Raw genomic sequence first — 72,089 nt, 5'->3', positions numbered from 1 at the left:
TATACTGTATCTGATTCGTAGTGGCACCTTGAACTTGCTCAGACGAACTCTGAACTACCTGGACATCATCATTACTGGCCGATGCTGCTTCTTAATGGCTGGTACCGGTTTGATTAGTCCCTTGAGTCGATGGATGTAGAATGTTGTAATAAGCCGGCCTAATCTAATCAACTGGAAACCCATGAAACACCTCCTTCATGGTATTATGGAATGTGTTCAAGAAAACTTCATTATAGTTTGATATGGCATCATGAACATATTTGTTTACAGCTTCCACGAAGAAACGCCTGTCTTCAGCTTCATCTGCATCTGTCTACCCATGCAACAGAACTCTCAATAGTGGATATTTCTGAATAATTTTATTGTCACATGTTTTGGTGTAGGACAACAAACACTTGTTCTGAAATTCTTCTATAGCTTTGTTGATGACATCTTTATCTTCATTAGGTAGGTCTTCATAAGGTACCATAAGGATATCATTGTTGTTGTAAGCCGCCATGACAATTGTGGGGTCCCACCGAGCGTGCCAGAACATGTGTCGGCACGAAAATGTGTCAATCGTGCCGAGCACATGAGCAAGCCGGAAGGGTCTGCTCGATGGAGCTGGAGATCCGCCTGGCTTCAACGTAGGGATAGTCGATCATGCGTACTCCTCCTGAGACATGTCAGTCAATTTGACCCTGCAATTGACAAGGAGAGAAAGTTTATCAGTAATTTAAGGTGAAACATACCGGTCTCTGCCCAGACAGTTCCAAGTGTGCCACTTCAGGAGCAGCCATATGGGAAAAGTGACTGAATAGCCGATCTGCACAGAAATCGGCTGTTACGGACTGTAAAGCTCATGGGTAGCGATTAATTTTATGTTGACAAGTACAACACGTATATGTAAATAAGATCATCAACTAGGTGGATATTATCAGTATGAATCATTGAGCCAATGAATCTAATCAGGAAAAGATATAATACATGAACGAATCGACTATCTAATACAAACGGATCTACCGACGCTCTAAATCTAATCTGTTACCACCAACAGTGAGGTTCGACCGGATCGATGGCAGCTATGATGATAGTAACAAACTAAAACCAAAGAATCCGCAAAAACATCCGTACTTCGATAGGCTTTCCGAAAGACATGCTATACATGAAGGCTCGGATGAATCGGCTAAAACAACTGATTTAGGTGAAGAGAACTACAGCGTGTGAACAATCGACTATTTCACATGAACAGACCTATGGACTCCTCAGACTCAACCCGCTATCTCTAACAGTGGGGTTCGACTGGATCGATGCAGCCGTGAAAAAGACAATGAATCAAACCCTTAAAGTACACAGATCTACTCATGCTTAACGGAATCATGTAAACATGTTGTAGGCGTTAACGCACAAGCGATCGGCTATTTAGCCGATGTAGGCATAGCAAATAGGTAAGGTCACGCCTAACCAGGAATAAATCTACTAATTAGCATCCTCCAATCTACAGTGCCATTAGTGGGGATCAACCGGATTGTTACAGCCATAATGGTGAACCATAAACTAGATTCCACTAGCCAGTAAACCTCTTCAAGATTATGCATGCCTTAACCGTGTACTATGCATGATCAAGATCGAAGTAAAACAGTCAATGAAACATAAACCGTCGTTCAAGGTAGATAATATCGTGTTGTAACAAACGAACGACGGATCTAAGAGATATGAGGCTGATCTAATTCGATCTTGACCGGACGAATTGATATTGTTGTAAGCTAATGACAATGAAAACATCAGCAAGATCGGTAACTTAATGAATCTACCCGAAAGACGCCACCCTTAGATAGAGCCGATAATTTTACCTTAATCTAGTTCGAGCAGTGGAGATCGATCGGATCGATGCAGTCGTACTTGAACTAGACAATAGTCGATAACTAGCTTATACCAGAGTCGCAGTGGAGGTCGACCGGATCGATACAGCCGTACGAACAGAAGTATAAGCCATGACGGTACTTACAGACAAGCCGGAGGTCGGCCAGACCGATGCAGCCCTGCTCACTGAAGAACTCGCCGAGATCTACTCTACTCCTACTCCTAAGGGGTGGCCGGGGCCGAAAAAGTAAGTAACTTGTATTTGATTGATTGTGTGTCCTTTACAATAGCCAGGGTCCAATATTTATACACGAAACCTACGCATGAATCCTACTTAAGCATGCCTCATTATAATTTTTTGCCTAAGAGAAAACATTCCTAATTTAAGATAACTTGGACCCTAATCTTTTCCTTTTTGTAGAGTCCAACATGTTTTTCCTGGCGCCGATTGTAGCTTTTATCGTTATTTGCTGGTGCTATCTGAAAAGAACTAATTCTAGTGCTGCATTCGAATCAGCTGATACTAACTTTTATGCAATCGATTCCTTGATGACATGATCTTGGGAGCTTTCGAGTTCCTATAATTCTTCTTCCAAATTTTGGTGTAATATATACCATAATACCAACAAATCCAGATAGTCCATAATAAAGAAAGAGGGCCTCAGCAATTGTTGAGCTTTTGACTGTATTTTTTAATAATATATTTAAAGGGGTGTTTGAATTCATTAGTAACTCATTAATAGCTACTTGCTATTAGCTAACTAACTAGTATTAGTTGTGAGGTGTTTGATCCCACCAACTAATAGGTGGGTAAAGTGTTGTTTTACCAAAAATACCCTTTTCTTTACTTTTTCCTGCCTAACAATTAGGTGTTGTTTGGTTTAATTTTTGGGATGGCAACGGTAACGTAATTGGTTCACACTACTGCCTGTTACACTGCAATAGCTAGCAACTTTTGTTTGGTTGGAAGCCAGCTTTTGTCATGGAGCGAGTCGTAGGCAGCGTAATCATTTGGCCCGTTCGCTGGTTGGTTTCTGGGCTGATAAGCCCGGCTGATGTTGGTTTGTTGTGAGAGAAAAACACTGTTGGCGAGCTGATAAGCCCTGGCTGAAACCAACAAACGAACATGCTAATTAACTCTAGGAGATGAGCGGGGTCATGATTCTAAAGACCCGTATTGTATACCGTGACAGCCAGATACAGGGCGATCGAACCAAACAACAAATAAAGTGATGAGGTGCCGCTACCCAAACCAAACACGCTCCTAGTGGTGGAAGAGGAATTTCATTCGATCGACTAGCAATTAGCTGCTATTAGCTAATACTAGTAAAATAGTTATTCGTTGGGTGTCTAACTAATAGCTAGCTAGCCTATTAGCTAGACATGTTTAGATCTAGCTAACTACCAAAACTAACTGTTAGATAGGTGCCCAACTAATAGCAAGCTAACTTATTAGCTAGACATGTTTGGATCTAGCTAACAATTATTAGCTAGCACGAACCAAATAGTCTGTTACCTGGGTGCCTAGCTAACATTTATGTAATATATTATACTAGTTATTTGTTAGGTGTCTAGCTAATAGCTAGCTAGCCTATTAGCTAGACATGTTTGATCTAGCTAACTATTAGCTGGCAGGATCCAAACTAACTATTAGATAGGTGTCCAACTAATAACGAGTTGGCTTATTAGTTAGACATGTTTGGATCTAGCTGACTATTAGCTGGTAGGATCCAAATAGTCTGTTAGCTAGGTGCCTAGCTAACATTTAGGTAGTACATTAGTTGGATCCATTTAAATTTACCCAACTAATTTTAGCAAGTAATGTAAATAACATACTCTGAGGGGGGTGTTTGGACTCGTAACTGATAATTAGCTATTAGTTAGCACTATTCAACCAGACCCTTAGTTGGGTGCTCAACTAAGAGCATCTTGAGTATTATATTTTTTTCTTCCCAAATCATGTAGTGGTGTAACTCCCCAAAAGGTATTGAGAGGAAAAAAGAAGATCATCTTCAAGAGTTTCCCAAAAATGGCTTCCAAAAAATTAAATTTGGGTTCCACATCAATTTTTGCTCGGCCTTTTTTTTTTTTTTTTTTGCTGTGAGACTTCACAGGGCGCGATCCCTTTCTACGCGCCACGACGTGACTGCCATCGCCGCCAACTGCCAGCCGTCGCCGCCACTTCCCAGCAGGCTGCCACCTCCTTCCGGCCGGCCGAGCCCTCCTCCCTGCCGTCCACCGGCACCTCCCAGCTAGCCGTGACGACCTCCTAGGAGGCCACAATAGTCAGAGCCCGCAGGCTGCCTCGCAGGGTCGGAACACATCATGTCAAAGTCACTTCTACAAGGGAGTTGGATGATTCAAATGCCCAGGCTACAGGCTAGTCTATTGGTTGGATATGTTCAAATCGACTAACTTTAGGCCTTCTGCAGTGTGGTCAGAGAGTGATGCCCAAAAGAGGAGAGAGAGTGTTTGGGCATCACTCCCAACACTGCAACAAGTGGTGCTTGTTTTGATTGGGGCCAGAAAAGTTGGAAGCGGTGAATCTTCATTCACCCGGTGCCAAAACATAAACAATAATTGTTCACTGTAGCGCTGTCAGAGGAACGGGAGAAAGGGGAATTTTCCATCGCGCGAACGAAGAAGGCAACGAGAGTATTTTATTGGAACTGGGTCCCAACCGTAGCAGACGGCATCGCTCCCAAAAATTTTCCACACTACAGCTGAGTGGGCAGCGGTGCCTATTACTGTACAACGGGCCCATTTATTTTGGGGCACCGCTCCCACACTACAGACGGCCTTAGCAGCCTCTGTCCTAGAATAGAGGACGTCTGTCATGTTCGGTTTACCTCATATTCGGTTTGTTCGGCTTCTTTTTTCAGCTAGAACAGTATTTTTCTCTTACAGCAATTCAGCCGGAACAGTATTTTTCAACCAGTTTCAGCTAAGTTTCATACCAGCGAACAGACCGGTTGTAGAAGTTATCACGGAGACCAATGCCCAAACAAAAAGACCCTAACATCCCTACATGGAAATCTCGCAAGTGACGGTAACGTGCTACGGAATGGAGTTCAGGAACAACGCTATACTTTTCTATTTAATTCTCTACCCTTTAGAGGCCATCGGTACACAAGTTTGGGACAGGAAAGAAACCAGCCAGCAAAATGACACGAAAACCTGTCGACTTCAATGTCGATAACCCATAAAGTTGCTGAACATGGCCAGAAAAATAGATGAATGCATTTCAGATGATTTTTAGTCAGTCAAGAAGCGAAAAATGCATGTACTCGCAGTTTGCATTGATGGCTTTCTGATTTTTATACCTAGGAACAACAACAAACAGCACCCACATATCCACTCGCATAGATTCATAACTCAAAACGGAACAATATACATCTTGTACGTGGCATGGGCTTGAGATGATGGCATTGATGCAACATCGCCATCTTTACTGTCCAGCATCAGTGAAGCAATAAAAAACAGCTAGCACGAGCAAGTTATTTCTTCTTAGGTTAAGCTCCACAAATCTCCCGTTTTTGCAAATGTCAGCGTGGAAGAATTTAAGCAACACTGACACAACATTGATGCTTCACTCCTGTGCAGTTGCTTACTACAATGCCAAGTTACCAACCATCCACTGCCACCTGTGTCCGCACAGGGGACTATACAAGTTAGGCCTGGTTTAGTTCCAAAAAATTTTCACCTCAAACTATCACATCGAATCTTGCGGCACATGCATAAAGTATTAAATATAGACGAAAAAAAAAACTAATTGTACAGTTTGGTTGGAAATCGCGAGACGAATGTTTTAAGACTAATTAGTCCATGATTAGCCATAAGTGCTACAGTACCTACCATGCGCTAATGATGGATTAATTAGGCTTAATAAATTCGTCTTGCAGTTTCCAGACGAGCTATGTAATTAGTTTTTTTATTAGTATCCGAAAACCCCTTCCGACATCTCCAAAACATCCGATGTGACATCCAAAAATTTTCATTTCGCGAACTAAACACCCCCTTAGTAGAATGAAATGCTGTATGCAAGCCTCCGCTTGTGCTGCTTCTCAAATGCAGTAATCAGGTCATCAATTATGTCCTCCCAGTCACCATCAATTGCTTCAAGCTGGAATGGAATAACATATATAAGTTTGACTCCTCATTGGTCACCAAAAGCATGTGTAGTTTCATTAGTAGATTCACATTTGTAAGCAATAACATTGGAAAATTGAATCTTTGCCATCGACAAAGGACACAAAATTGTGGCAGAAAATTCCGAATATGAGGTTAATGGAAAAATAGTAGTATACACATTAAATCCACCACTGCAATATTGTGTTGCAACAGTGCAAAGGTTAATGTTGCATTCCATTCACAGCACAATACCATCATGAAGCATTTTGACATCATTGTGATATACAAATGTATGTTGTATTAGATACCATATAATATAATACAAAGACAACAAGGCAAACAAGCCTTCTATAATGATGCATGTGGAAACAAAAGAAATACCTCAAATAAATATTATTTTGCCAAATAAGTTATGAAAGATGCAATGTTCATACATTCAGGGTACTGATTTCATACATCAATTGACCATCTAAAATTACAATGAAGCAAGCTATGAGCCTTTATTTCTGAAACACTGATTTTTTTTATTGGGGGGGGGGGGGGGGGGGATGGTCTATGAAAACTGCCAATGATATCAACATCAAAGCAGGTACCCAAAATAAGGGAATTCACGAATTTGAGCTTATTAATCCACAGATACCAAGGAACAGAGCACCGGTTAAACAGGACTGTATTCACCAATCAGAACAATTGAATTATGTGAGAAACCCATTTGAAAATAATTTGCTATAACCAAGCAATGACAGCCAGAAATAAACGCAAGAGTTGGTTAACAAAGTTACTTTTAGTACTACTGTGGTACATGATCATGATAGTCAAAACTGGAGCACCCCAGCAGCCTCCCGTTCCACTGCCAAATCTTGCCAGCCTCTCTTTGTTTCCCTTTCTCCTTTCTCCATTAGTTACCTCTCACCACCGCTAGCAGTGAGCATGCAGTGAGACTAGTGGATAACAAAAGCAACCCTCAAAGCAGATTATTAGGAGTGTGAAGGATGTTTTGCTTCTCTTTGGTATTTGATTCATCCAGGTAGCATGTATTTTGATCTTTATTTATCATTCAGTTTTATTTACTTGAGTCTTGAACTAACAATTAATTTTGCTGCCAACCTAAGGGCACGCATGGTCCTCAGCCTACTGATTACTTACCATTAGCATCATTAACAACAAAGCCTAACAACTTAATACTCAGTAAAGCTTATGCACTACATATGGTATCTTACTTTTACCTTCTGGCACAACTCTACAGCAAGCTTTGCCCCAACACCAGCTTCTTCATGGTTATCTTTGACATCCATATTTATTATCAGCACACACTTCATCAACCTCGGCTCGCGGTTACTCATATCTGGACACAAAAACAAATGTTAGCTTCCAGTAGTTAATGGCCCTGATCAGAAAGTGTTAATTCCGGTGGGCTGCTGCTGTGCCGCTTATGGTTCCTCTCTGCTGTTGGTCCTGGTTAGCTGAAGCTTTGCAGCTGCAGACTGCAGCAGCAAGCTCAGCTGATCAGGCTGAATGTCTACAACTATGCATCCTAACAACATTGTTCAGTTATAATGGCTTTATAAATCTCCTAGACCAAAATCAGCTCCAGTTCAGAGGTGAATGAATTACCTTCAACAACCAAGTCGAAGACCCTCTCCTCAAAGGTCATTATCATATCAAACACCCCGTCGCCGGCGTTGTCCTGCCACCGCTGAGGCGCTAGCTTCACCGAGGTGTTCCTCTTCAGCATAGGCAGCAACCCATTCCTCTTGTACCTGGATGGTTCGCCACAGAAATCCAATGAGAGCAGAGCGTTTCGACTTTCAAGCTATCGTGCAGGGTGCCCGGCAAAGCAAGTTGAGCACCCACAAAGAAACGGGAAAGCAATGCCACAAACCCCGCCCCCCCCCCGTTCGGCACCCACAAAGAGACATTGCAAACAGGGACATCGAAATTTCAAAAGATTTAGAATGGTTGCTATCTGTTTCGATCAAATACGCACTGAATATCGCAGAAACCCCATCCAGAACCCTAAACACTACATTTTGTCCCCAAGGTCAGGCGAGGAGAGGAAAGATGACAGTAAGTGCTTGTACTGACAGGTCGGGGTCCTTGCGGCGGAGGTCGTCGTAGATGGCGCCATAGGGGGTGCCGAAGTCGTAGACGTTGGGCTCGTGGAGGGAGGGGCCGGGGAGCTTGACGTGGGTGCCCGTGCCATAGGACTCGACGTCGAGCCCCGCGCGGCCCAGCTGCGAATGCGCCTCCATGCTCCGGTTCATGTTCGAAGAGCACACCATCGCGAACCGCCACCTCTTGCCCTCGGCCACCATCCTGTCCTCCGCCCCCGCCGCCGGATATCGCCGTCGGCGAGAGGTCGAGCTCTCTGTCGACCTTACCTGCGGGCTGCGGCTTCTGGACTGATGTGCTGCGCTTTAGGATTCGGGCGAGGGGAAACGGACGGACAGGATGGATTTGACTAGGGGATAGGAGTCACGTTTCGGGCCCACCGGTGCTACTTTCGATCCGGCCCAGAAGTAAACCTGTGGTGTTCCAGGCCCAACAGGCCTTTTCTATACAAGGCCTAACACGGCCTTACGAATGACAGCAAATCGAGCCGAGTTCGGCACAGCTTGCTCGTTGATTCTTGATACTGCAAGTCTGTATGTGCAACGCATGTGATTTGTGAACAATCGGTATAATAAAAATTATTCCATAATTCGGTATATTAGGTACTAAATAACATATACGATAATGATACGTCCGGACTGGACCGACCCACCCGTGCCGCTCACTTGTGCGTGCATGCCGCGCGCCTAAACCCGCGTCGTGCGCCGCTTGCCCCCGCCCCACTCCACGCTCGCTGTTGCCGCCTCACTACGCCTCGCTCCCTTCCTCCCGTCGCACGGGCAGCAGCCTGCTCCCACACGTCACGCGCGCCGCCTGCCGGGCTGAGCCAAGGCCGATGCTAGTGGTGCTAATGATGGTGGTGCTCGCGCGCCGCCGCTCGCCGTCGACTCCTACCCCAACGCCTAGAATCGACCAGCCCCAGCCTTCCCTATGTTGCAAAACGCATGTTTGAAGTGTTTCAGATGTATATTTCAGATGTTTTGCATGGATATTGCAATGGTAGTTTTCAGATGTTGCATATATTGCAATAGTCATACACGTATGTTGCAAGCATTTGTTCAAAATGTTTTATCTATTTCAGACACATGTTGCAAGTGTTTTATCTAGATGTTGCATATATTGCAATGGCAAAAGAAAAGAGCATACCCAAGTTCTATAGCTTTACGTCCGCTATTCCGATCATGATTTTTCTACCCTCATGGAGGAAGTAAAGGTCCTTCCCCTTTGGAAGGCTGTGGGCGAGGAGGGATTCGAACCCCCGACACCGTGGGAAAAAGTAAAGGTCCTTCCCCCTTTGGAAGGCTGTGGGCGACGAGGAATTCGAACCCCTCGAACCCCCGACACTGTGGTTCGTAGCCACGTGCTCTAATCCTCTGAGCTACCGGCGTACCTCGTCTCCACTAGATCTCTTCCCGGGGATACCCAAAAGGAACCTTCTTCTCCTCAGCCATTTCATTTCGGGTGCCAGAGGAGTGAGCTGCTGCATTCCCCGGATATTGCGAATAATGTTCGATCGATGGCCACTCACCTCTATGTGTGAATTGGGAATTTCACTTGTCAGGACTCAAGCTACTGCGGTTACCGAGGAGGAAAATAGGCTTTGAAAAGGGCGGAAATCGCTATGTACTTACTTCTTGCCGAATGGACAGTAGGAAACCATAGCTATCTTATGTAGTACTTCCTGCCGAAAGGACGGAACCACCTATTGTAACTACTGATTTACGAATTGACGAATGTATGAAAACAACAAAATTACCTAGTTATTCAACCAAAATGGCTTTTATACTTAGGACTAATTAGGCGAGTTAGTTCATAGCCTAGTGGGAAACTGCTAAACTAAGGAGTATTCGTCAGTTTTCAGTTAGAAAGTTCAAAAGTCAAGTCCTACTGCCTCTATGGATGACTATGTTGCAAAATTATATTTAAATGTTTCATCTGTTTTAAACATATGTTGCAATCATTTCATTTGAGTGTTGCAAAAGTAGATATAGATGTAGGGTTGTTGAGCGAGCAAGAGAGAGCTAGCGCGGGAGTCATGGCGACGTCGATGTGGGGAAGAGGCGCAAGCCACACAGTGCCGATGTGGAAGACACGGGGGAGTCATCCGAGCGGCGTGGAAGAGGTGGAGTGCGAAGCGGTATGGAAGAGGCAGGCAAGGTGAAAGGTCCTAATGGCTAGAGGGGGGTGAATAGCCTATTTAAAAATTCTACAACAACAATTAAGCCAAATAGTTAGATAATTAAACGGCGAAGCGAGTAGTTGCGCTAACCTACTAAAAATGCAAGCCTCCTATCCTACAATTCTAGTTGCTATAATCTCTAATTCACACAAGTAGCTATGTCACTGCCGCTAAGTTAGTAAGCTCTCAAAGACTAACTAAAGAGCCTCACTAACCACTAGACAAGACACAAACTAGCTATCAAAACTAATTATACTAAAGAGCTTAGCTACACTAGAAATGTAAATACAAGAGAGGGGATGATATTTATACCGTCGTGGCAAGTGACAATCAATCAATTCACAATGAATACCAATGAATCCCAGTGACAAGATGACACAATGATTTTTCATCCGAGGTTCACTTGCTTGCCAGTAAGCTAGTCTCTGTTGTGGCGATTCACTCACTTAGAGGTCCACGCGCTAATAGGCATCACATGCCTAACCCGCAATCGGGTGCCGCACAACCAACACAAGATGAGGATCACACAAGCCATGAGCAATCCACTAGAGTACCTTTTGGCTCTCCGTCGAGGGAAAGGTCAAGAACCCCTCACAATCACCACTGATCGGAGCTGAAGATAAGCACCACCCTCTGCTCGACGATCTTTGCTGCACCAAGCCATCTAGGTGGCGGCAATCACCAAGAGAAAGAAGCAAATCCCGCAGCGAAACACGATCACCAAGTGCCTCTAGATGCAATCACTCAAAGCAATGCACTTGGATGCTCTCAATTGTCACCAAATGATGAATCAATCAAGTAGGATGAGTGAGAGAGAGATGGCTATGCTCACTAGGATGTATTCTCAATAGAAATGGCTAAGAGAGTGAGCAAGAGCCGGACATGGGGTTTAAATAGAAGCCCCCATGAAATAGAACTGTTGGGTCACATAAGTGACCTGTTAGACTCGGACTGCACGGGCCGTCGAACCGTTCGATGTAGGGTCCGACGCCCTACCACGACCACTCCCATGCTGCCACGCGTCCTTGTCAAACGAGCCGACCATTGCCGTCAATGGTCAAGCAGATTGTGCACTGATTACCACTGGTCGGACCCTAGGCCATCGGATCCACCATCGGACTCCACACAGGGAGGGTCTGATGCGCTCCAGTAAGGTCTAGAGAGCACAAAACCGATCAGACCCCTGGTCCGATGCCAACCGTTGGACCCAGCCATGAGTCCGACGCTGCTACGTGTCGCGTCCATGCAAATTCACACACGCAGGCACTGAATGAACTAGTGCGCGTGGTCGGTCTAACACCTCCACGAGCCCCACTAAGACTGCTGAGGGTCCAACACCAGTCAAATCTACACCAAGAGGTTCTAGAGCCATCGGACTGAGTCCAAGGCCTAGCCGTCGGACCCAGGGCGGTCTGACGCTCCCCCAGGAGCTCTCTCAAGCAGCCACGTCAGTACCCTAGTTAAGGTTAGCCATCGGACCCAACTAGAGGCTGGTCCGATGCTTCTGTGAAGCAGTCAAGCAGGGTCCGAACACCCCTGTTTCAGCTCCTTATCAAGCGCGAACACTTCACCCTTGCTCAAATGTGCCAACCACCAAGTGTATCACCTTGTGCACGTGTGTTAGCATATTTTCACAAATATTATTCAAAGGTGTTAGCACTCACTAGAATCTAAATACATATGCAATGAGTTAGAACATCTAGTGGCACTTTGATAGCCGCATTTCACGATGAGTTTCACCTCTCTTAATAGTATGGCTATCTATCCTAAATATGATCACACTCACTAGGTGTCTTGATCACCAAACAAAAATGGCCCTATGGATTTCACCTTTGTCTTGAGCCTATTTTGTTTTTCTCTTTCTTCTTTTCCAAGCCTGAGCACTTGATCATCTTCATGGACTCCACCATCATCCTCATCATGATCATCTCCATTTGCTCCACCACTTGGAATAGTGCTACCCTATCTCATGATCACTTTAGAGTAAAAAGGGTTAGCACCTAGGGTTTCATCAATTCACCAAAACTAAACTAGAGCTTTCAATCTCCCTCTTTTTAGTAATTGATGACAATCATTTCACAAAGATATGAATTGAAATTTATTTGAATCCATGTTGCTTGCCCAATCATATTTACCATGTGTAAAAGGATTTGGACAAGTTTCATGATTCCGAATTGGTAGCATTAGCTCCCCTACATTTGTGCTAAGAGTTTGGATTGAAGCTTCCACATATGCATGAATTGGAGTTGTGGGAGAGTAATGTCTATCCAAAAGATGCTAAGGTATAAGAGATGGACCTTTGAAGCAGTGATACTAATTGGAGTGCACCAAATATACCGTCCTTAGCACCATTGCTACTTATATACCACTTGGAATTTCTTGCAAAACATAAACACTAGATACCTCAGTGAGATCAATATTATAAACAAAACCAAGGCATATCTAACCATCCTATGCATGCTAGTTTCTCATTTCATCATTTAAACTTACAACTAGCATACACCACACAAGCATGTATATTGAATTTAAAACTTGTGCCATGCAAGCAAACATATGAAATGCATATTCAAATGCAACATACAAGTTTATGAGCTTGCTCCCCCTACTTGTGTGCTCAAATTTTAATTGATCCCTTTACTTTCATGTTTCTCCCGCTTTGTCATCTTTTCACTCTATCTTTGTTTCTCTCCCCCTATCTTTGTGAATTACTTCTCCCCCTTTGCCATTAAAGACCACAAAGGTTCAAATTTAGATAAGTTAAGATTATCAATATCAATCAATGGGGTGAGGATCATTTTCCTAAATTTGGTTCAATCTAGAACACTTGCCAAAGATATTTAACTCGGTTTGATCCAAGGACAAGCTTCTTCACACCTCATTTCAAGGGTTATCTTGTACCATGTTGAGTGAAACACTTATAGCTCATTTTCTAGATCAAATACTAGGTTCACAAGCCCACAAACATGTCATATGCTACCACTAGATCAAGTCAACCATAGAAGCAATAGTTGTACCATATAAACATCAAATTCATTTGATTTTTCATGAATGGGCTTATAAGACATGAGCAATTACTAGATGCACTAAACAAGTCCTTAGCTAAGGATGTATGTCATGCCAAACAATTTTACTTTGGATTGCTTGAAGGAGAGGCATGTCATATAAGTGGGGGGGTGCATCAACACATATTTGAGAAATCTAATATGTTCAACTCATTTCTTAGCTTGCAAAACTTCTTCTCATCTAATGGCTTGGTGAATATATCGGCAAGTTGATCTTCGATGCCCACACTCCTAATGCAAATGTCCTCTTTTTGTTGATGATATCTAATAAAATGGTGGCAAACATCAATGTGCTTTGTTCTTGCATGTTGAACTAGATTATTGGTTAGCTTGATTGCACTCTCATTGTCACATAGCAATAGCACTTTCTTGAACTTGATTCCAAAGTCATTCAATGTGGCCTTCATCCAAAGAATTTATGCACAACAACTACTGGTGGATATGTATTTGGCTTCGGTGGTTGATAATGCAACACTATTTTGCTTCTTTGATGACCATGAAACAAGTTATCTCCCCAACAATTGACAAGTGCCCAAGGTGCTCTTCATTTCAACCTTGCATCACGCATAGTCGGAGTCCGAATATCCAACAAGCTCAAACTTTGCTCCATTGGGATACGACAAACCAATATTTTGTGTATGCTTCAAGTACCTCAATATTCTTTTTGTAACCTTCAAATGACTTTCTCTTGGTGAGGCTTAAAATCTTGCACACATGCACACACTAAATATGACATCCGGCCTTGATGCTGTCACATAGAGTAGGCTTCCAATCATAGACTGATACAACTTTTGATCCACCATGTTGCCACTTGCATTACTATCCAAATTGCCATTTGTTCCCATTGGTGTGCTAATGACTTTGCTCTCATTCATGTCAAACTTCTTGAGTATATCTTTGATGTAGTTGTCTTGACTCACAAATGTACCATTCTTCAGTTGCTTGATTTGAAGATCATGGAAGTAACTAAACTCTTCAATCATGGACATCTCAAACTCATTAGCCATCATCTTCCCAAACTCTTTACAGAAGTCTTGATTGGTTTATCCAAATATGATGTCATCAACAAAGATTTGCAACTCAAACAAGTCCTTTCCAATCTTCTTAGTGAAAAGAGTGATGTCAACCTTACCCATTATGAATCCTTTTGAGAGTAGGAAGTCCCTCAACCTCTCATATCATGCTCTAGGTGCTTGCTTCAAACCATACAATGCCTTCTTCAACTTATACATATGGTTGGGCTTCTTGTCATTTTCAAAACCGGGAGGTTGCTCAACATATACTTCTTTATTGATATAGCCATTTAGAAATGCACTCTTGACATCCATTTGATAGAGCTTGATGTTGTGGGCACAAGCATAGGCTAGCAAGATTCTAATTGCTTATAATCTAGCAATCAGGGTATATGTTTCTCCAAAGTCAAGACCTCCTATTTGAGTGTAATCTTATGCTACCAATCTTGCTTTGTTCCTTACTACATCCCATCTTGATCTTGTTTGTTTATATAGACCCATTTAGTTTCAATCACATTATGGTTCTTTAGTCTCTCAACTAATTTCCATATTTAATTTCTAGTGAAGTTGTTCAATTCTTCATGCATAGCATTCACACAATCCACATCGATCAATGCTTCTTCTATCTTCTTTGGTTCAATGGATGACATAAATGAGAAATACTCACAAAATGAAGTCAATCTTGATCTTGTTTGTACACCTCTAGAGATATCTCCAATTATAGTGTCCAATGAATAATCCCTTGCAATATTGGTTGGTTAGAGTATTGGAACATTGCTTGAACTTGCTTTATCATTAGGTTGAGATGATGTACTAGCCACTTGTTGATCTTACACATTATCATGAGAGCCACTTGTACTTGCTTGATTTGTATCATCTTGCACATTTGAGTTAGAGAGCACTTGCACTTGATTATCTTTATCATCATTCACTTGCCTAGGCCTCAATTCACCAACATCCATATTCTGTTGGATTTAGGCCCATGTTTGGCCTAATCTAAAAATTCCAAAGCATGCACAACCTATAGTTCTATATTGCTAATTCAAGGAGAGGTTGCCTTGCTTAAATATGGGAGTCTCCTCTCTATGCAAAATACGTGAAAATGAGAGAGAAGGAGACTGTTGCTACACGCACGTGCAGCTCGCGCGCATTTTTCGCGTGAAAAATCGCGTGACTTGTGACTTATACAGTAGGCTATTATTTGTGTAGTTTCTATTTTTTTATGCTGAGCGTAATGGCGCTTCAATGTGATTGAAACTGCCATTTTAAATAGTAATAAGGTGTGTCAGTTTCTGCTGTTTGATTGCAGCATTTTCTGTCATTAAATTGGGCAGTTTTTACTGCTTGATGAAGGGAATTGATGCACTATGAAGGCCTATAAAACCAGGAGACGTTCTGGTTGAAGGGTACGGATTCACACGCTCACCTTCCCACTCGCTGTGCTGAGATTCTCGCTGCTGCGCCTCGTCGACCTTTGAGTTCGGCGTGCACCGGACTTGAAGAGAGCGGGATCTCCGAAACCACTGCCGCGAGACTCCTGCACGGGGCGGCAATCAGGTTTTTGGGCAGCGTCTACACGCGACCGCTTGGTGATCTGCAACATCTACTTCAACACGTTCGACTATGTTTTGCGTGGGATCATTGAGTAATTTCCTTGCGCAATCCTGTTCTAGTCAATATGTTGCCTGTTTACTTGTGTTATGTGCTTGCATCATTTTTTATCTATGAGTTTTTCCTCCAAACAAAATCTGGAATGTATATTAGGCACTTATTTCCAACATTCCAAAAACCTGATTGTGCCTATTTCTATGATCTAGCAATGGCAAATAATGCATCTGATGCCATGAAACTTGAGAGGTTTGGAGGTGAGAACTTCCGCAGATGGCAGACAAGGGCCAAGTTTTGGCTCATGTCATTGGGGCTGTGGTGGGTGATATACCCTGTGTTTCCCATCACAGAGGAACAGACCATGCAGTTTGAGAATGCGAATAACACCGCATTGGGCTGCATCCTCACCATTTTGGCGGATCAACTCTATGATGTGTATATGAATTACTCATCGGCCACCATGCTGTGGGAGGATTTGGAGCAAAAATATGTAGAAGCCGAAGCCAGTCGCTGGCTGTATGTATGCGAAAAGTTCTTTGATTTCAGCATGGACAGTGCTAAATCAATTGTAACTCAAGCACACGACCTCCAGCTTCTGGTTGGCGAGATTGCACATTTGGGATGTGCTTTACCTCCAAAGTTTGTTGCAGCAGCGATTGTTGCTAAACTTCCTGCAGAGTGGCATGATTTTGCTACAGCTCTGAAGCACAAAAGAGAAGAGATTTCTATTGAAGATCTCATTGCAGCTCTTGATGTGGAAGAGAAGGCAAGGGCAAAAGATGTGCAGGTGAAGAACGTGCAGAACAGTGCCAATTTTGTTCAAAACAAGAAACAATTTAACAAGAAGAAGGGTCCCAAGGCAAATAAGGTTACTAGCTTTAAAAAGAAGAAAACAGAGAAGAAAACAGAGAAGAAGGATCTGAAGAATCTCACCTATTTTGTGTGCGGTAATCCTAGTCACTTTGCCAAGGATTGTCCCGACCGCAAGGACAGGACCACTGAACTGAGCAAAAAGTTCACTAATGTGACCATTGGCGAGGCCTCGACTTCAGGAGGGTACGGTAAATCTCCTGTTGTTTATTCTGTATTTCAGTCTATCGACTGGTGGGTTGATACTGGTGCAAATGTTCATGTGTGTTCTGATGCTTCCTTGTTTTCTTCATATCAGGCAGCAGGGACTTCTAGCGTCCTAATGGGAAACGGAACACGTGCTTCTGTTCTTGGTGTTGGTACGGTAGATCTGAAGCTCACTTCAGGGAAAACCATCCAATTGAAGAATGTCCAGCACGCACCTGCGATAAACAAGAACCTGCTGAGTGGGTCTCTCCTGTGTAGGAGTGGTTATAAGCTAGTATTCGAGTCGAATAAAGTTGTAGTGTCTAAATTTGGGGCTTTTATAGGAAAAGGCTATGACAGCGGAGGCTTGTTCCGCCTAAGTACTATGGATTCTTGTTATAGTTTGAATATTACTACTGGTTTGAATAAAAATTCTGCTGATGTATGGCATTCGAGGTTCTATCATGTTGGTTTTGATACAATTGCTAGAATGTCCAGATCTGAGTTAATTCTTAAATGTGACATAGTCAAGAATTCTAAGTGCCAAACTTGTGTGCAAGCAAAACAACCTCGAAAACCTTTTAAGGCATTAGAGTCTAAGAAGAATCTGGCACCACTAGATTTGATCCATTCTGATTTATGTGAGATGAATGGTGTTTTGACTAAAGGAGGAAAAAAGTATTTTCTTACTTTTATTGATGATGCAACACGTTACTGTTATGTTTACTTGCTGAAGTCTAAGGATGAAGCGCTGAACTATTTTAGAATATATAAGGCAGAGGTTGAGAACCAGTTAGAAAAGAAGATTAAGAGACTTAGAGATGATCGGGGAGGAGAGTATATCTCTAATGATTTTTCTAATTTCTGTTCTGAGCATGGGATTATCCATGAATTTACACCACCCTATTCACCACAATCAAATGGTGTAGCTGAGAGGAAAAACCGGTCTCTTACAGATTTGGTGAACGCCTTATTAGAGAGTGCCGGTATGCCAAAGATGTGGTGGGGGGAAGCAATCTTGACTGTAAATTTTGTGCTCAATAGAGTTATCACCAAGAGAAGTGACATAACTCCATACGAGGCATGGAGGGGCAAAAAACCCAATGTTAGCTTTCTGCGAACATGGGGATGTTTGGTGAAAGTCAACATTCCAGAGCCGAAGAAAAGGAAACTTGGGCCAAAAACAGTCGATTGCATTTTTATAGGATACGCTCAGAATAGTCCTGCCTATAGATTCTTGGTAGTTAAATCCGATACTCTAGAGATTATAGTAGATACAATAATGGAGTCTAAGGATGTTACTTTCTTTGAGGATATCTTTCCTATGAGACCAAGTAGCAGTACTTTAGAGAATCTGGATGCAACCATTCCTAACTCTGAACAAGTTGAGAACATACCTCTGCGAGAGAATAATGAGGAGGATAACAATTCAGACATCACTCCGCGCAGGAGTAAGAGACAAAAGGTTCAGAAATCTTTTGGAGATGACTTTATTGTATATCTTGTGGATGACGTGCCTACGACTCTGGCTGATGCTTATGCGTCTTCAGATGCTGACTATTGGAAAGAGGCAGTCCGTAGCGAGATGGACTCCATCATGACAAATGAGACTTGGGAAATCACTGAACGTCCTGTTGGGTGCAAACCTATTGGATGTAAGTGGATTTTCAAGAAAAAGATGAGACCAGATGGCACGATTGAAAAATATAAAGCGAGGCTTGTGGCCAAAGGCTTTACCCAGAAAGAAGGAGAAGATTATTTTGACACCTATTCACCTGTGGCCAGGTTAACCACCATTAGGGTGCTCATTGCATTAGCTGCTTCCTATGGTCTACACATTCATCAAATGGATGTAAAGACAGCTTTTCTTAACGGAGAGTTGGAGGAAGAAATCTATATGGAGCAACCTGATGGTTTTGTGGCTAAGGGACAGGAGGGTAAAGTTTGCAGATTGTTAAAATCATTATATGGCCTAAAACAAGCACCCAAACAATGGCATGAAAAATTTGATCAAACCTTAACTTCTGCTGGTTTTGTTGTAAACGAAGCAGATAAGTGTGTATACTATCGCCATGGTGGGGGTCAAACAGTGATCTTGTGCTTGTATGTGGATGATATACTCATATTTGGGACTAACACTGCCATGATTGACGAGGTCAAATCATTCTTATCTTCATGCTTCGACATGAAGGATTTGGGTGAAGCAAGTGTTATCCTGAATATTAAGTTGATCAAAAATGAGAATGGGATTATTCTAAATCAATCTCATTATGTGGAAAAAATACTGTGTCGCTTTGGCTTTGAGAATGCCAAAGTATCCCCTACGCCCTACGATGCTAGTGTAAAGCTAAGGACAAATAAAGGCGAAGGGTTGGACCATTTGAGATATTCACAAATAATTGGGTCCCTCTTGTATCTTGCTGGTGCAACACGTCCCGATATATCTTTTGCTGTGAGCAAATTAAGTCGTTTTACTTCTAATCCAGGGAAGGATCATTGGGATGCACTGGAGAGAGTGCTACGTTACCTGAGAGGTACAATCGAATATGGAATTCACTATACTGGTTATCCATCTGTATTGGAAGGATATAGTGATTCCAACTGGATTTCTGATGCGGATGCAATTAAAGCCACGAGTGGCTATGTGTTTACACTAGCAGGTGCTGCAGTTACCTGGAGGTCATGTAAACAGACCATTTTGACGCGGTCGACCATGGAAGCTGAGCTTGTAGCACTTGACACGGCTACCGTTGAGGCCGAGTGGCTAAGAGAGCTACTCATGGACTTGCCACTGGTAGAGAAACTAGTTCCGGCAATCCTTATGTACTGTGACAACCAAACGGTACTGATCAAAGTTATGAGTACTAAGAATAATTCGAAGTCCTCGAGACATGTGAAGCGGAGGCTTAAATCTGTTAGAAAGCTAAAAAACTCCGGAGTAATTGCTGTGAATTATATTCGCAGTGAGAAAAATCTAGCAGATCCCTTTACAAAAGGGCTTGCACGGACAACGATTTCTGTTGCAAACATGGACATGGGGTTGAGACCCATTTAGTTGCAAAGTAATGGCAACTCATTTCCTTTGATAGGAGATCCCTGATTTGGAAAATGAGAAAAACAAGTTACTGTTGTAACAGGGAGTACAGATTGTTAAAATAAGAATAATAAAAAAAAATTACCCATGTTCCATGAAATGCACTCTCTTCTGTATGGAAGGCTGGCTATTATGCCTTAATGTATTCTAGTGTCCACCGAGGGAAAAGGTATCGTCCTACAGGATACCTAAAATAAATACACCTATGTGAGCTAAACTGTTAGGTCGCAGTTCATGAGAGTGGGGTACTCTTTGGAAAGCTCATGAGAAGATCGAGGAGCAAGACCTTTAAAAGCTCTGTTTGGACTTGGTGTTCTTGCAGCCTAGTACCAGTTGGATCTTCAAGAGAAATCTGACAGCAAAAAGCTATGAATTCAAGGCTTAGTCCATTCACAAGCTGCTGGAAGATGGACCTGGTTGATCTAGGTGTAAGTTCAACCCGTACGGGACTTATACTGAAAATCTGGTATATATAAAGAATGTTCAGTACAGCAGCTTTGGAATTGGTGGGGGGTTGTTGGATTTAGGTCCATGTTTGGCCTAATCTGAAAATTCCAAAGCATACACAACCTATAGTCCCATATTGCTAATTCAAGGAGAGGTTGCCTTGCTTAAATATGGGAGTCTCCTCTCTATGCAAAATAGGTGAAAATAAGAGAGAAGGAGACTGTTGCTACACGCACGCGCAGCTCGCGCGCATTTTTCGCGTGAAAAATCGCGTGACTTGTGACTTGCGATGAGCGCGACGCGTACGTGTACAGCAGGCTATTATTTGTGCAGTTTCTATTTTTTATGCTGAGCGTAATGGCGCTTCAATGTGATTGAAACTGCCATTTTAAACAGTAATAAGGTGTGTCAGTTTCTGTTGTTTGATTGCAGCATTTTCTGTCATTAAACTGGGCAGTTTTTACTGCTTGATGAAGGGAATTGATGCACTATGAAGGCCTATAAAACCAGGAGACGTCCTGGTTGAAGGGTACGGATTCACACGCTCACCTTCCCACTCGCTGTGCTGAGATTCTCGCTGCTGCGCCTCGTCGACCTTTGAGTTCGGCGTGCACCAGACTTGAAGAGAGCGGGATCTCCGAAACCACTGCCGCGAGACTCCTGCACGGGGCGGCAATCAGGTTTTTGGGCAGCGTCTACACGCGACCGCTTGGTGATCTGCAACATCTACTTCAACACGTTCGACTACATTTTGTGCGGGATCATTGAGTAATTTCCTTGCGCAATCCTGTTCTAGTCAATATGTTGCCTGTTTACTTGTGTTATGTGCTTGCATCATTTTTTATCTATGAGTTTTTCCTCCAAACAAAATCTGGAATGTATATTAGGCACTTATTTCCAACATATTCTTCATGATATTTGAAAGTTAAATGCCTCTAACATCTTCTAGGTTCTCATCTCATCTTATGAACCCTTGGTTTCATCAAATTCAACATCATGAACTTCTTTAAGAGTACCACTTACCATATTCCAAACTCTATAAGCTTTGCTAGTGGTTGAGTATCCAAGCAAGAATCCTTCATCATATTTTTTCTCAAACTTGCTCAATTTAGTGCCTTTCTTCAATATGTAGCATTTGCAACTAAAGATAAAAAAATATGCAATGTTGGGCTTTCTACCATTCAAGACCTCATGAGGTGTCTTCACTTTCAAAGGGTGATAATACAAGTGGTTGCTACAATAGCAAGACGTGTTGATAGCTTCGGCCCAAAAGGATTGACTCATATTGTACTCACTAAGCATAGACCTTGCCATATCAATGATTGTTCTATTCTTCCTCTCAACAAGGCCATTTGATTGTGGAGTATACTTGACCGAGAATTGATATCTAATTTCAAAGTCATCACACAACTCATCAATTCTTGTGTTCTTGAACTCACTACCATTATCACTTCTAACTCTCTTGATAGTTGTTTCAAACTCATTGTGAATGTCCTTGACAAATGATTTAAATATTGCAAACACATCACTCTTGTCCACTAGAAAGAATGCCCAAGTGTATCTAGTATAGTCATTCACTATCATAAAACCATATTTATTTCCACCGATGCTAGTGTATTGTGTTGGCCCAAACAAGTCCATATGCAACAACTCAAATGCTTTACTAGTGCTCATCATGCTTTTCTTAGGATGGGTGTTTCTAACTTGTTTGCCGGCTTGACAAGAGCTACAAAGCTTATCCTTCTCAAACACAACATATTTCAAGCCTCTAACCAAGTTATGCTTAACCAATCTATTCAATTATTTTATTCCAACATGACCAAGCCTTCTATGCCATAACCAACATATACTAGACTTAGTGAACAAGCATGTTGATAATTGAGCTTCACTAGCATTGAAATCAACCAAGTATAGATTCTCATATCTGAAGCCTTTAAAGATCAACTTAGAGCCATCTACACTTATAATCTCTACATCATCTACCCCAAATATGCATTTAAATCCAAGATCACACAATTGAGCCATAGATAGCAAATTGAAGTTCAAGCTCTCTATGAGCAACACATTAGAAATGCTCATATCATTGGATATTGCAAGCTCTTTGACCTTGCCTTTGCTATTGTCACCAAATATGATACTATCATAACCATTGCTATCAGTTGGTGTTGATTGAGTTGAATATTCTTGCATCACCGGTCATGTGTTGAGTGCACCCACTATCAAAAAACCCAATGCCTTCCTCCAGATTTGTAATTGACCTATAAAAAAGATCAATTCTTTTTAGGTACCCAAACTTGCTTGGGTCCTTGAAGGTTAGTCACTAAGCTCTTTGGTACCTAAATGATCTTCTTCTTTGGGCCCAACATGGATGTACCAACAAATTTAGCCTTCACACCGTTGGCACTCTTAGTGAGTAAGTAACAAGAATCAAATCTAATGGATGATACAATAGCATTCTTCTTCTTGTTCTTACAATCTTGCTCATTATGACCAACTTGCTTGCAACTAGTGCAAAATCGACCATTATTCTTCATAAAACTAGTCTTGTGAGATACAAAGACCGCCTTATCTTTCTTAAAGATATAGCACAATCCCTCTTTGTAGAGAGATGCTCTTTGGCTACCCAAGCACATAAGCAAGCGGTCCTCTCCACCATAGGCTTTGCCTAAGGCAAGAGTGAGCTCATTGACCTCCTTTAAGATCTCATTCTCAACCATAAGTGAGGCATCATAAGTGAAACCATCACTCATAGGTGAGGTGGAAGTGGATGATGAGCTACATGAAGGGTTAGCGATAGCAACACAATAGGCTTATAGAAAGATTCATTAATTATGTCACATGTTAAGCCTTTGTCACATGTTACAACATGCTCCTTCTCATTTTGCTCATCAAGTAGAGAGAAATGAGTTTTTTCAAGCTTCTTGTGAGCCTTGCTAAGCTTCTCATAGTCTTCCTTTAGACTCTCATGAGATGCATTGAGCTCATAAAGGCTTGCTTAAGGGCTTTTAGTTCCTTACGCAAGTCTTTGCATTCCCTTCTCTTAATGTCAAAATATTCTTTAGCATCTTCCAACATGTCAATTAGTTTATCTTTAGTTGGTTCATCATTATCATCACTTTCACTTTCATTATCATGTTCCTCATCACATCCATCATCACAAGTTTGTACCTTAGTGGCCTTAGCCATGAAGCAAGTTGATGGAGTATCGAAGAGAGAATGCTTCTCATTAATGGCAATGCTTGCAAGAGCCTTCTTCTTGGTGGTCTTATCATCATCACTATCATCATCATTACTTGAGGAAGCATCACTATCCCAAGTGACCACATATGAACCACCTTTCTTCTTCTTTTTGAAGGTCATCTTGTCCTTCTTGTCCTTCTTCTTGCTCTTCTTGTCGTCATCATCATTGTCACTATTGTATGGGCATTGAACAACAAGATGATCCTTACTTCCACACTTGAAGCACCTTCTTGACTCTTCCTTATTCTTGGATGAAGACTTCTTCCTTCTAGCATGATAGCTTTTCTTCACCATGAACTTGCCAAATCTCTTTACAAAGAGAGCCATCTTCTTATCATCAAACTCATCAAAGCTTGAGTCTTCATCTTCACTTGATGATCCTTGCTTTGCCTTGCCCTTGGATGATGATGTGGCTTTGAATGCCACACTCTTCTTCTTCGCATCCTTCTTCTTATTTTTCTTCTTCTTCTTTTCTTCCTTCTCATCATCATATCTATATGTGTCATCGGTCATCACATCTCCTAACACTTAGTTTGGTGTCATGGTGTCCAAACCACTCCTCACTAGAATAGTGACCAATATGCCAAATCTCGAAGGTAACATCTCAAGAACTTGTGGGAGAAGTCCTTATCCTTTACCTCTTCTCCAAGTGCTTTGAAATCATTGATAAGCACTTGAAACCTATAAAACATCTCCGGCACACTCTCATCTTCCTTAATCTTAAAGTTTGTAAACTTCTTCTTGAGAATATATGCCTTGGCATCCTTCACCACTTGTGTGCCCTCAAATGATTCCCCCAACTTCTTCCACACCTCATGAGCCATCTCAATGTTCTTGATTTGCTCAAATGTTCTCTCATCCAATGCATCATGAATGGCACTAAGAGCAATGTCATTGTTTTGGAGTAGCACTTCTTCGGTGGCTGTGGGAGCTTCAGCATCAGCTACCTCAATCTTGGTCTCCATCACCTTCCATATATTTCTATTGATTGACTTGATGTATGTTGTTATCTTCGCCTTCTAATAAGGATAATTAAAGCAATCAAATTAGGGTGACTTTTTGGTGTTGTTGATTTGAGCTATTTTGAAACTGAAGGTTGTTAAGCCTCAAATCACGGTGATCACGGCTCTGATACCACTTGAAAGGTCCTAATGGCTAGAGGTGAATAGCCTATTTAAAAATTCTACAACAACACTTAAGCCAAATAGTTAGACAATTAAATGGTGAAACAAGTGTTGCACTAGCCTACTAAAAATGCAAGCCTCCTATCCACAATTCTAGTTGCTATGATTTCTAATTCACACAAGTGGCTATGTCACTACCACTAAGTTAGTGAGTGTTGACGGTCACTAACATCAATTATAAACTATCAACATAACCTGTATTTATACTTAATTCCATCACCAAACATATGTTGAAAGGATCAAGATGCCCAAGAGGAGGGTAAATTGGGCTAATTCTTAATTTTTGCAATAATTAAGTCCTACACTTAGCCTATTTTACCCCTTGTGTCTAGAATGTGTTTCTATTATTCTACCATACAAAAGTTTTACATCCTAGGTTCCAATCCTACTCTAGCATGGTAATTCTAGGAATGTAAAGACATGAAATGAATTGCTCAAATATAAATGCTCAAAATAAAGAGAGAGAAAGGAACACGACGATGTTTTCCTGAGGTATCGGAGAGTCGCCACTCCCCACTAGTCCTCGTTGGAGCACCCGCGTAAGGGTGTAGCTCCCCCTTGATCTACGCAAGGATCAAGTGCTCTCTACGGGTTGATTCTTTGACACTCCGTCATAGTGAATCGCCCACAACCGCTCACAACATGACTTGGGTCATCCACAAGCTCCACAAGATGATCACCAAGCTCCCAACCACCAAGCCATCTAGGTGATGGCGATTACCAAGAGTAACAAGCACAAACTCTCACTTAACCAAGACAAGCCTAATGAGAAAGGTGGATACACACTTGCTACTCCCTATGCACTAATGAGGTCCTTAATCTTAGATTATCAAATCTCAATCACCCCACTAGGCTCTTGCTCTCCCTTGCACTCCAAAGGTGCTTCTCAGCTGAACAAATGGGCAAGAGACCTCAAATGGACGAGTGGGATATGTATTTATACCCCCATTCAAAACATAATGGGTTGAGGTCCAACTTAGCCAGTATCAGGATGACCAGATGCTCTGGTCAAGATGACCGAACGCACTGGTCATTGTAATACGTCAACGTGTCAGAAAGAGTCATTTGCTTTGAACGGACTCTGGCCTACGTCTGGTCAGCACCCACCAGATGCATCCGGTCATCAAAACCCCTCTCTAGAACCTTACTGTTGTTGACCAGACGCTAGCACCTAGAGTCCGGTCATTTCTCTTCAGCGTTTGGTCCGTGGTCAATAGCTTGTCTACACTGCTACAGATACGGCTAGCGTCATGTCCATTGAGCACTGGTGCTCAGCGTCCGGTCGCACTCTGACTGTTGCTGCCAATCAAATGAACTGACTGGACTCTCTAAGCTATGTCCGATCACAACCAAACCAGCGTCCGGTCAGTCATTTGACTCTCCATTTACTTCTAATTTGAAATTCTTTGTGAATGAAGTTGACTTCTATCGATCTTAGGGCTATTTCTGATCTACCTAGTGCTAAGTTTGACAAGTGTGCACCACACCTAATCTATTAGACTCACCTAGGTTAAGCTACTAGTCCATACCTCCCTTAATAGTATGGCCAAAGGAAAAACAAAGTCCTATACTACTCTAAGTCTCTCCAACATCAAACGACACTTAGAACTAGTCCATCCTTAACCTTATCGTCCATCCTTTGAAAACCAAAATAATTTCCATCGATAGGGGCATGACAACCATGATTGCCCAATCAATTTTCATTACCATGACATAACTCAAATTGTCTCTGCAAAACACACGTTAGTCATAGTAATCTCGTGTCGTCATTAATCATCGAAATCCAACTAGAGGGCCTAGATGCTTTCATATATATAGGGGTTTAAACTAATAAATTCCATGAGTTTTGGTGAATCTATGTTTTCAGCAGGGTTTATCTAGAAAACCATCAAGGGTGACCTATTAGTCAAAGTAAATTATAGAATTCCACCGCGTAATCAATGTGGGAAGACTCTAGAAGACTCCAGAAGGCACATCACTAAAGCGGAGCCCGTGTCTCTGACATGTTGGGCCGACCGGCCCCACCTAGAGGTTGCTCGACCTGTGGGCCCTCATGTCAGCCTCCCATTACTATGTCGGTTCTCCACTGCCTCCTAGGTTGCATCTACGTCATTCTTTAAGTTGGTTTGATCCAATGGATCATGTTGGATGCTCCGGCCTATATATACTAGCCCCTACCACCCTCCCTAGAGCCATCATGAAACCTTAATTCATATTCTCCTTATCAGGATCAGAGCCAGCTATCAAGAGAAGATTAGTCCTCTATAGGATCTAATCTTATAAATAATAATGAGATAGAGAGTGAGGGAAGAGTTTGGAGGAGGTGCCGGCCTGTTCTAGTTTTAGTTTCTTTTAAATAGTCAAGAAAATGGTGAATGAAAAATAAAATAAAAAGTTATCTATATAATAAATATATATAGTTGTAGTAATAATGTGTGATCTAGTAAAATTGAAAACAAAATAAAAAGATGTCTAGTTTGTTTTAATTTGTTTTTAAGAGTTGAATAAAATATACATGACTCAGAATAATCTCTTAAGGCCCCGTTCATTTGACCAGGAATGAGCCCTAGGAAGAATTCCAGGCCGGTATCTTTACTCAATTCACAGAAGCTTTCACTGGCCAGATTAATTCCTGGCATCCTAATGCCCCAACCGAACGAGCCCTAAATCGAAATGATGAATATAAGGATTTATTCTGAACTTGAAACTCATGGGTAGCATATGCTTAATCTAAGTCTAGGTAGTTGACGGATATAATATGAGAAGGTCTAAGCTGTTGTTTATCTTGTTCCAAGTTGTTCCAAGTGACACTAAAGTTCTAGAGATTTATCTTTAGAAAAACACAAAAATACTACATGAAGAGTTCCTATTCGACAAAGCTTGAATTCCTACCAGAGCCATACATGTTATTTAGGCTTGGAAAACTTCCACATATATACTGCTTGCTTTTGCATTAAGTTTTATCAAGCTTTGTTGACCCTTATGAGAGGTTTGTCATGCTCTTAAAATCAAGATCATGTACACACCACATATACCTGCTGCTCCTACACTGGGAGTACGCAAAACATGCTTTTCATTTAGATCCACCCAAAAAATGTTCTACTCCTACACTAGGGAGTGAACCCAAAAACATGCTTGTTCGGTTTTTCATCCACCAAATAAATGCTCCAAGTTATTGTTGCTATCTCTCAAAGTTTTGTTGCAGAAAAGAGGACATGGGGCTATGCAAAAGTTATTCATAAAAAGAAGATGAGAAAAATGGACAAGTGTCCGAGATATTGAAAATAATGGGTACTCAGATGCTCGCCTGAAAAAAGAGAAAAGAAAGAGAGATGAATAAGATAGACCCTGCTCTCTAGCAAATGTTTCCAAGTTTCAAAGAAGGGATATGTTTTCAAGGAGCATAATAGAATTAGGTTAGCCACCATATATCCATACACATGCACATCTTGATTTGATTATATGACTAAACTCTCTTTGGATCCGTTGTTTGACTTTACAATATATGCATTATAAGTATGCTCTAGCTTTCTTCCCTACCTATGAACTCCACATAAGCCTTAGTTGTAGGAAGAGAAAAAGGCATAACATCTTTATTGTCTTGGTGAGGATCCACAAATACCACATATATTGAGAGACTTGAGAGTGTCATACAATGGAATCTCTGAGTTTTATTTTGAAAACTTATAAAACTCTAGAACAATGGTAGAACAAAGAACTTGAGACATAGTAGCTTGACTTGATCATTTTGTCTTTCAATTGCTCAAGACCCAAGTGAAGGTTAAGAAGTCCCATGGTTGAAGGTAATATATGTAAGTTTGAAAGTCAGATCAGTTTATTCTAATCCAGAGGAGAATTTTTGATTGAACGCATGTGTACTTTTGAGGAGTGAAAACATTGTAGCAACTCTTGATCCATTGCTGAGTTTAGCTTTGCTCAGAGACTAGCAGAGGTTAAGCTTGGGGGAAATTGTTGACTGGTCACTAACATCAGTTATAAACTATCAACATAACCTATATTTATACTTAATTCCATCACCAAACACATGTATAGGGGTTTAAACTAATAAATTCCACAAGTTTTGGATGAATATGTGTTTTTAGCAGGGTTTATCCAGAAAACTGTCAAGGAGGACTTATTCAGTTAAAGAAAATTATAGAATTTCACCGCGTAATCAACGTGAGAAGACTCTAGAAGACTTCAGAAGGCGAATCACCGAAGCGGAGCCTATGTCTCTGACATGTGGGATCGGTCGGCCCCACCTAGAACCCGCTCGACCTATGGGCCCCTCATGTTAGCCTCCTATTGTTATGTTGGTTCTCCACCGCTCCTAGGTTGCATCTACACCGTCCTTTAAGTCAGTTTGATCCAAGAGCTCATGTTGGATGCTCTGGCCCATATATACCAGCCTCTGCCACCCTCCCTGGAGCCATCCTGAAACCCTAATTCATATTCTCCTCGTCAGGATCAGAGCCAGCTATCAAGAGAAGATTAGTCCTCTATAGGATTTGGTCTTATAAATAATAGTGAGATAGAGAGTGAGAGAAGAGTTTGGAGAAGGTGTCGGCCTATCGGTGCTCTCTCTATGACTTGTACCTTGGCGGATTCAAGTTCTATCTGAACTTGTGTTTGAGATTTCTCTAGTAATCAACTTCTGATTCAAGTAAGCATCTTGTTTATATTATTCTTCAGGTTCATGACTCTTTTTTGAGTGCTTTATTATCTTCCTAGAGGGAGTAGAGTATTAATCGTAAGTGTAAGCGTGGTGCTTAGACTTAGGTTAATCGTGAATGCACCATGCATTCCGAAAGGTGGTAGATCGCGTGAGTGACATAAGTTCTATATAGCCTGTACTATATAGCTTTGTTGATCCTTTGTAGTCCACCTCCCATCTGTAGGCGCACGTAGGATGCGGTTGCGAAGGAAGGCATCCTCTGCTGGTGTCTTTCTCCTAGTAATATCCCTAGTTGAATAGTAGAAGACATAAGCTTACCCAAGTCAGAACTAGAGAACCTTAGTTTTCCTCTTTACGCTCCTATTTATCTCAACCTTGTTGCTACCCCTAGTTAAGTTATATCGTAGTTAGTCTCACACATTTCCCTATGGATACGATACTTGGAATACTTCTGGGTGAAAGCTACAATGATATTCGTGCGCTTGCCGATTTATCTATGTGCGTTAAATATACCACTAGTGAGCTCTCAAAGACTAACTAAAGAGCCTCACTAACCACTAGACAAGACATAAGCTAGCTCTCAAAACTAATTACACTAAAGAGCTTAGCTACACTAGGAATGTAAATACAAGAGAGGGGATGATGTTTATACCGCCATGGCAACTGACAATTAATCAATTCACAATGAATACCAATGAAATCCCAGTGACAAGATGACACAATGATTTTTCACCGAGGTTCACTTGCTTACCGACAAGCTAGTCCCTGTTGTGGCGATTCACTCACTTGGAGGTTTACGCGCTAATAGGCATCACACGCCTAACCCACAATCAGGTGCCGCACAACCAACACAAGATGAGGATCACACAAGCCACAAGCAATCCACTAGAGTACCTTTTGGCTCTCCATCTGGGAAAGGTCAAGAACCCCTCACAATCACCACGATCGGAGCCGAGACAAGCACCAACCTCCGCTCGACGATCCTTGCTGCACCAAGCCATCTAGGTGGCAGGCAACCACCTAAGAGAAAGAAGCGAATCCCGCAGCGAAACACTATCACCAAGTGCCTCTAGATGTAATCACTCAAAGCAATGCACATGAATGCTCTCAATTCTCACCAAATGATGAATCAATCAAGTAGGATGAGTGAGAGAGAGATGGCTATGCTCACTAGGATATATTCTCAATAGAAATGGCTAAGAGAGTGAACAAGAGTCGGCCATGGGGCTTAAATAGAAACCTCCACAAAATAGAGCTGTTGGGTCATATAAGTGACCAGTCAGACTTGGCTGCATGGGTCGTCTGACCGTCCCACGTAGGTCCGATGCCCTGCCGCGGCCACTCTAGCACTGCCACACGTCCCAGTCAAACGAGCCGACCGTTGCCACCAACGGTCAAGCAGATTGCGCACTGATTACCACAGTCGGACCCTAGGCCGTCGGACCCACCGTTAGACTCCACACAGGGAGGGTCCGACGTAGTCTAGTAAGGTCCAAAGAGCACAAAACCGGTTGGACCTGGTCCGACGCCAACCGTCGGACCCAACCGTGAGTCCAACGCTGCTACGTGTCGCGTCCACGCTCATTCACACGTGAGGCACTAAATGAACAGTGCGCGCAGTCGATCCGACATCCTCGTGAGCCCCGGTTCGACGCCTATCAAATCTACACCGAGAAGTTCCAGAGCCGTCGGACCGAGTCCGAGGCCTGGTTGTCGGACCCAGGGCGGTCCGACGCTCCTCTAGGAGGTCTCTCGAGCCGCCACGTCAGCACCCTAGTTAAGGTTAGCCGTTGGACCCAACTAGAGGCCGGTCCGACACTTCTGTGAAGCAGGGTTCGACGCCCCTATTTCAGCTGCTTTTCAAGCGCGAACACTTCACCCTTGCTCAAATGTGCCAACCACCAAGTGTATCACCTTGCGCACGTGTGTTAGCATATTTTCACAAATATTTTCAAGGGTGTTAGCACTCACTAGAATCTAAATACATATGCAATGAGTTAGAATATCTAGTGGCACTTTTATAACCGCATTTCATGACTGAGTTTCACCCCTCTTAATAGTACGGACTATCTATTCTAAATGTGATCACACCCACTAGGTGTCTTGATCACCAAATAAAATGGCCCTATGAATTTCACCTTTGTCTTGAGCCTATTTTTATTTTTCTCTTTCTTCTTTTCCCAGCCCGAAGCACTTATCATCTTCATGGACTCCACCATTATCCTCATCATGATCATCTCTATTTGCTCCACCACTTTGAATGTGCTACCCTTATCTCATGATCACTTTAGAGTAAAAAGGGTTAGCACCTAGGGTTTCATCAATTCACCAAAACCAAACTAGAGCTTCCACGAGGCGCTAGTGTGGAAGAGACGGGGCCGAGTCATCTGGACGACGTGGGCAACAGAGCGAAAGGGAGCGGTCCGAAACACGGGCACGAGAAGCGGAGCTGGTGCGGGCGGGGCGGGAATCCGAGAGACCAGGGCAGAGTAGGCGTGGGCATCTGGACGCGTGCAACTGTTCTGACGTCCGGACCCTAGTCTTTCCGAATAACATAATAAGTCATAAATTCAATAATTAAGTTAAACATTTTCATAAATTACAATATAATAAATAGTACAAAAACTATTTTAACAGTTCAAATATATGCACAAATGATCTTATAATACTATTTTTATCTGGCTTATGCTTACAACACTATTTAGCAAGCACATCACACTCCACTGGACTAGTACCATGCAAGGCTGTCCCAATCCCGACTCATATCCAAAATCCTTATCATACTACAAAGCATATTATTTTATAGTTAGTTTCTAGATGTGTTAGAGTTTTGGACTGCGATATGTTATCCCCGAACAGCCTCAGAATTTACCATTTTTCTGTTTATGGATTTAAAACTTCACATGATGAGCTTTGGAGCGGAGATTTCGTAAAAAAGACATGTCACTATACACAATGATTGATATAGGTGATAATGAAATGACCCTGGACTGATATCACGTTTATCTTAATTGCCATACCACTTGATGCTAGGATGATACGATAAGAGAGGATAAAAATACAAAAAAAAAAAAACAATGAAGTATAGTATCTATAGCTATGAACTTTTAGAGGAGGTAAATAATTAGGAAGTGAAAATTGAAACACAGATGAGTAGATCTTACGGGAGACAACAAAGAGGGCAAAGGTTGTAAAATAAGGTGTGGAGATCTCATGGACAAAACAAAGAGGGATTAAAAATTAGAAAATTAAAATAATTTCATAGCTAAGGAGGAAACTATAGACGACAATATTAGAGATCTTTCTATGTCTCACTAGCGATATAATGGAGCCTTAGAGTAGTTGTTTTCCGAAAATTAGAAAGCTGCTCGTGAAGCTGGCCTTAGAGTAGTTTTGTTATCATTGAATTTGATGGGATTGGCATATTTTATATTCAATTAAATTATACCAATTTTAAGACCCATATTATATGCCAGGTACATTAAAGATTTAGCCGTGTGTATAAAATTGACTTAACGTTTTATACTGGCTAAAAGTTTACTAGACTTGAAGATAACTATTGTACATATATGTGATACATGGTGGGTTGGTTTTGCTCTGATAAAGGTCCATCAAGCTCCTCGTGTCTTTGCACGCGCACACAAACCTTCAACTCTACTACTTTTGCCTTCTTTGGCCCAAAATACCTACATGCCAACATGATCAACGACATCAACAAGCTCACCTTGTTGTCAAAAAGTCATTGTTTGTGGCACCGAGGATTCTTGTGCTGTAACGTGTGGTTTCTTTCACTTTTAACGCCCAATCATTAACTGTTCTTTATCTTCATAGGTGGATCATAACTTATCGCTTTGGTATTTTGTGTTGTAATGGCCATTTACGATGTAATGAATTTCGTGACCGTTGCAAATTTAGGGTTAGATGTACCTAAGATGCATTTGTTATGCTTGACCGGTTGTACCCACTTCATCGCCTTTTATGTGGTGGGGCTCGCATTGAGAAAAAGGAGGCGGAGATGGAGGTCAACAAAGTTTTAGAATGTACTGCTATAGACAAGCATGACATCCATGAGGTGTTAGAGCCAACAAGCTTGGTTACAAGTTTGAGACGACGAGACATACATCAACGCATCTAGTTCGCGAAGCCTAGTTTGCCAAGCCTTAAAGATAAGTAGCAACTACCAAGACAGCTAAGTACGCAGCCATGAAAGTATGCTTGTGTGGTAGTATGTGTGCACTTACACAAGATGCATCGAAAATAATGCAGTGTGGTGTGGGGGTGGGAAAGGCAGAGGTTGGGCTAGTATGGCAGCGTACCTATGTCAATGCCCATGTATGCTTTTAGTTTTGAGCAGTGTTGTCTACGTAGTTTAAGGTGTCGATCCTAATTAATTAAAAAACTGTAGGTGATGGGAGAATGATTTGGAAAGAGACGACCATGGAAACCAATCGTCGCTCCTTGTCGTATCATGTCTATCTCTTCAGTGAGTTCCACTACTTGATATGACCTTTGCCACTCATTTTAGCTCTGTCTTACACCTTGATATCTTCGGGCATACTCTTCGTAAAAAATCAACATTAGTTTCAAATAATCCATTTTCCCAAAAATCACATCATATTCATATCACGTCTTATATGTCAATGTAGCTAGGCAATAGATTTGGATCATGGCAACACAAATCTTTCACAGAGAAAAAACAAAGTTTAAACTTGATCCAGTAAAAGAGTGGCGCTAGGTTAGATAAGTAAGAATGTAAGATATACGGCCTGTTCGCTGGTTGGTTTCTGGGCTGGTTTAGGCTGGCTGATGCTGATTTATTGTGAGAAAAAAATACTGTTGACTGGCTGGTTTGGGCTGGCTAAAACCAACAAGCGAACAGGTGATAGAGAATTCGTAAAGTTCTCCCAGGTATTAGCAATTTTCCGAAATCGAAATCTAAAACCCTCCCATTTTTTCGTGCGTTTGAGCCGCAAAAGCCCCACCGTCTGTGCCTGCTACCTGCTGCAAAGTAGGATTCGCACCGGGCCACCGCCCGCCTCCACCCCCATGGCGCGCGCCGCCGCCTCCAGGCTCGCCGCCGCGGCGAACTCTTCCTCTACGGTGAGCTCCCTCATCTCCCCTCCCTCACTTCTCCTCCACCCAATCCCGAATTCTACGGCTAACCCCTTCATCTCCGTTGCCAGCGCGAGTTGTTCGCCCGCCACCTCGCCGGCGCTGCCGCCTCGGCCTGGACCGCATCGCCGCGGCTGCCTGAACCAGGTCAGTCGCCTTCTCTTGAATTTTTTTATGCTTTTTGAATGGATTGATCGGGGAGGCCTGTGTTGCTTATCGGTGAATTGGACAGGGAGGGAGCGGCGGAGCCCGAGCTGGTGGTGTCCGAGCAGGTCATTCCATGGTTAGTACTTCGGTCAAATTGATGACCCTAGTGTAATTCCACGTTTCCATTTAGCCATACACAGTGGTTCATCTTGTGAAATTAGTTGTGGTTTGGTTTATTGCTACAGCAGGCCTCATAGTTGTCGAAATTTGATGTTATACTGTACTGACAATTGAAACCAAGACCTCAACACCTCATGTTCTGGTTAAGATTAGTTCTATCTTTCTGCTTTCTATCCGGGGAGGCAGCATTTTTACCTTTTGTGTACAACGCCATAATAATCATGTATTTAAATCATCCGATTCATTTAAGAGCTGTCATCCCAGGTGACTTTGGCCTTCTGATCCTGACTTGCATTTGAGTTCTAAGAAAATAGTTGCACGTTTAGCAGAGCTTTTGTGAATACCAAGGGACACTTTTTTCTATGTTTTTTCTGTTTTAACACCAAGGTTTACAAGTCGTCTAGTCAAACCTAGTCGCCATGGGACCTACTAGGACGAGGTACCCCTAATCGGTCACCAGGGACCGATTAGGACGATTAATCGTGATTAATCGGACGACTTGTAATCATTGTTTAACACTATGAATGAAAAAACAAAATGAGAAAGTAATTTTTCTTAGAACAATAACAGCCCCTTTCTGTCTGAAAAGAGACAACTGCTATTTTTCATGCGTAATTTTGATTGTAGCTTCGAAGAATGCTTGGCTAATACTTACCTGAGATGGTTATGCAGTTATTTAAGATTGTCCCAAAACCACAAATTTAAATGGTTTAATGCATCTACAACAACAGAAAACCTTTTATTCCCAAGCAAGTTGTGGTAGGGTACAGATAAAATGCAACATGGAGTACTTTTTTTTTAGCGTAAAATACAGCAGGGGAAACCCCCACTGTGAGATTTTATAAATATAAAAGGGTAAGAACTGTACAGGGAAACAAGCACAACAAAAACCACCCAAGAGGCTGAGAGAGCCACTTGGCAACCAGAAAACTAAGAAAAGGCATCTATACAAAGGAGGAAAGAGGAGCGTTTGTCCTCAGACATGGGGTACTCATTATAAAAAAATGAGGTACCAAGATAACTCAACAAATAAATAAATAACAGGATTGACTTCGGCAGTTACTGAAGCTATTTTTCTTTGCTCTTTTTTTTTGGCAAAAAGACACCCTAGAGTATCTTATACCTGAATTATATTAAGGAAAACAATAACCAATACAGGAGAGACCATGCCAGAAAAGAAAATTAAATCAAATTTGACGAAGTCTTCACCTCCACCGCATCCATTGCAACCATGGCAGCACTGTGTTGTCCCCCATCACTGTCGATGATATCACCGGTGCAAATGAAGAAAAATAGATAGCGAAGTGCTCTAAGTTGGCACTTAGGTTTGCTTCTTACTGCCGTTTTTTAAGTTTCAGACATGCTTCCTATTAACTGTGTGCCTGTAATTAAAACTTCTATGTTCCTGTGATGCTAGCCACAAGGCGGGTGTATGCAAGGGATTTCTATGATGTGCTTGGAGTAAGCAAGGATGCTTCTGCACCGGATATAAAGAAGGCATATTATGCGGTACGGATTTTTTACATATCGTTGTTAGGATGTGCACCTCCTTTCCGAAACAAAGTTAGGATATTGCTTATTGATTGTACATCGTTAAACTTCTTGGTGATCATATTTGGATATTCCTTATTCCCCCAATGTTACTCTATCGATCTCAACCTTGCTGCCTTGAGGGCCTAAGTTCCCATCGTCTCCAGCTGATAGTTGCCCTTAGTTCGCTGTTGTTGTGGACTCCTATGGCTGCACCTACTGATGTCTCAGGCGACATGATCAAAAGGTTTAATTGAGTTAGTTTGAGAAGGTTTACTAGAGATAAGTTAGTTGGCTTGATTGAATTATCAAGCAGCTGACCTGTATATATGAGGGTCGGCTCATCTGTGAGATCAAGCACTAGATTAATCTATTCCGCCTTAAACTCTGTCAGAGCCTCCTCCACCTCTTGCCTAATTTTCTCTCTTAATCGAAGTTCATATCTTCTGTTGCTATCGTCTCTCTCCAGACCCAAGGCACTTTACTTATTTCACTTCTCTTCCTCTCCTATTGCTTCTCTACCTCCTGTAATCTCTTCAAGTTCTCTTATGCTCGTGTTTGCTTCAATTGCTGTGCTGCTTTTTTGCTACTTCTTCTTATCTTTTCTTCTCTATTCTGCCCTTCTTACGCTCTTTGGTTTGCCTCTGACAGTATCTATTGTACTCTTCCCTCTATAGTCTGCTACTTGGTCTAATACTGATTAACTATGTATCATCGACGTGGGATACCGGTTATGGCGATACAGGATTTTGAAAAACAACACTATGGTAATGTAGAGAAAGTATTGGATATAGGTACGGTTGTGTTAGTGAAGTATTGGCGATGCATGAATGATTAACCTCTCTATTGAGCAACTGTCACAAGACCTATCTGACTACCTGTTCCATTCATGCTATTTTTTGCTCGTCTTATTTTGCCTGGGTAATACCTACAAGGCTACAACTAGTTGGTTAGGGACTTATGCACCAGAATCAGTTCCCCTGCATCTGACTGCATGGTGCACTTGTCCCTTACTCACCATGCTAATCATGTTTTGAATCTCAAAACTCATTTATAGGAAACATAAACTAAAACTCTGTTGAACTTGTCAAGAACTAAGATGATCCGCTTCCCCTGTATGGATAATCAGAAACAGAGTTTCAATGCAAAAGATGACATCTGAATGATAAGATGGACAGATAACTCAAGAATCTGGTAGAATAGGCCGAAGTCAGCCAACTGGGGTTCCACAATATAGGAATTTACTTCCATCCCAACCCATATTGTGGATTGGGATCCATTTGGCACTGCTTCCATTTATGTATTTAACTATTTATTAACTGTCTCTTGCATGCCTACTGCACCATGCTCTCCATATTGTATTTTCTTCCATTTGTGCTCCCATCGATCTGTTTCTTCTACTTCTTCCTGTTATCTGGTAATTCATTTGGTTAACAAAATTTATCATTCTTCTCCAGCTTGCAAAGAAGTTCCATCCTGATACTAATAAAGATGATGCTGATGCAGAAAAAAAATTTCAAGAAGTTAACCGTGCCTACGAGGTGTGAGGTTCTTGCAGAAAATGTAGTTACCTTTCATGAACCATAGTACATGTTTTTTTCCCTAAATGTTGATATTATCTGTACATTTGTCAGGTTTTGAAGGACGATGATAAGCGTGAAATTTATGATCAGGTTATTGCCATTTCTCTTTTTAATGAAACAAAAATTGTGATGTTATTGGAATATTCACGTAGAGACAGATTATTTATATTATTATTAATACTGAACCCTAGAAGGGCGGGCCTGGTGCAAGCGGTAGAGTCTTACCGCCTGTGACCTGGAAGGTCCCGGGTTCGAGTCGCGGTCTCCTCGCATTACATAGGCGAGGGTAAGGCTTGCCACTGACACCCTTCCCCCCCCCAGACCCCGCACAGAGCGGGAGCTCTCTGCACTGGTACGCCCTTATTAATACTGAATCCAGCTGGCCAGCTTGTGCTTTTTTGTGTTAACCCAGCTTGCTTAGCTTGTGGTAGCATTAATTTCCATGACTCATGAAACCTTATTTTACTATTACAGTAAAATATTTTATTCTTAGATATAACATGCTTATGTAATTGGCAGCTTGGAGCAGAAGCATACGAGCGTCAAGCATCAGGTGGTGATCCTGGAGGGCCGGGTTTTCCTCAGGGTAACCCATTTGGCGACATCTTTGGTGATGTAAAAACCATTGTCCTTGTGGTTTTATTTTATGTGTCATACATATGCCGTAAATAGATCTGTACTCTCTTTTATACACCCCCCATTTGGTGAGTTATGCATGAGATCTATGATTCAAAATTTAAATATGTGATATTTCTCCTCAGTTATTTTGTATGCTGCCTTTGTAAAAAAATATGCATGCGAAAACAATAAATTGTTGGCAGGTGGCCATGAAAAATCATTCTACAAGGTTGTAAAATTTCATCTAGTTATATTATTTTTTGTTCATTGTTAGGACTTTGTCTATGTTGTAACATATGATGATCTACAATGTTTTTTATGTTGAAATAAACATCATATTGGCCTTTCATGTCAGGTGGCAGTCTAAACATGATTTGAAATAGTACCTTTTCAGTATTTAGCAAATTTCTCTGAACCGTGACTTGGAGCTCTTGGTGGGTTTCAACTCTAGCCTACCCCTAACTTGCTTGGGACTGAAAGGCTATGTTGTTGTTGTTGTTGTATTATTGTTATACATACATACATACCTGATATATAATTTTTTGTTATGTCAACAGATCTTTGATAATGCGTACAGAGGTGGCCAAGATGTCAAGGTTAGATGATTTTTACTACAGCTGTTTGCTTTTAATCGAGCATATTAATTCAATTCTTGCTTGCTTTATTCCCCCCAACTGTAGGTTTCTGTGGAACTATCATTCATGGAAGCTGTCCAAGGTTGCAGAAAAACCATTACATACGAAGCTGATACTTTTTGTGGAACTTGCAGTATGTGACGTTACTTGTATATTTAATTATTTATTCCGTTGACAATCTTACCCATTTGTGCTTCGTTGTATGTCATGAGCTTCTAATTTATTTGTTGCAGATGGAAGTGGTGTTCCCCCTGGAACTGTGCCTAAAACATGTAAAACATGTAGAGGCTCTGGTGTGGTATGTATCCTTCGGCAACATATTTTTCCATGGCATGTTTCTTACAGATAACAAACTCCACTAAATAGTAGACAGCATTTTAGCAAGTTGATTTCTTTTGCAAATACCTGTTGTTTTGGTTATTCACAGCAATATTTTCACCAAACACCCTAGAACAGAAAGCATTAATTGTTTCCTTGTTCTGTCTTGTTCTTGGAGCTCCAAAGACAACTACATTGGATAAGAGGGACTACACTGACCTTCAAAATCTTGTCATGAATGCAGATATACATGCAGAAGGGTATATTTACTGTTGAATGTACTTGCTCCCTGTGCAGTGGGAGCGGAAAAATTGTCAAGGTGCACCTTTTCTGTTTCAATAGCATATTCCTTTTTTTTTTCTGATGTACATTGGCTATGGTCGTTGCATTGAGTGCTCTTAGTTCTTTAAGGGGGCGGGGGATCTGGCAACATTTTATAGAATATATCTATATGGTTTATCACTGGTGATGATTTTTCATTTTTGTTGGCCTAAGTTCTTTGCTTTTCAAAATTGGTTTGTAGAATTTTTGCAAGACTTGCAAAGGAGAACAGGTAATGAAGGGGAAAATGTCAGTCAAGCTAGACATAGCGGCAGGTAAGGAGATTTTCTTTACTGATATATGTATATACTTGATACGAATTCACTCCATCCAAATTATAGGCCATCTTGGCTCTGTAGGTACATAGCTTTTGCTATGCACCTAGATATGTATACACTATGTTCCAAACCGACCTATAATTTGGAACGGAGGTAATACATCTTATCACACAATTCTGAATTTTCTGTTCAATATGCAAAACAGTGTGTACTTGTTTCTTTCTACTGGTGATTTGAATGCTGTGAATTCTCCTGCGTAGTTTGAGAATTATTTTTTGAATGCTGTGAAGTGTAAACTTGTGGTATTATAAGCATTTCCAGCTGGTGTACTTGTTATAACTCAGACATCACTTTCCATGCACTGCTAAGTTAAGAAAGTTAATATTCAAGTCAAATCATCTAGCTGCTCTATTATGAAATATATGGTTCTACTGAACCATTCTGCATTTCTGCCTGTTCCGTTAACATTTGGCTCCTTCCTACAATCATGCAAGCTCAAGTGTTTATTGCGGACAGGACTTTGGGTACATTATAACGGAAGCAAAAATTTTTTCAGGAATTGACGATAATGACACCATGAAGGTTTTTGGTAAGGGTGGTGCAGATGTTGAACGCAATAAGCCTGGTGACCTTTATGTTACTATCAAGGTTTAATTTCTTTTTTGCTGTGAATGCCACTCGTGCCCTCAGTTTAGTCAGTACTATGCAAGGTCTCATGGAAGTATGAAATGAAATTCATTTTCATTTCCTATTACAGGTCAGAGAGGACCCTATCTTTCGAAGAGAAGGCAACCATGTGCATGTTGATTCTGTTTTAAGCATTGCTCAGGTCAGTCTCTCTTATATATTTTTTTTCTTTCAGGTTCGTGTTCTGATCAATGTACATGTCCATGCCATGCCATTTTCATCTTTGTTTCCAATAAAATGCAAACATACATTTTCATCTTACTGGCAGCACATATTTTCGCAATCCTGCTTTCTTTTGTATGATCACATAGTTTGTGATGGAAGTATCCTGATTTGAGTTAAGATTTTTTTTTTGAAAAATTGGCAGGAGCTCTTGTGATAGAACTGCCAAATTTATATAAGATCAAGTATGGCTGTCCCCGTTTAACACGTTGACGCGCGCATACTTTCACTTATATAAATACGGTAGTCCACCGAATGTCACGAAGGACCTCGGTAAATTAACATCACAACCAAGATCGCATGATTAAGTAAATACACATCACATACACAGAGTTGCAGCGGAAATAATATTACAAATGGGTTCACAAATAATAATACAAGTTTGTGTTTCAAACCGGTTAAGGGAAACAACGTGGCTTTCAAATGATTACATTAATATAAGTTCCAAATACATTGCTAGCATAAGTGATATCCTCTGACAAAAGCATATAGATGAGAAATAAATATAGAGTCACCTGACCCCACCGGTGGCTAGCCACCATCTTCCTCAGGCTGAGAATTTCACTTGCAACATGGTGGGATAAACTCTGAGTACTTAAATGTACTCAGCTAGACTTACCCGTCATAAACAAAAATAAAGTGACACAAGGATCATACAAGGCTTTATAGGTGGAGCTAGCTTGACAACATTTTGCATAAAAAACCACTAATTTAGCTATACATTTTATAATTCGGTCATCAAGCTAATTATAGCTATTCATCTCTAGATTAGCAACTAATCTGTGTCAAACATGTGGTATATCATTTAGTAGCATGCAATAGTAACCATAGTCGGTGTAATAATTCCATATTCATCATAACCATCATATTCCATAATTCAATTACAACGATGCTGGAGCTAGTCGAGTTTCTCACTATCCGGGAGAGACGGCGATTCAAATCGATTTCAACAAGCTGGAAATTTATTCCTAACACAAACCCAGACATACCTGCGCCAAAATAGTTTTAGGTCACCTTTGGTACAACTCGGGTCTACATTTCATGGGTTCGATCAGCGCCGCATAATCAGGGACAATAGCTGCCAGGACGATCAGGACTACCCTGCTTTTGGGCTCACGTCTGGCTCCCCGCACATCCTTACTACCATTCAGAGTGCGCACTCTTACAAAACGGGGCCTGGCCTGAGTTGAGCTATTCGGCTTCGCGGTCGGAACGAGTTATCTAGCCAGCTAAGTGAAAGACATGCGTTCAATCTCGGTAGAAGTGCCAGCAACGGTACAGTCCTTAATTGACGTAGACGGGATCAACATAGCCAACCCAACACCATTGCATATGAAATCTCGCTCGGTCTCCACTTAGATTACATCCCATGGTTATTTTTCCACGATAGCAAATATAATCAACCGTGCCCCGGTATGCACCTATATCTCGCAGGTGACAGGAAATTACCCGACTTCTACCGATCTAAGCATGGCTAAGCATATATTCGATCCTAGACCTACACATGGTTCAACGTAAATGTCTGGACAAGGAAATTATATGCATCAAGAGTTTTCAATCAACTCCTATAACCTAATACATCAAACATAAAAGGACTTAAATTGATATTTGTAAAACATAGGAGGCTTAGAATGCTCCGGAACTTGCCTGGGATCTAACACAAAGTTCAGTTAGCTTGCACCGTCTTGGGGAAGATCTTCCACTCTAGGCATGCACTCCTAGGGGTCCTTCCATCTTCGGGATAGGTTCACCAACACCGTCTTCTGGTTCGACTTCTTCACGTGCTTCACGTCCACGCGTTGTGCATCTAGCGTACCTAGATGAGATGCAACAATGCAAGTGTATAAATGCGAAGAATGGTAACATGAGATGCATCATATAAAAGCATTCAAAGACAAGTATAAGGTTACACCTCAAGACATGCACTTAGAGAGCAAGTCATTTAATTAACTATCACTCAAGTCTAGCATAGAGGATAGCAAGCATAACATGCATGGCACACCAGTTAACTCAAGTCAAACTATTACAAGCATTTAACCATCAAGAACTAATTAAGCCTAGCATCACATAAGAACTAGGGCTAGCGGTGAACGACACCAACATAATTAAAGCTTTAGCAAAACATGCATCAATATCATTTATTAGTTACGTGCTTGACCAACATTATATAACATATTTATAAGATACCTCAGGTAGATCAATTTAACTCTAGTAGTATCATGAGCTAACACTAACAAGCATGTAAAGCAATGCAAAGTGAAGCAAACAATTTTAGATACATGCTCAGATTCTGAACAGCAGCACCACAATCGCTTGTTTTAACCATACCCAGAGTTCTAGGCATGCAAAAAGTGTGATCCTAGACCTTCTGGAAAGCTAATGAAATTATCTAAAACTTTGTTATTAACACCAAAAGCTGATTCAACAAATAACAAGGTCAAAGTACATCATGAAGGAGAGCTTATACAACTAAGGACAGAAAACTGATAGTAATTTCAGAAATGCATAACTGGAGTTTTAATCATCCAACAAATATGATTCTTAACTTTATAGAAAGCTTATTAAGTTACCTATAACTTTCTTATTATCATTTTAAGATGATTCTACAGCTAACAAGGTTAAACAACCCAATGAAGATATCTCTGTCCGGATTGGACAGAATCTGACATTCTGCTTTTACATCAATAACTAGAGTTCTAGACCACCAAAAGAAGTGATATTAGACGTTTTAGAAAGCTTAGGAAAAGCACCACAACTCTCCTATTATCATAAATACATGATTCCATGTTTAAATAAGTCAAACAATACAATCATTCAGATCTGTTCAGAGCACATGTAAAAGCTGACAGCAAACTTGTAAAATCTATAACTCCTAAAACAGCAGGCCTAAAATCATGAAATTTTAGGACAAATAATATAAGGAATTTATCTACAACTTTGGTATTCAACACATTCACAGAAAACATCATTATCACCACGAAATTAGTTGCTTAACCAAAACTGTATATGCAGCCGAAACAACAGAGGCATACTTGCATTCATCTACCATTTAGTTGCTACAAACTAACATATTCTTGACATATATGCTACCCCAAACATCTTGGAATCATATTCAAACAATCATAGCGTGTAGGAATAGCTACTAGAAGTATCACATGACAATAAATACATGTATATGCTCACAACATTCATCCTTTACTTTAATAATGCAATATAGGTATTATTTTAGTACTATATGAGAACAACTATTTGGGGGCTGAGACTTTTATGAGTGGTAGATGTTATCAAAACATGGCTACTGCACAAATTTCATATGCTCAGGTTTTATAATTTAATTGCTATGAAAAAGACAAATCTTAATTATTAATAAACATGTGAGAACAAGATAAATCTAAAGATCATTATTTTCTATAATCATATAGCCATATTAGGGTTTCTTAGGCCACATTATCACCATGCAAGGGCAACGGAATCACATTTCACATTTTTACACCTACATAAAAATTATAACTTATTTAAAACCATTTATCAAGCCATAAACAAGTTAAATCAATAACTCAATCATACTGCATCCAATGACCATGAAATTTTTACCACAACACACACATAGCATGAATAGCCTACCATAAAAATTTCACAGCAATTAGAGCACCACAACTTTAGATATGAATTTATTCCTAGAAAACTATAATTAACATAGATAAATAAAACAACAAAAACCTTATACTAAAAGTCTTCATTTGATATTTTACGATTTTTCTACGATTTATTATGATTTTTCAAAGTTTAGCCGATTATATGCATATAAGGAAAAAGAAAAGGAAAAACATTTTTTTTCACTAGGGTCCCTAAAGATTTCCTTAATTTACCTGCAGAACAACCTTTACTATTCATATGAGTCATGGACTATGCACTTAACCCCTGGAAGACTTTCTATTTCTGCGCGAACTCCATCTTCTTCTCGACGCCAGAACAGGGGAGGGGCCGGCCGGCTGAGGCGGCGCCGGCGTCGAGCGGCGGTGGGGAAGGGCCGGCCGGGCTCGGCCGCGGCCGCGCCTGGCCCATGGCTCGGCCAGCTGCAGCCCGTGGCCTTCTTGGCCACGGTAGTCGTGGGTTGCGGCCAGAGCTGCTCCGGCGGCAGCGGGTGACGGCAAAGCCGGCAGCGGTGGTGGACGTCGGCGGCGAGGGAGAGGCGCTGCGGCCTCACAGGGCACGCGCGACAGTGGCTGGAGGTCGCGAGGAGGCGCAGAGGCAAGAGAGACGCGGCGGTTTGGAGCTCCCACGGGGCGGCCATGGCGGGCGTGTCCGCGCTCGCGAGCAAGACGGCCCGGAGAGGGAGAAGGCGAGCACGAAGGCGCTGCGGAGCTCGGCGTCTCCACTCCGCGTGCGAGGGAGGCAGGGGCGCGACCACTCGGCAGTTGATGGTGGGGCGCCAGCTCGGGCATGGCCGCCACGCACAGGGAACGCGTCGCCCGTTGGAGCAATTCCCCGAGCATGTGGCGGGCGACGGTGTGGCCACTACGGGATGCCGTTTTGGGCCGGCTACGGGCCGAAATGGACCTCGGGCCCAAAAGCAAAGTTGAAGCCCACGAATTGCTCTACAACTTTCATTAAGGGCATCCGGCCATCAGAGCTCTCCATTAGCGGTTAATTAAGCCCCAAGTTGATAGTGTCAACGCATTGACAGCGATCAGCAAACATCTAAATTGATGGTCAAAACAAAGTCAAACTGGTGCCATCTTTTTGCATGCTCTTCCCCAAAACATATAGTCCGACTTTTATATTTGGCTCAACTTGAGTTGCTTAACAAAAGTTCGAGAACGCGAGATGCCAATCATCGTTGCCACTGAATTTCCTAGACTTTGCCAATTTTTTTGAGATCCACAACAGCACTGGATTCAGTTTTGAGTCCTGAGTTTGACTAAGTTAGGGACCAAACTAGCTTCATGACCCTTAAACAAAGTTTGTTGTACTCCACTGAAATTTCAACTTTTATTTAAGGTCAAACTTCATAACTTGTTTCCTACACTATTATTTGACCTTGGTCAAAGCAGCATCACAATAAACCATAAATTGGAGTTTTAGACCGATTGAAGGCATTTTCTTGGCATTTGCTCAATATGGACCCTTTATGACTTTTGTGGTAGAGTTCAATTAGAGTCATTTGGGCAAGGTAGCAAGGTTTGGTCGACATCCCATGTTTCCATTCACTTAATACAAGCAATTCAAGCAAGGTTATAACTTATCATTTCATGTGACTTCTTGACTCCAAACTTCATGAAACTTTTCAATAGTCAATGTAGATGGAAATAGATGTGAGGCACATGAAAAGGGGCACCTTCCACTTACTCAAGCATACCTCTGAAAAGGGTCAACATAGAAGCAAGGTGTGTTGTCAAGTTTAAGTTGGGGCTCATTCTTAGAGATTTGATCCCAATACCTTTGTCACCACTTACAAGTTTGAACTAGAGCTCTTGATTACCACTGAACTTGTTATGTTGGAGCTCAAACCCACTGCTTAACTGGTGACAAACACCTAGGGTGTTACAGTACTTCGTTCTCGGGATACGGAGAGTACTACGGAGCATAAACTAACTACCCATAATATCTATTTCCCTAGTGAATATAGCATGGACCATGTGAACTTTGCACTAGACTGCAAGCTTCTGAAAGCTACTCGTTACAATGGTTCCATGTTCGTTCATAAAGTTTGAAAAGCAGTCCTCTACCAAGTAGCTTGAGTACAACCTTTCATAAGGGATGAGATCACAGACGGGGTAAGCATCCTCTGAGGCTGTGAGAAACCGAGTAACCAACAGACAATGCCTATGCCGGTCGTAAGTGTTCAATCACTCAGATGCCAACCGATGGAAAACTACATAATGTTCCATGTGTGCAGTTCTCTTTCTCTAATGGTAACACTGTTCAATCACTCAGATGCCAACCGATGGAAGAGATTTGGGGCCAGATACTTGGGTGCTTCTCCCTCAATCCAATTGTTGTGCCAGAAGCGAGCCTTTGCGCAGTCTCCTATGGTGACTGTGGTTGAGGCATTGAACAACATGCGATCAGCATCATTGCAAGGAAGGTCCATCCCAATCCATGGTTTGGAGTCTTTCGTCCAATCCTGCCACAACCAGCGAAGTAGGAGTGCACGGCCAAATCTCTCTAGGTTAGGTACCTCTAGCCCTCCCAAATCCTTTGGCCGGGTGACCGTTGGCCAATTCACCAAACAATGTCCTCCATTTGCATTTTCCTCCCCTTTCCTTAAGAAAGATCTCCTAATTTTGTCAATTCTCTTTTTTGCCCAAGCTGCCAAGGGAAATACTGTGTGATAAGTTGGCATGGCCGAGTGAACTGAAGAGACAAGCGTTAGGCGCCTCGCCCTGTTAAGCCATCTTCCTTTCCATCTAGGTAGTCGTTGCCCAATACGCTCAATGAGCGGCTGCACGTGGATTTTCTTTAGTGACCTGATATGCAGCTGTAGCCCTAGGTATTTGCATGGGAAGGTGTCTCTGGTACCTGTGAACGGGGACAACACCGAGTCGAGGTCAACTTCTTCACATCTGATCGGGTGGATGGAGCTTTTTTGTAAGTTTATATGGAGACCTGAGAAATTTCCAAATGCTTCCAGGATTGTTTTGATTGCATCGACATCATCTCTTAGCGGGTTGATGAAAATTGCTGCGTCATCTGCATACATGGAGGTTCTCCATTTAGCTGCTACCGAAGGCAAGGGGGTTATGATTCCCTACTGGGTTGCCAAGTCAAGTAGGCGCTGCAAGGGATCCATGGCCAAGATAAAAAGCATGGGGGAGAGAGGGTCCCCTTGACGCACGCCTCTGGCATGGCTGAAGCTGAGCCCTTTTTGACCATTAAGTAGCGTGCACGAGGAAGCCGTTCGGAAGAGGATAGAGACCCATTCGCGCCAGCGCGGCCCAAAACCAAGAGCCTGCAGTATCTCCAACAAGTAGCCCCAACTAACAGTATCAAATGCCTTGTGGATGTCCAGCTTCATGAATAGAGCCGGCAGCTTCAGCTTGTGAAATTTATGCACTGCGCCTTGGACATATAAGAAATTGTTGTGGATGCTTCTCTTTTTGATGAATGCACTTTGGCAGTTGGAGACCATGGAGTTCAAATGTGGGGCTAATCTGTTGGCCAGCAACTTTGAGAAGATTTTCGTGATGCTATGTATGAGGCTGATAGGTCTTGAAGTCAGTGACCCTTGATGCTTCCAATTTTTTTGGTAGCAGGACGATATTTGCCGAATTCAACATCTCAAATCCTTGAGAGTTTAGTGTGAACAGGCTGTGCAAGGCGGCCATGACATCCTCTTTTATGACCCCCCAGCAGGCCTTGAAGAAAGCACCCGTGAAGCCATCCGGACCTAGGGCTTTATCTGGCGGCATGGATTTAATAGTGTTCTCCACCTCTTCCTGGGTGAAAGGTATTTCGAGCTCCGCTAGGTCGTGCACCATGTAACCTAGAGATTGCCAATTGAGGTTTGTGCTCCTTGGAGCTGAAGAGCCGATGTGGTCTCTAAAATAATCCCTTATTATTTTTTGTTTCTCATCATGGGATACTACCGGCCCTGCGTCGGTCTGGAGGTAGTGGATGTAGTTTTTCCTTCGGCGCGCATTGGCTTCGTGTTGGCATCACCACAACGGATGTGTGTGAGCCTAGATCGTTGTCTCATTCTTGATTTTTCGATGGCCACTAGTCCCACACTGCAGGCTTTGAGACGTCGGCGTAGGTCCAATTCCTGAACTGTGAGCACTCTTGACTCTTGTGCCAATTCCAATTGTAGTAGGACCTTCTTGACTAGAGCAAGCTGGAGCTTGGTGTCTCCAATTTTCTCCCTGCTCCAACGCTTGATGGCCTTTGCTGCGCGTGCTAGTTTGATGTGCAGGCGTTTTAGAGGCAGGACGGAGTGGACGGGTTTGTTCCACGCTTCTTGGACTATCTCTGTGAAGCCATCAACTTTGGTCCAGAAGTTTTCAAAACGGAAGGATGTGCCTCTATAATGACCTGGCTCGCCCTGCAGGAGCAAAGGGGTATGGTCCGACATGAGGGACGGCAGTGAATGTAGGAAGCAAGCTGGGAAAATGAGTTCCCATTCTGGGGTGCAGAGTAGCCTATCAATCCTGGTTAGCATCGGATTGTCTTGTTCATTGCTCCATGTGTACCGCCGATCATTGAGTTTGATTTCTTTAAGGCGCAGGTGGTCTATTGCCGCCTTGAAGGAGCCCATCAGACGCCGGTTAAGATTGGAATTGTTTTTGTCTCCGGCTTGGTAGATGAGGTTAAAATCCCCTAGGATGAGCCACCTGCTATGGTCCGGTGGCTGGATGCTTCTCAATTCTTGTAGAAATTGTAGTTTGGCGGCGTCTCCTTGAGGCCCGTAAACCACCGTGATTTGCCATTTTATTGCGTCCGCTCTCAGACATCTTTTCTGGAGAGAGAAATTGACAAAAGGTATGCAGTCAGAATGAACAAAGTGCTTGGATGCCTTTTGCCCTCCTGACCCCATCCATCGATCCAAGAAATTATCCCCCACACCTGAGAGATCTATTTTTGCACATATGGTTTGTTTACTCTGTTCTCCATCCATCCCCTCACTTTCCCTCAATCTGAATTCTCGATTCACAGGTTCTCTCTGGTGCTAACTGGCCAGATCTGCTATCTGATCCACTGGCCTTATCAAATCTTGAAAGGCTCGTGAATTGGATGTCAATCTTCGAAATATCTCGTTTAGCACCTGCTCTGTTCAAGCCTCCCCTGACTCTTCTGAATGCTATGTCATATCATCACTCTTGATCTGTAGTGGTCACTGTAGATATGCTAACAGTAAATGGGCATCACTGGAGCAATGTGCGAGTAGGGTGGCAGCAAGTGCAAGTGGGCATGGCCAGGCAGGGTGTAGGCAGTGGCGGAGCTCGTCAAATTTAACGCCTAGGGCCACTATATATAAGTATGTAAACCATCCGTGATCTAATTTAGAATCAACTATTTAAAAATGCTCATTAGATAGATATCATAGTTAAGAATAATTATGTTTTAATTTTCTCAAAATTTACACACTTAATTGGGTATGTGACTGGATAAAATTTGAGAAGCAAAGTTTTCTTTTGATAAGAGAAACAAAATTAATAGTGCCTAATTTTGATGTCTCTTCATTCAGATTTTTCCTTCATGCAAAAAAAAGGGCAGACCCAGTATGAGTGAGCCCCTGGGGAAGGGAAAAACCGAGACAAGTCTTTCCCTCGCAAAATCTGCGGAGAGGCTACTTCGAACCCACAACCTGGTGACTCAGTGAGACAACTCTCACCACTGCACCAGGCTTGCCCTTCGCTATTTTCCCTTCATGCAAAAAAAAAAATGACGAGAAAAGCCTTATGACTAGCTAGCCGACAAGGATTGTTCGGTCTTGCATTTAATATGATTCTAGTTGAGACTATACTGTGATTAATTGGGTGCTCACCGTTGGGCCCCGGGCGTTCGTCTCCGGCATTCGCTTCAGGCGGCGGTGCGCCCTGCGCCCTAGTGCCATACGGCACACGGTAGTGTGGTGCCCCTTGTGCTAGGTGGGGATGCAGCTGTGCGGCCTGCAGCCCGCTAAGGTGCCGAGCATGGAGCACGTGCCTGAGCGTAGGCTCCGCCGGCCGTCGGTGCCGGGAGGCTGGCTGGAGGCGGCTAGGGCTTTGCTCCTCCTCTGCGAATTAGTACGAGGATGGAGCACAGGAGCAGGAAAAGGTGAAACGGTATGACACAGCCACGCGCGGCGGAGAGAAAGCAGTTTGCACTTTCCAGGCAATGACACACTGGGCTGGGCACCTGGCTCTTATGCTTTCTCGCTGGGCCGACTAGGGCCACTGCATGATATACATAGTTGGGCCATGAAAAATTAAAGGGGCTATAAGGGGGGATTTGGGCCACGCCTGGGGCCGTGGCCCTAGGCCCAAATCCGCCCCTGGGTGTAGGTCACTGTCATGGGCACTCACAAGCACCAGGTATGGGCAATGGTGAGTGTGCACTAGTCCAGATCACTGTGGTGGAAGGAGTGAGCATGTAGGTCTGTTGGTCAGAGGTTTGTATCCATATAGGGCAAGGTGTGATAGTGATAAGCGGGCGTGGGTGTGATCCTAGTTCAATGGTGGAAAGGACAGTGATCGTGCGCACATATGCATGCATGACAATGTTCTTGAGTGTGGACTTTGGTGTGCTCTTTGGAATATTTTTGTCTAAATAATCCTTTTTCTTGGATTATGAGAAGCTCTAAATTCTAAATCAATAAAACTTCTTCATTTGTGGCTGTCCTAGGTGGAACTGTCACTGTACCAACCCTCACTGGAAATGTTACAGTCAAGGTATGTTTTCTTCATTTCATTCAAAGTTTGAAATTCTTGCTACCTGATGTTTGTCAGTCAGTTCAGGATGGTTCTGTTGATGTCCTAATGATTGCCTTGTTTGTCATATTATTTGTCCAGGTTCGCCAAGGTACCCAGCCAGGAGAGAAGGTCGTCCTCCGGGGCAAAGGTTGGTCACTGGAGTTACCATGAAACCCTTTTTAATGGATTCTTTGATTAGTTCATCAATCGCTCTGGCCTTTTGCCCCCTGATAACTGGTGAAAGAGAAGATATTGGACAGTGAATATTAGTTTTTCTATTCTTTTGTTGAATCGATAGTATTGTAATTAACATATTATACTTTTCAGGAATAAAAGCGAGAAACTCGTCGGTGTTTGGGAATCAGTATGTTCACTTCAATATCAGGGTTCCGACGTATGCCACTTAACCTGCAGCAGATCTTCATTTCTATTTTATTCAGCGAAGGATTAAGGTAATCACGATGATTTTCCTGTTTTCAGGGAGGTGACGCAACGGCAACGGGAGCTGATAGAGGAGTTCGATAAAGAGGAGGGCGCAGACCGAGAAAGACTTGCGGCTGCCTCCGGATGAAATTTTTGGTGCAACCATTCATTGGTTATAGCACCCCATTAGTTTGATGCCCCCAAATTTTCCAAAAAAGTTTGATGCCCATAAGGCCCCAACCCGCTATAAGGTGCCAAAAGCTTATTGTAACATTTGACCCTTATATAGCATCTCCCCAGTGTATAATGTATACATTATGCGCTAAATTATTGTATCGTTTTCGGTTTTTCGCAATCTATCCATTTTATGAGGAACTAGTAGGACAGCAAAGATAGCGAGGCATTTTTCCCCCTTTGTAGAAGCCATGGAAGGGTTGCCAAGTATGGGGTCGTGTGTTGTGTGCCAAGTATTATGAAGAGAGGATGGATATCGGCACGAGAAAGTGTTTTAGATTTGTATACGAATGTAAAGGCATCAATTTCGTGTCATCAAAATTATGTATCATTCGAGCAACTGTTAAAATACATCCTAACAGCGAAATAGCCATTATAATTTCAACGGAGAGATTACCCTGTTATGCCGTCGGCCGAGTATATCATACATGTGGGGGCAAGCAGAAGCAAACAAAGTAGGAAAAGCGGCAAAGCGGACTGCAAAATGCGGCCCATTATTTAGGCTTTCGGGCCAGCCGAAGCAACAAAGTAGGAAAATACTGCAAAATGTAGCCCATTAATTATGATTTCGAGCCGGTCCCTAGCCCGCTTATCCGCTAAGGAAGGGATTGGATTCGGTGGGGCCTGCAGCCTGCTGGCTCCCCAGTCGCCTGACGGAGCGGAAAGCCAGCAGCAGCCGCAGCCGCAACCGCAAGCAGGCGAGAGAACCAAACCGCAACGTGTGACGAGGCGAAACCTCGCTGACTGGCTCCGCCGCCGCCCCGCCCGCGCGTCCCCCCGCCGTCGTCCCTCGGAAGGTACGGTGCCGCCGCTCCCTCCCCTTCTCTCATTGTTGTCGTCGCGGTGTGGAAGTGTGCTCTCCAGGTGGACGGGGGTTGGCCGGTTGGGGGTGGTGACGGCGGCCTGGGCGCGATCTGAATCACTGTCGGGGGAACTCGCGGGGTCCCATTACTCGTTACTAGTGCTTTGTGTGAGTGTTCCGTGTTTACTGTGCTTGTGGCTGTGTAATTCCCTCATAAATTACTACTGAATTAGCATGCGATGCATGAGCTGAGACAGGTATATTAAGGCATTTCCATTTTTTTTTTTGCCTCCTACAGTAAAAGAGCATGTTTGGACACATGTATGGAGTACTAAATATAGACGGAAAAAAAACTAATTACACAGTTCTCGGCGAAATCGCGAGACGAATCTTTTAAGCCTAAATAGTCCCTGAAAAGCCTTAAGTGATACAGTAACCCACATGTGCTAATGACCGATTAATTAGTATCATTAGATTCGTCTCGCAGTTTCTGTAATTTGTTTTTTTATTAGTATCCAAAAACCCCTCCCGATACATCCGATGTGAGACCCAAAAATTTTCACCTCCCCAACTAAACACACCCTAAATAAAAAATTAGGAGTGGAGGAGATGGAGGAGGGAAAACAAATACGTGTGTGCTATAGTCGGTGATGTTGATGTAGCACTTCTCAAGTACTTTTCTTTTCTTTTTTTGGAAAAAGTTGATAAGTTGTCCAGTAACTTTTATTACTGCCCACTAACTTTTGGACAACCCGTAACCAAGCAGGAGGGATGCTTGTGTTAATTCTATAATGACAATGAGAGTATGAATATTAAATGCATAAAGGGGAAGGCTGAAGGCTGTATTAGAAGGTCAAAAATGGATAGCTATACAGACTGCACTATTTGACTTGACTGTATTGGATAGAATTGGTGTAAAAATTAATTGGTCCTTTTTCTGTCCATAAATGGAGTGGTTGCACTTGCACTGCTTAATGGACCAGGTCAGATAGCAGGACTAATCGTGCAGTTAGTATTTTCTTTACAAAGTCACTTTGATATCGCAATCTAGACCTGAAACCTTGAAAACTTCTACTCATGGTAGTACTTATCTGCAGGTTTTCGCCTCAGCATGTGGATCTGTTAGTTCACCTCCTGCAAGCAAGTATAGCTACAAGGTTCACCATTGCAGAAGTATGAATCCTTACTTTGTTGGGATTCTTGTCCCCGTCGCGGTCTCCCTGCTGCTCCGCAAGAGGAGAAAGGCTGAAAGGAAGAGGGGAGTGCCAGTGGAGGTTGGTGGGGAGCCTGGATATGCAGTCCGTAACTATCGATTTGAACAGCCTGTTGAGACACACTGGGAGGGGGTGTCCACACTTGCTGAGCTGTTTGAGCAATCTTGCAAAGAGTATGTCTACATGCCACTCCTTGGCACCAGGAAGCTCATTTCAAGGGAAACTGAAGCAGCACCTGGCGGGAGATCGTTTGAGAAGTTGCATCTGGGCGAGTATGAGTGGAAGTGTTATGCAGAGTGCTTCAAGAGCGTTTGCAGCTTCTCATCTGGACTAATTCGAGTAGGTCACCAGAAGAATGAACGTGTTGCTATTTTTGCTGAGACACGGGCCGAGTGGCAGATTGCGTTGCAGGTATTCTTTTTTTTCTCCTGTCAGTCTACATATAGAGTTGTAGACCAACCTTTGTTTCTATTCACATGCATGTTATTGCCACCTGTTTCTTAACTTTAGTAAATTGAAGCCACCAGCCACTTCATATCTGTAATAATGCAGAAGTACATTTGGAGTGCGAAACAATGCATGGACTGTGCAACTGCTGAGTTCCCCAGACAGGATTCCTGGTAGTTGTAGGCTACTAGGTGACATGCACCGCTAAGACTTGTGTTAAAATATCTACAGGCTGAATTGTTATTCAGCTTGTAGATGATTTCTTAAACCACTTATTCTTCCCACTAGCATTCTGATGTAAATCAGAAAGTCATGCAAATGTATATTTCGCTGGGCAGTGTTTGCCATTTTATACAATTATGCAGACATGAGTCTTCATAGCAGAACATTCATATTGCATGATGTTATGTTCTTATTGATGATAAATGCTTTGCCATGGAAAGATATAAAACCTGATGAGCATACATCACCAGGAACAGTTTGCATGCTGCATGTTTTTAGAAAATTGTTTCTTTAAACATCCTTTCACTTTGGTTCCCTTTTTTCTTGCTTGTCTTCATTTACCATCGTCTTCATATTGTGTTACATTGAATCCTCGCACACTAAAATTCTGAGATACTTTTTCCTTTTCCATTTGCAAGGCATGCTTCAGACAAAACATTACAGTTGTCACCATCTATGCCTCATTGGGGGAGGAAGCATTGTGTCACTCACTAAATGAGGTCAGTACTGTCACTTCTATAGTTGTATCTCATGCTGTCCCTGCTTGTTATGTTTTCATGTGATCTGCTTTTCTTGGTTTATCAAGAGTTCAAGACAAAATCAATCTGTACCATTAGTAGCATTTCACTTATAGACAGCGACAATTAATCGGCAGTTGCATTTTTTTAATAGAATGTAACAGTTGCATTTAATCATTCCTGACACCTATGCTTAAAGTAATCAACATCTGTTTGCTATTTATACAACAACAACAACAACAACAAAGTCTTTAAGTCCCAAACAAGTTGGGGTAGGCTAGAGTTGAAACCCAACAGAAGCAATCAAAGTTCAGGCACGTGAATAGCTGTCTTCCAAGCACTCCTATCTAAGGCTAAGTCTTTGGGTATATTCCATCCTTTCAAGTCTCCTTTTATTGCCTCTACCCAAGTCAACTTCGGTCTTCCTCTGCCTCTCTTCACGTTACCATCCTGACTTAGGATTCCACTACGCACCGGTGCATCTGGAGGTCTCCGTTGCACATGTCCAAACCATCTCAACCGGTGTTGGACAAGTTTTTCTTCAATTGGTGCTACCCCTAATCTCTCACGTATATCATCGTTCCGAACTCGATCCCTTCTTGTATGACCGCAAATCCAACGCAACATACGCATTTCCGCGACACTTAGCTGTTGAATATGTCGTCTTTTCGTAGGCCAACATTCTGCACCATACAACATAGCAGGTCTAATCGCCGTCCTATAAAACTTGCCTTTTAGCTTCTGTGGTACCCTTTTGTCACATAGGACACCAGACGCTTGCCGCCACTTCATCCACCCTGCTTTGATTCTATGGCTAACATCTTCATCAATATCCCCGTCCCTCTGTAGCATTGATCCTAAATATCGAAAGGTATCCTTCCTAGGCACTACTTGACCTTCCAAACTAACATCTTCCTCCTCCCGAGTAGTAATGCCGAAGTCACATCTCATATACTCAGTTTTAGTTCTACTAAGTCTAAAACCTTTGGACTCCAAGGTCTCCCGCCATAACTCCAGTTTCTGATTCACTCCTGTCCGGCTTTCATCAACTAGCACTACATCGTCCGCGAAAAGCATACACCAAGGGATGTCCCCTTGTATGTCCCTTGTGACCTCATCCATCACTAAAGCAAACAAATAAGGGCTCAAAGCTGACCCTTGATGTAGTCCTATCTTAATCGGGAAGTCATCCGTGTCTCCATCGCTTGTTCGAACTCTAGTCACAATATTGCTGTACATGTCCTTAATGAGCCCGACGTACTTCGTTGGGACTTTATGTTTGTCCAAAGCCCACCACATAACATTCCTTGGTATTTTATCATAAGCCTTCTCCAAGTCAATAAAAACCATATGTAGGTCCTTCTTCTTCTCCCTATACCGCTCCATAACTTGTCTTATTAAGAAAATGGCTTCCATGGTTGACCTTCCGGGCATGAAACCAAATTGGTTCATAGAGACCCGCGTTATTGCTCTTAAGCGATGCTCGATAACTCTCTCCCATAGCTTCATAGTATGGCTCATCAACTTAATTCCCCGGTAATTTGTACAACTTTGAATATCTCCTTTATTCTTGTAGATCGGTACCAATATACTTCTCCTCCACTCATCAGGCATCTTGTTCGATCGAAAAATATGGTTGAACAGCTTGGTTAACCATAGTACAGCTATGTCCCCGAGGCATCTCCACACCTCGATTGGGATACCATCCGGTCCCATCGCCTTACCTCCTTTCATCCTTTTCAATGCCTCTCTGACCTCAGATTCTTGGATTCTCCGCACAAAGCGCCTATTGGTGTCATCAAAAGAGTCATCCAACTGAAAGGTTGTGTCCATATTCTCACCATTGAACAATTTGTCAAAATACTCTTGCCATCGATGTCGGATCTCATCCTCCTTTACCAAGAGATGCTTCCTTTCATCCTTAATGCACTTAACTTGGTTGAAGTCCCGTGTCTTTCTCTCACGAACCCTGGCCATCCTATAAATGTCCTTCTCTCCTTCCTTCGTACTCAAATGTTGGTAAAGATCCTCGTACGCTCTACCCTTTGCCACACTTACAGCTCGCTTTGCAGTCTTCTTTGCCACCTTGTACTTCTCTATGTTGTCCACACTCCTGTCATGGTACAAGCGTCTATAGCATTCTTTCTTCTCCTTAATAGCCCTTTGGACTTCCTCGTTCCACCACCAAGTATCTTTAGCCTCGCGTCCCCTTCCTTTGGTTACTCCACACACCTCTGAGGCTACCTTCCGAATGTTGGTTGCCATCTTGTCCCACATATTGTTTATGTCGTCTTCTTCCTTCCAAGAGCCCTCTTTGATAACCCTTTCCCTAAATACCTCTGACGTCTCCCCTTTCAGTTTCCACCACTTTGTTCTTTCAATCTTAGCTTGTTTATCCCTACGGGCACGCACCTGAAAACGAAAATCTGCCACCAAAAGCTTATGTTGAGAAACAACACACTCCCCTGGTATCACCTTGCAATCCAAGCATGCTCGTTTGTCATTTCTTCTTGCGAGGACAAAGTCAATCTGGCTACAGTGTTGTCCGCTACTGAAGGTCACTAGATGAGATTCTCTCTTTCTAAAGAAAGTGTTGGCTATCATCAAGTCAAAAGCTACCGCGAAGTCCAGAACTTCCTCCCCCTCCTGATTCCTACTACCATACCCAAAACCTCCATGAACTGCCTCGAAACCTGCGCTTGTAGTACCTACATGCCCATTAAGATCTCCTCCTATAAAAAGCTTCTCACTATTAGGTATAGCTCTAACCAGACCATCTAAGTCTTCCCAGAACTGTCTCTTAGCACTCTCGTCGAGGCCTACTTGGGGGGCATACGCACTAATTACGTTCAAGACCATATCACCAACGACAAGCTTGACTAAGATAATCCTATCTCCTTGCCTTCTCACTCCCACCACACCATTCTTGAGGCTCTTATCAATCAAAACTCCTACTCCATTTCTATTCGCAACTGTCCCTGTGTACCAAAGCTTGAAACCTGTATTGTCCACCTCCTTTGCCTTCTGACCCTTCCATTTAGTCTCTTGAACGCATAATATATTTACACGCCTCCTAGTCGTGGTATCAACTAATTCTCTTAACTTACCTGTAAGTGATCCTACATTCCAACTACCTAAACGGATCCTAGTTGGTTCGACTAGCTTCCTTACCCTTCGCACCCGTCGACTCTGATGCAAAGACCCTTGCTCATTTTTCACTACACCCGGGCGCCGATGTAGCGCGCCACTAAGGAAGCGACGACCCGATCCTTGGTTACTTGACACCATGCCCAGATCACGACACGGCGCGTCACGGGGGTGACGACCCGGCCCTTGCCCATTTAACACCATACCCGGGTTCCGATATGGCGCGTCGCTAAGAGGGTTACGCCCCAACGATTTTCTTTCGGGTTTCATCTCCATTTAAGTGGCTAGGTTTTTACATTGGCTCGCCACGCCTAACACAACCCTCCTCCTTTACCAGGGCTTGGGACCTGCTATGCTGGGACACCAAAGGCGCCCCACCATAGGCGGAGTTAATCTGTTTGCTATTTATATGCTTCTATTTTTGACTAATTTATCCTTTTTGCTTTCCAGACTGAGGTCACTACTGTAGTTTGTGGTCAGAAAGAACTAAAAAAGTTGATTGATGTAAGTGGGCAACTTGATACTGTCAAGCGTGTTGTCTATATCAATGAGGAAGGCATCTCAGCTGAAGTTTCTTCAGCTCAAAACTGCACTAGCTGGATAGTTGAGTCATTTGAGGGAGTAATTAGGTTAGGAGCTGAAGCACCTGTTGAAGCAAACATGCCTCTCCCTTCCGATGTTGCGGTGATAATGTACACAAGTGGTAGCACCGGATTGCCCAAGGTTTGCTTTATACATCCTGGTTCTTTGTTTGTTGTTCTGTCCACTGCATTTTTTTTCCTTGCTTACTAGAATTCAGGTAGGGAGTTGCTTCTTAGGCCAGTCTGAGTGGAGGTTTTATGGCATTAAATAAGCTGACATGACATAATATATATTTTCATGGGATGAAATGAGTTTCATACAGTGTTTCCAACACAGAGAAGTCTTGGAAACTGGGACATGAAACTCCCACTGAAACTAGCCTTATACGGACAAATAAAAAGTGAAGTGGAATTCTCTAATTATATCTCTGCGGTTGAACTGACATGTATCTCAATTGTTTATAGGGAGTTATGATGACCCACCGCAACGTCCTGGCTACACTCTCAGCAGTTATGACCATTGTGCCTGTACTTGGCAGTAAAGATATATACTTGGCCTACCTCCCACTTGCACACATTCTTGAGTTGGCAGCAGAGGTAGCTTTCAATAGGCAATAGGCATCAGAATGGGTCAAATCTGTTCACTATATTGTATTTTTTTTTAAAGACAAGGGCAGGAGCTCTTCGTTCAATTAAGATAGGAACTATATTGGTTTATTATAATCTTTATTCACCATTTGCAAAAATATGCTTTTTAGGCACTAATGGCTGCTGTTGGGGCCTCGATAGGATATGGATCACCTTTGACCCTGACTGATACATCCAGTAAAATAAAAAAGGGAACTCTAGGTGATGCTTCTGCACTAAAGCCAACATTGATGACTGCTGTACCTGCTATACTTGACCGTGTCTATGATGGTGTGAGGAAAAAGGTAAATGTCCTTTACACTGTTCTGGTCCAGTGCACCTTGTTGATTATTGACAGCTACCTTTTCTGTTGACGTGGCTTCAGGTGGATACAAAAGGTGGTATAGCAAAGCAATTGTTTGACGTTGCCTATAGCCGTCGGCTTGCTGCAATCAATGGAAGTTGGCTTGGTGCCTGGGGATTGGAGAAACTCTTGTGGGATACGCTTGTGTTTGGAAAGGTGCGTGCTATTTTGGGAGGGAAGATTCGGTTTGTACTTTCTGGTGGAGCACCTCTATCTGGAGATACTCAGAGATTTATCAATATATGCCTTGGGTAAGATTATGCATGCCCTCATTTCTGTTTGATGGCAATTATCTTGAAATCCTATGTTCCCATTCCATGCATTTAAAACGATAAATATATTATGACTGCCTCACTCTATTTGCAGTCTGACATTGATAAGGCTTATGCAATTTCAGGGCTCCAATAGGGCAAGGTTATGGTCTGACTGAAACTTGTGCTGGAGGGACATTTTCGGAGTATGATGACACATCTGTTGGTCGTGTTGGTGCTCCACTACCTTGTTCGTATATTAAGGTCAGATTAATTTCTTAACTACGTACCAATGAGATGGATACAATTTTGTAGCAAAACTGTTATATTCCTGATGTTATTTGTGTGGATCTATTTTGTATTTTTTTATGCCTAACAATGTTTTTATATTGAAAATCTTCCTATGTTATTGGTTGTTCTTAGCTTCAAGATTATTTACATGCACCTGCTTAGATTTTTTTTTTGGCTTGTTGAACTTCTTTCCTCACTGGGATATCTTATCTATTCTCGTGACAGTGTATTTAGTACTTACTGTTGACCTCCCACAGTTCCTGACTTCCTGACATATCGGCCACTGTATTTTTAGTTGATCGACTGGCCTGAGGGTGGATACTTGACAACTGATTTACCAATGCCTCGGGGAGAAATAGTCATTGGGGGTCCGAATGTAACTAAAGGCTATTTCAAGAATGAAGCTAAAACAAATGAAGTGTACAGGGTATGTTGTTCTCTTACTAATATATTCTTAGATTACTTCATGCATCGAACTATAACTTCTTCACAATTTCTGTAACCATAACCATACGCCTCATATATCATGTGAAGGATGACGAAAAAGGTATGCGATGGTTCTATTCTGGTGACATTGGACGATTCCATCCAGATGGCTGCCTTGAAATCATTGACCGTAAGAAAGATATTGTGAAGCTTCAGCATGGTGAATATGTATCCCTCGGGAAGGTATGCAATATTCTTATTCTGGTCCAACTGGCTGATTTCACTGCTTAACTTGTTAGGTGATGACAGGTAGAGGCTGCTTTGATTGTGAGCCCATATGTGGAGAACATTATGATCCATGCTGATCCTTTCCACAATTATTGTGTTGCGCTTGTGGTAGCTGCACACATTAAGCTGGAAAGCTGGGCTTCACAGCAAGGAATTAAATACAGTGATTTCTCAGATTTGTGCCAGAAGCCAGAGGCTGTTAAAGAAGTGCTTGGATCTTTAGCGAAGGTTTGTGTTTTCTGTTCACCTGTCAACATCTGTTTGCTTTACTGTGTTGGGTCACCACACATTCATACCTGACTCAATGCTTATAGCAAGTGACTTTGTATGAAAGAAAAGGGTTTAGCATCCATTGATCTTTCACTCAACCATGCTTTCATTTTTTCCATAAATATGGCAATAGGAAACTATTTTCTAGTGTTTTCGAAAGAAATTAAACAGTGCTTGAAAGAAAATAAACTGTTCACCTGACAATGCTTGATTTACTGTTACAGCTGGCCTCGTAGAAGTGCTTTTTCTAATTTTAACGACAATATAAATATGGCAATAAGACGATAAACAGTCACCTAGCACAACATAAAACATATTCATTCATAGAGTTTTTATTAGTTATAATTTCACAAAGGCCAATAGCACTGCCGAGTGTGTTTCATAAGCAGTGGACCAGTGGTGGTATTTATTTCTTTTAAGCAAAAAGTACTAAGGCATAGATGTTCCTACATTTGAAATAAGGTAACTAGGATTGTGTTGTCTCATATACGTTGATATCCTTGGGAAGTTTTCTCTTCCTTTTCCATGTGCATGCTGACACGCAAGCTGAAAGTTGCAAGCATGTCAAGCAAGACAAATCCTGTGTACCGTTAAGACAATAATTTGACTGCACTCGATGCGCTTACATGCACTTGTTATTTTCCAGGCTGCAAAGCAAGCACGACTTGAGAAATTTGAGATACCAGCCAAAATCAAGTTGATACCAGAGCCATGGACCCCCGAGTCGGGACTCGTCACTGCTGCCCTCAAGCTTAAGAGGGAGGTGATCAGGAAGACGTATGAGAATGATCTGGCTCAGTTGTACGCATGATGGTTCTACTACTCTTTTTGATACGTTTAGTGTGGAAATGATAGAATGCTAATGTTACGAATTTGATATCGATTATCAATCTTTAGGGATTACATTTTGTTTGTAAAGCTACAGGAGATAAACCTTAAAGTTTTGAGTTATGGCTTCTCGTGATGCCGAGAGGCTATCATTCAAAGACACTCTGAGGTAGCCTCATGTGATGGTTCCTACACGTGTTTAGAATAAAATGGCTTTAGATTCTTATTGCACTTGTTCATCTCTTATCTTGAGATAACTATTGGTATTGTTGTCTATAAAATGGTACGGTGTCTTTCGCCAGTTTTTCTTGAGACGAGTTGTTAAACACTGGCCAACCGAATCGTATGGAAAAACTGTCGGTTCCTACTGTTGCGGTTTGTTATCTGACCCTGTCAGGACAATAGGACAATTACACTAGTTCAATGAAGTTCGGCATCTGAATGTACGATTGGCGCCGGTGGCATTTGGAATATAGGGTTCTCAAAAGTCAATCGGCTTCTCTGATTGCCTCCCATTGCCGAGCAGAAGCCCAAAGCACATACATGCTAAAGAGAGATGCCAATGGTAGATTTTTTACATTAAGGTCTTGTTTGGACGTGCATGTATTCATCTCAATCCACATGTGTTGAAGTGGATTGAAGTGAAATTAAACTAAGTTTTATTTCAATCCACTCCAATACATGTGGATTAAAGTGAATACACATGCATCCAAACAAAGCATCAAATGGAAACAATAAGATTACAACATGTATTTTGCTTGCGGCAAAGATATACTGAACTTTACTTAAGTTCTCTGTTTGCTAATTCAATAATCTGCGCATATGAAGGATACACACACCTGCTTCGCTCATTCCAATCACATGAATCATATTTGACGTTGTGGACAAAATACACATGGATGTGAAGAAGAGAGAATAAGAGCATCTCCAAAAATTCCATATAAACAATTACCAAAAACCTGATTTTGCCAAACCGACCAGAAAGAGAAAGGAGCAAAAGATTTGCTGTGGACCAACCGTTACCAATTTTTTGTTCCTATAAAATTTTGAGTTCTCAATTTTTTGTTCCTAAGCTTTTGAATTTGTGGGGTTTAGCGATTGAATCTGCTTGATCTGTGGGTTCACTTATCATCTCCAAAGATTTTTTTTAAACTCACTCTTTAAATCATCTTTTGGAGAGTCATTGAATAAAAATCGTTGCCCTCATCTTTACACGCTCTAACAACTTTTCTATATCTTATACGCACTCTATAGAGCCATCTCCGTTCTCTATCTTTAGCTAGCGAAAAAATCCAGAAGAGAGGATTAATATTCGGAGATATAATTAAAGAATCTATTGGAAAGTTTTTTTTCACCAAAATCTCCAATTCTATCAACTATGAAGGATATAAAGATGCTTTTAGAGTTGTTCTTAGACATGCTAGGTCACAACCGGTATCAACAGAAGCCGTAACCAGGAATAGCAGCTTAAGATCAGGGTCTACAATCGCCATGCCGCTACCTCCCATGCACCGGTCGGCCATAGCAACGGCCAGGGCAGTCTCACGCCGGCCAGGAGTAGCTCTTGCCAGCCTAGAAGCCGTGAGGTGTGGCAAGGGTGCGCGCTGGACAAGAGGCGACTTCGACCTAGAGCAGGGCAAGGAGTCCTCTCTTCTTCTTCTTCCTTTTTTTTAGAGAGAAGGGCAAGGAGTCGGTGACCTAGAGCATGCAAGAAGCAAAAACAAAGGCAACGGGGCAGGTCTATTCAGAGCGCGTGCCAGTGGCACAAACCAGGCAAGGCAACCGTCCGAGCGAACCTTGGATTGGAAGCTTGTTGGACACATTGGGAGGCCAGTTGCCCAGTTGGACGTCTGTTGGAGACGTGAAAATTGAAGAGGAATTGTTGGAGATGCTAAACTCCATTCCATTGCATTTATTTTGGTCCATCACACCACAGGTTGCATACTACTACAATATTTGTTTTAGCTCATTTTAAAACAAAAGTTATACATTTTTAGCTAGCTGGATGGCCGAGCTGCAAAGCATCTTCAGTAATAAAAAAACTATGCCATGATTTTATTACAAACATATTATAGACGATGATGCTCACCTTCACACACACCATACCCCTATAAATACCTCTAAAGGATTAGCCGACAAATCGACATTGTAAAATGCAAGCACTAATATTAAGTTGAGCATTTAAATGTGAATGGATATATTCTACCGCAAGAAATCTGACTAACTATATGGTTAGTTTGGCTATGCCATGATTGTCATATTAGATTTACGATGACAAATATTTATTTAGTTTTGAATCCATAGGTTACAAATGAGATCTCAAACTCATGCTCGAGACACACAAGCATCTATTTACAAATCACTGCATAGAAAATCGCTAGATAGAACCAACTACCTTCGTTGCAACAACCAACTGCCTTGTTTTAAGCAGTCGTTATATGCTAAGCCACAAAGAAATGACAAATATAACAATGCTAAAATAAAAATCCTTTAAGTATATGTGGATACACAAATCTATGTACACAGTATCTCTAGGTGCAACCTTAATACAATAATAAATGTAGCGACTTCTTTTTAAAATTAAATGCAACGACATATTACGCTATGCAGTATTTCTAGATTGATGAAAGATCAGATGATACATTTTTTCACTCCTGTATTTGGGCCTTTCTTCATCCCAATTCAAATTCATGACCGCCTTTGTTCTTCACCTATTCGTGCATTGCCACCACCACTGGTAGAGAACAGAGCTTTACTCTCGGTGGGGAATCCCCTCTAGTCCCGGTTTCCCACCCGGGAGCAAGCATCCGGGACTAAAGGGGGTCCTTTAGTCCCGGGTCAGGAACCGGGACTAAAGGAGAACCTTTAGTCCCGGTTCGTATTACCAACCGAGACTAAAGGTGCCTCCTGACATGCCACGATGGTCGGCACCTTTAGTCCCGGTTGGTAATACGAACCGGGACTAAATGTTTTATTCCTTTTTTTTCTTTTCAAAATAGGTTTTCGAAGTCGTATTGTACGCTGCTAATTATACATTTATACGCGCGTATAGTATGTTTCGGTTCAAGCACAATGAACGTATTAAATCACACAATTCAAGCATAGAATATATATATATATATATATATATATATATATATATATATATATATATATATATATATATATATATATATATATATATATATGTATGCATGCATCATATATATATATTTACATGCATGCATGCATATGTGTATTTTACATTATATTATTTCATGTGCATATATTACAAAAAGATTGCATTACAGTTGTTGTGATATAACAAGTTTCCTCTCATCCTCTAGCTTAGCTTTCATGGCAGTGTTGGATCGAAGTAGAACTCGCCCTTGGAATCGATGACCTGCTCATTAAAAAATCCGGCTATAGACTCTTGAATTGCTTTGATTTGGTCTTGTCGTATGACCTTTTCCTCCAACCATCGAGTCTACAGGTTTGAATTAAAGGAAAATAAATTAATATATATACATATATATATAAAGACATAGTAACACAATCAATAATAATAATTAAATGAATATATAGTGTATTTTTAACGTACTTTGAGTCTCTCTGTAGGAGTTCTTTGGGAGACCACCTTGATAAACTTGCAAACATAGTAACCACAGTAGTTGTTCCCCTGTTCCTGTCTCAGACACCACTTTACGAGAAAAAGATTTGTCATCCAATCTGGTGATCCGGTGAAAGCTATATGTTTAATTAATAAAGATGATGCGATTCAGGGGACTTACTTTCAAAGGGATTACATTCAGTGGCGCTTTGCATTTTTTCATGTGTTGCTTCTTAATAAAGGTTTTCCAAACATTACCAATAAAAAATTTGCCACGTCATCAGATATAGTTAATCATTATGTTTGTGTGTATATATAGTTGCTAGAGATCCCGAAATTACCTCTGGATAATATCTATCATATCTTGGTAGTCTTGTTGTGGTTTTCTTGTTGTGGTTTTCTCATCGAGTCATAGATTATCAAGTGACTTTTCACCAGATCAATGTCCATCAATATCCAGTGATTGCTGCATGTGTTTATAGGATATAACGCATAACACTCATTAATTAACTAGAATCAACATATGAGCCATTAAGGATGATCGACATGATTAACACTCACTTGAAGTTATAGGGAAAGAGTATATCCTTCTTGTGGCGTTGGTTCACTAAGAAGTTCATGAGGTTACTCTCTGACTCATACTTCCAATTAGTCTTTGGAGTAATTGGGTCTTTGAATACTATATGGGGATCAACAAAACCAATTTCATTGCAGCCTTCCTTTCTGAGCTCTGTCATTGTAAATCTACATATATATAGTACTTGTTAGGATAATTTATATGCATATACACACATATGATGAGTTTAATAATAGATCGAAAGAATTATTACTTACAGGCAATAGCAGCTAATGATAACTTTGTTCAGAGAGGTCAGGTGGCATAGTTGATGAAATTCTGCAAAGTCAACATACATAACATCATCGCCACGGAACCAATGTTCGTCTCTAATTCTGACACCAACGCAGAAGTTTCCACCGGTAGACGCCTGCATATACCACTTGTTTAGCAGGTACATTTGCGTTCCCAGATCAGATAAGGCTTGAGGGTTGTATAGACTCTGGCCTAGTATAAATTTTTTCTTCTAAATATCAACCTCCGCCGCACTCTCAATGTTTCTATCACCAAACATCTGGTAAAGGTCGAGACCAGTCTCATCAATAAATTCACCAAGGTGATCCAAATCGACATCCGGAGGTATGTTTGCCTGATGCATTAATCCTAAATTCGAACCACATTCATTACCAACAACTAGCAGGGGGACTGATTGGTACACTTGTTGTCCGAGTTGGGCAACTCCTTTCCCTGCCCGCTTCTTTTTCTGTGCCGCCTCAATTGACTTGGTGAGAGTGCGGTCATAGTTCGATAACGTTGATTTGGACGGCTTACGAGATTCCCGCTGTTGTTGCTGGTAAGAAGTCACCCTTTTTCTTAGAATATCTGGAGCTACGAAGAAGTACGGTTTCTCCGGGTTTCTCCTTGCTTCTTGATTCTTTTTATATTTGTCATAGAATCTAGACATATCTTTTTTATATGCATCAGTTCCTTCTTCCTTCTCTTTAGATATTATTTTGGGAATAGCCCTTGGTTTCACGGTGGCTTTCTTTGCAGGCGGGAACTGGTTCTTCGTTTGAGGGGCTGGCCTCTTGCTAGGCTTCTTGGTAGGTGGGGGCGGGGGAGGCATTGGAGACCTCTTTGGAGGTGTTGGCAGCGGCGTTGGAGACCTCCTTGGAGGTGGCGGCTGCGGCGTTGGAGACCTCCTTGGAGATGGTGTGGATGCAGCCTCGCCTTCCAACACAATGTCATCGTACAGAGCACTATGATGATCTGGCGATTGAACAATTGGATTTAGGTTGGGGGAGGATCTGCTACAAAAAAAAAGGAATGACATATTATTATGAGCAGATTGTTAATTATTTAAGCCAATACAAATTAATGATGTAGTGTTTTCATCCGCACGTACCTATGGTGAGGTAGTTCAGGAGGAGGTGGAGCCGACATCCCTGGAATGATGATGTAGCGCTTGCGCCATAGAATGAATGTCTTCTCCGCTTCTCCTAGAGTCTTCTCGCCATCACCTCCAGGAATGTCAAGAGACAAATCACTAAAACCTTTTTCAGCTTTATCTACTAAGATGGTAGCATATTCTTCTAGGATTATATTCCCATGAATCCTTGGTGTCTTGGTTCGGTTGATAGGATTAACAAGACCGATAGCCACCTTGATTGTGGAATTCCCCTTCGGAATGTGTAGCTCACACGTTGTATAAGGTTCAGTGACGTCATCCACAGGGAAGCGCAGTCCTGTGTCCCCTTGATTTGGTATCTCCGTGGAAGCGTAGCTGCTTTTCAACTGAACAGATTGGCTAATGTTGATTCCTGGCTCTGATGCCTGCTTGCTTGCACTCACTGCTATTTACACTTGCCTTCTAATTTCCTCCTGCATTCTCGCTTCAAGGTTTTTTTCCTGCTCCTGTGCTTCACTCACCGCTTCCTCCAACCTCTGGAGCTGCTGTGCCTCTTCTTCCTTCTTTCTCTGGCGGCTTCTGTAGGAAGGTCTGTCCTGAGGGAATCCATGCTCTCACAAGACACTTCCTTTGCCTCTAGTTCGGCCACCATGTTGCATGTTCTCTGGTGTCTCAACATATTATCTACCTTACGGTCTTCTTTGTGCCATCGCAACAATTTTGCATGTTCTTTGTTTCTGAACAGACGTTTCAAGCGTGGTATTATAGGAGCATACCACATAACCTTGGCAGGGATTTTCTTCCGCGGACGTTCGCCCTCAACATCACCAGGGTCATCTCGCCTGATCTTATACCGCGACGCATGGCATACCGGACATGCATCCAATTTCTCGTACTCTTTACCATGGTACAGGATGCAGTCATTAGGACATGCATGTATCTTCTCTATTTCTAGCCCCATAGGACAGACAACTTGTTTTGCTTCGTAGGTAGTGGCGGGCAATTCATTGTACTTCGAAAGCATCTTCTTTTGAATTTTTAGTAACTCTCCAAATCCCTTGTTAGATACACCATTCTTTGCCTTCTATTGCAGCAATTATAGTGTGGTTCCCAACTTTTTCTGCCCTGCATCACAAGTTGGGTACAACAATTTCTTGTGATCTTCTAGCATTCGCTCAAACTTGATCTTCTCCTTGTCACTTTCACATTCTCTTTGTGCGTCACGAATGACCTGAGAAAGATCATCAGCCGGCTCATCTTCTGCGGCTACCTCTTCTTCAGCTTCTCCCATTGCAGTATCATTGAAGCACGCACCATCGGGAATAATATCATTGTCGTCCCATTGTTCTTCTTCACCTTCTTCCATTACAACATCGGTTTCTTTGTGCTTTGTCCAACAAATATAGTTTGGCATGAAACCCGACTTGAACAAGTGTAAATGAAGAGTCCTTGAGCAAGGATATTCCACCGTATTCTTACATATGGCACATGGGCAGCACATAAAACTATCACGTTTGTTTGCCTCGGCCGCACGTAACAAAGAATGCACGCCGTCAATGAACTCTTGGGAGCGGCGATCAGCATTATATATCCAATGACGGCTCATCTGCATTATATGACATAAATACCATATTAAAATCTAGATCATAATTAATTATTTATACAACATACGTGCCACCACAAAAGATACAAATTTATGAAAGCATCGCTACAATGTAGATAATCCCAACTACCACTAAAAGAACTAAAGCTAAAATACATTTCAGGAGCACAAGGATTTCGCGACCAATCTCAACTAAAACAGACAGATCCCCCGATTGTGCAATATCTTTGGGCTTCTTCGGCTGGATCACTGCCTCATTAGCCGCCGTATCTGCCTGTTGTGCAAGATATTTTTGCACGAGTTCAACATACTCTTCCTCCCAGTAGAAGCCTGAACATCGTCCACTGCCATCCCACTGAAATTAAAATAAAAAATTAGAACTTTAATCACAACCATCATGAAAATAGGTATAAACTAACCATAATCATTAAATACGATAAAATAACTCACATTACGATCCGGACACTTGTAGAAGATACGATCCTTGTTGGGACCCTCCTTCTTCATTCGGTACTCCATCACAATCTTCGTCTCATCACGACACTTGCCGCATGGAATGAGAGGGAGGCCCGGCCTAAGTCGCTTTGGAAACCCATGAGAGGCCGAGGACCCGGAAGCAGTTGCCATCTACTCTCTATACTCATTTTTTAATACACTATAAATTTCTCCTTTTATAAACAAATAAAATTAAGAAACTATAAAATTATCTAGATCTTTATACTCATTTTTTAATACATTATAGCTCAAAAACATGTTTTAATAAATAACCATCCGTACTAGTTGACCTTGCTTACGTGATCATCTCGGCAAGTATTTCTCCACCGGACGGCACCGTACTTGACCACGGAAGAGCTCCGATTCTACGAGGAAGGGAACACGGTCTTCCACGACCGTTGCCGCTCTCCCTCGTAGAATCAAAGCTCCTCCTTGACGTCCGTTACCGCTCGGCAGAGAACATGCTCGCCGAGCTGAACACGGTCCGCAAGTTCAACTAGTACGGATTTGCTATAATTTTCTAACTATTTTCTAAGTTTATATTTATATATACTTTAACCTTCTTTCATGTAAATATGCAAGCTTGAAGTGATTTTGAGCTCAAATTGCTTACAAATGAAAAAAACCATAATAAAGAACTATAAATATATATAGTGAACAAAATGGCATAAGATAATGGTGAAAAATGAGAGTATGAGATTGGTAACCTTTACAACTGAAGAATCGACGGAGGAATCGAAGAAATCGACGAAGGAATCGAAGAATGGATGGAGGAACAATGGAGGGAGGGAGGAAGCAAGAACACTAGTGTAGTGAGCTTCAAAATGTGCTGAGCTCGGGCTCGGGGAGAAAGAAGGAGACGGCCGATATATAAAGGGAGAACATTTAGTCCCGGTTGGTGGCTCCAACCGAGACTAAAGGTAACTTTCCAACCCCGGGCGCAGCCACGGCCCAGGAGTAGACCTTTACTCCCGGTTGGAGCCACCAACCGGGAGTAAAAGTATACCTTTAGTCCCGGTTGGTGGATCCAACCGGGACTAAAGGTCCCTGCCACCTCTGTCTGGCGCAGTAGCCGTTGGGCAGGGACCTTTAGTCCCGGTTGGAGCCACCAACCGGGACTAAAGGTATTTCTAGTTCCGGGGGCAAAAAATTCCGGAACTAGAGCCCATTTTGACCGAGGATCAAAGGTCTGTTCTCTACTAGTGCACAGCACCCACCGCCTCTTGGCGATAGCTACCTAAAAAGCTCTTTGGCCATCTTCACTAGGCTTGGCTAGCAAATAAGTTTGGTCAGCCCAAGCCAGCATAATACAATGCAAAGATGTGTTGTTTGGTTTACTTATAGTATGTAAGTCTAGCAAATAAAAATTTTGTTTGGTTTCCTATATAGTCTTGGTAGAATTACCTCATCTCTATGAGGGTGATTCTCAGCTCATCACCTTCGACCTCCACCACCATCTCCCTTGCACTCATCTCCCACCTTCGCCACCATCACCTCCCACCTCCAACATTCGCCGCCATAACCATCTGGAGGAGGTGGAGCTTGCGGATGGGGTTGGAGTACGTTGAGTGCGGGAGAGGAAGAGCTCGCCTGGGGGCCGACGACTCAGATTGCTAGGGGTCTTGCGGAGCTAGACGAGCGTGCAAAGGCCCAGTGGATCTAGGGTGCGGGTCTGGCGGAGCTCGCGCTGAGGCTGGCTCAGACGCGCGGGGGTCTGGCAGATCTCATGCAGGCCCAATGCAGATCAAGTAGGGGGTAGAGGCAACAAAATCGAGGCAAGGCTGTCGCAAAAAAATCGAGGAGGGGCAAAGCTCGTGCGTGGACGGATGTCTGACGACGA

General features: G+C 42.2%; 4 protein-coding genes across 5 annotated transcripts; 2 read left to right on the top strand and 2 right to left on the bottom strand.

Moving 5' to 3' along the window:
* Positions 1-5,542: 5,542 nt before the first annotated feature.
* Positions 5,543-8,395, bottom strand: LOC136505326 (uncharacterized). Its single transcript, XM_066500478.1, has 4 exons — positions 8,059-8,395; positions 7,588-7,733; positions 7,200-7,318; positions 5,543-5,965 (listed from the first exon to the last, which is right to left on the bottom strand). Exons 1-4 carry the CDS (start codon positions 8,286-8,288, stop codon positions 5,861-5,863), a joined length of 600 nt encoding a protein of 199 aa, XP_066356575.1. The 5' UTR covers positions 8,289-8,395; the 3' UTR covers positions 5,543-5,860.
* A 15,952-nt stretch (positions 8,396-24,347) lies between these two features.
* Positions 24,348-24,749, bottom strand: LOC136503200 (uncharacterized). The gene has a single exon (XM_066498352.1). It carries the CDS (start codon positions 24,747-24,749, stop codon positions 24,348-24,350), a length of 402 nt encoding a protein of 133 aa, XP_066354449.1.
* A 9,836-nt stretch (positions 24,750-34,585) lies between these two features.
* LOC136506104 (chaperone protein dnaJ GFA2, mitochondrial-like) lies at positions 34,586-52,466 on the top strand. Of its 2 annotated transcripts, none has more exons than XR_010771399.1 (18): positions 34,586-34,743; positions 34,827-34,902; positions 34,988-35,038; positions 36,500-36,591; positions 38,070-38,153; positions 38,247-38,285; positions 38,715-38,810; positions 39,371-39,409; positions 39,494-39,581; positions 39,682-39,746; positions 40,011-40,085; positions 40,290-40,362; positions 40,922-41,013; positions 41,123-41,194; positions 51,598-51,644; positions 51,765-51,813; positions 51,993-52,059; positions 52,146-52,217. XR_010771399.1 is itself a non-coding variant. In XM_066501227.1 (18 exons), the coding sequence occupies exons 1-18, from the start codon at positions 34,690-34,692 to the stop codon at positions 52,234-52,236; spliced, it is 1,260 nt and encodes a 419-aa protein (XP_066357324.1). In that variant the 5' UTR covers positions 34,586-34,689; the 3' UTR covers positions 52,237-52,466. The 2 variants fall into 2 exon arrangements, 1 of the variants encoding a protein (XP_066357324.1); XM_066501227.1 differs by having other exon boundaries at positions 41,123-41,195; positions 51,589-51,644; positions 52,146-52,466.
* Positions 52,467-52,956: 490 nt separating this feature from the next.
* LOC136506103 (long chain acyl-CoA synthetase 9, chloroplastic-like) lies at positions 52,957-62,823 on the top strand. Its single transcript, XM_066501226.1, has 12 exons — positions 52,957-53,119; positions 54,222-54,749; positions 55,427-55,507; positions 59,123-59,395; positions 59,719-59,850; positions 60,012-60,185; positions 60,266-60,495; positions 60,642-60,759; positions 61,082-61,213; positions 61,321-61,455; positions 61,522-61,728; positions 62,417-62,823. The coding sequence occupies exons 2-12, from the start codon at positions 54,300-54,302 to the stop codon at positions 62,579-62,581; spliced, it is 2,097 nt and encodes a 698-aa protein (XP_066357323.1). The 5' UTR covers positions 52,957-53,119; positions 54,222-54,299; the 3' UTR covers positions 62,582-62,823.
* The last annotated feature ends 9,266 nt before the right edge of the window (positions 62,824-72,089 follow it).

The sequence above is a fragment of the Miscanthus floridulus genome, chromosome 14 (genome assembly GCF_019320115.1).
Source record: "Miscanthus floridulus cultivar M001 chromosome 14, ASM1932011v1, whole genome shotgun sequence".
NCBI lineage: Eukaryota > Viridiplantae > Streptophyta > Magnoliopsida > Poales > Poaceae > Miscanthus > Miscanthus floridulus.
This window is presented reverse-complemented; position numbering and strand designations above follow the sequence as displayed.

Excerpts from the sequence above, each read along its gene's own strand:
- LOC136506104 (XM_066501227.1), top strand. The coding sequence starts at position 34,690 with ATGGCGCGCGCCGCCGCCTCCAGGCTCGCCGCCGCGGCGAACTCTTCC. Across the intron at positions 39,410-39,493 it reads GAGGTGGCCAAGATGTCAAG|GTTTCTGTGGAACTATCATT; the intron begins GTTAGATGATTT and ends CCCCAACTGTAG. Across the intron at positions 39,747-40,010 it reads CATGTAGAGGCTCTGGTGTG|ATATACATGCAGAAGGGTAT; the intron begins GTATGTATCCTT and ends TCATGAATGCAG.
- LOC136503200 (XM_066498352.1), bottom strand. The coding sequence starts at position 24,749 with ATGGAGACCAAGATTGAGGTAGCTGATGCTGAAGCTCCCACAGCCACC.
- LOC136506103 (XM_066501226.1), top strand. The coding sequence starts at position 54,300 with ATGAATCCTTACTTTGTTGGGATTCTTGTCCCCGTCGCGGTCTCCCTG. Across the intron at positions 55,508-59,122 it reads TGTGTCACTCACTAAATGAG|ACTGAGGTCACTACTGTAGT; the intron begins GTCAGTACTGTC and ends TTTGCTTTCCAG. Across the intron at positions 60,186-60,265 it reads ATGATGGTGTGAGGAAAAAG|GTGGATACAAAAGGTGGTAT; the intron begins GTAAATGTCCTT and ends ACGTGGCTTCAG.
- LOC136505326 (XM_066500478.1), bottom strand. The coding sequence starts at position 8,288 with ATGGTGGCCGAGGGCAAGAGGTGGCGGTTCGCGATGGTGTGCTCTTCG. Across the intron at positions 7,734-8,058 it reads CGCCGCAAGGACCCCGACCT|GTACAAGAGGAATGGGTTGC; the intron begins GTCAGTACAAGC and ends CGAACCATCCAG. Across the intron at positions 5,966-7,199 it reads CTGTAGAGTTGTGCCAGAAG|CTTGAAGCAATTGATGGTGA; the intron begins GTAAAAGTAAGA and ends ATTCCATTCCAG.